This window comes from Varanus komodoensis, unplaced genomic scaffold, assembly GCF_004798865.1.
Source record: "Varanus komodoensis strain SLA01 unplaced genomic scaffold, ASM479886v1 scaffold41, whole genome shotgun sequence".
NCBI classification, from domain to species: Eukaryota; Metazoa; Chordata; class Lepidosauria; order Squamata; family Varanidae; genus Varanus; species Varanus komodoensis.
The window spans coordinates 2,966,758-3,032,929 of NW_025335954.1; the positions used below are offsets into that span (position 1 = coordinate 2,966,758).

Genomic DNA, 66,172 nt, shown 5'->3' on the forward strand with positions numbered 1-66,172 from the left:
GCTGTTCACTTTACAAAGTTGAAATACGGTATTACTGTATTCTGTTATAGTTTATTAAATAGTTTAGTAAACCATTTGATTCAGAATATTTTTTCTTGTTTTCCTCCTCTAAAAACTAGGTGCGTCTTATGGTCAGGTGCGTCTTATAGAGCGAAAAATACAGTAAAACCTAAATTTTGAGTGTGCAGCTGTAAACAGTTTAGCTGTTGGTAAAATGTGGTAATACCTGAGCTTGAGATTTTAAGGATTATCGCTAAGCACTGATAAATATAATTAACAGACACATCTTCATAAATATGGCAAACTCAGAGTTTCAGAGGACAGAACTGCATGTATTCTGCAATATTGTGAAATTGTTCTCTTCAAATGGAAAATATTATTCAGACCTTCAAAATAAGCCATGATCTGAAATACACATTTAAAAAAACTATAAATGTTGCATTCTGTAAAATGTTTTCTGAAATGAACAAATAAAACAAAATGAGTATCAGGGTCCCAACAGTCTTATCAAGAGTCAATAAAAATTTCCTGCTATTTTCTTAAGACCTCCTGGTTATTTTTAAGGGTTTCAACCTATACAATCCCCATGAACTGAAAGAGGCAACTAAAATAGCAAGACATAATACATGAAAGGGCACAACAGTAAAAGCCCCAAAGAAGAGTATACCTCAATTCTGGAAAATGCTCAGGCTTAGATTTTGACAAAAGAGCACATTCTTACATGACTTTGCTGTTCAAAGCTGTTGCATAGATGCTTTCATTAAGAAGCTGCTTTTTCCCAAATGGCCACTCCCCCTTCCCCTTTCCCCCAATTGTTTTGTGGTTTCCCGGCTTTTGTGCAGTTTTCCCCCAATTCTAATCAGTTGAAATGCTTTTCCTTAGTTACCAGCTGTAAGAAATTTAAGCTAAAATATGTTGGTATTTTTTATATTTTGGCCCTGCTAATTGTTGCCTTTGACCTCACCCACCACTAGAATGTGGCCCCCGAGAACTTAAGTTTGGCCCTCAGACTGAAAGAAGTTCAACATCCTTGCTCCATTACATGTAAAGTATTTAACATAATTCACAAGAGCCCACAAATTCTCTAGCTGGCATATAACAAAGATCCATATTTATCAGGATTTTCCAAAGAGAACTGCAGACTAGGACAAAACTTATCTTGAAGATTTTCATAGCAGTACTACCCTCACCCTTTCTTTTCACCCTTAAAAAAATCTTTTATCCAAAGGACCAGTGATGTGTTCAAGTCCTTTACTCTAAGTCTTCAGTCAAGTCTCAAGTCTTTACTTTCAAGTCCAAGTCAAGTCTCATAGAATTATAGAATAGTAGAGCTGGAAGGGGCCATGAAGACCATCTGGTCCAACCCCCTGCTGTTGGCAGGACACTGAGTTACACCATCCCACTCAGATGGCTGCCCAGTTTCTTTCTGAATGCCTCTAGTGTGAGAGCGCTCACCACCTCTCCGGGCAGCTGGTTCCACTGTCATATTGCTTGAGTCAAGTCTCAAGCCACTGCAAGAAATTTTCAAGTCAAGACTTAAGCCTCTTCTCAAGTCCCAAAACCCAACTTTAACAGAAAGAGAGAGGTGGTGGTGGGGTGTATGTGTGGGGATGGAAGAGTTGTGACCCCCCAAGATGTTCCCATCTGTACTTCCCTCAGTGATGCATTAAAGTCCTTTATTCCAACCAAAATTTATTTAAACCAATAAATGAAAACCCTATCCTGCCCCCACCCCCTTGAAATACCCTCCCTCCCATTACCTCCCTCATGCTCTGGTGCAAGTTGGTTGTAGAAAATGTCAAAATCTCATCAAGTCATTTGTTCATTCACTCTTTGCTCCTAAGTTGTGTCACTGACACTTGACTTGGATCAGACTTGGGAAAGTGTTACTTGAGTCCCCAGCACTACAAGCGACAAGAGCCAAACAATTCCCCTGCCTGTAGGATTCTTTTTCCACATCTTTCTCAGATAAATCATGGGAAGGGTCTTGTCTTTTAGCAACTGATCCCTCCCTCAAGAGCCCCAGCATTTACAGCCTTCTTCCTCAGTCATCAGAAAGTCCTGGCTCCCAAAGGATAAAATGAAAATTTAGGATTTAATCAGGCATGGTCATCCTCATATCTAAACAAAAGCACTGGAGAGGGAGAGGTTACAAGATCTAGCTTCAGAACTCAGTAGTTTTCAAGACTGAAAGTAGATGGATGCCTTGCATGTTCCCTTGTTGTTGCTTTTTTCACCACTGAATTCCAAATATCTTTGTAAGTAGGAGGCCCACCAAAAAATCTATACAAATGGAAGCAGGAATTTGCAGAATTCTAATATGAGCCCATGGATCACAAAAGCCTGCTTTGCAAGGCAGGCATAAAGGCTCCAGCATATGCCCTCCTGTACAGCTACACTGATCTGACTTTCCAAAGTTGGCACACACACAAGTGTACAAAACCATGTGCTAAAATTTAGGTTTAGGTTTGTATGAGATCATTTCAATTTTAGCCCAACAAAACCGGGATTTAACAATGGTCAAAACCAAATGAAAAGAAGCTATCTGAACAACATAATGTTTACACATTTCGACTTTTAATTTGCTGTAGTTCTGTGACAGGACAAGACCTAATTCTGTCAGCCATATGGAAAAACTGAATGGGGAGGGGAAGTAACAGAAGAATCCAACACAGTTTGGTTACTTAAGGTCTTAGCAACACCTAAATAATATCAAAACTTGAGGCTAGTAAATTAATTCAAATGGGAACAACAAACTGCACATTCAGCTCTATTCCCTAGAGCAGTGATGGTGAAACTTTTAGAGACCGAGTGCCCAAACTGCAACCCAAAACCCACTTATTTAGTGCGAAGTGCCAACATTGCAATAATACCTGAATACTGAGGTTTTAGTTTAGAAAAAACAACCCACAGCCAGTCCAAGCAATCTCTCTCTCTCTCTCTCCCCTAGGCAGCGCACTGACCAGCCATGCAAAAGCTTGGACGGGTCACAGCTAATGAGTCGCGGCTCATGACATCATCGCTTGGCTCCGCGACTCCTTTCTGAGCATGTGCATGGCCCCTATGTGTGCTGTTCTCCAATGCTCAGCTGCTGGGGCGATGCTGGGGCGACTTGGCTTGTGTGCCGACACAGAGGGCTCTGTGTGCCCGCTGCAGCACGCGTGCCATAGTCTTGCCACCACTGCCCGAGAGATGGCTTCCTGAACAAGTCCACCCTGAATAATCACTGCTTTCAAATGGGAGCGCTCTCTTTTGTTTATACCACCGTTATTATTTGGCATATTGAAATATCTTCAAATCCAAGGGAAAAAAATAGAATTGTCCCAAGGCAAAACAGAATGGAAATATAAACTAGCCCCATTATGCTCAACCACCAAGAGAATTCATTTCTTAACCAGAGCAGGTTCAGCAAATGATCATCATTCTGTTCCACCTAGTCTCTCTGCCTGGTAGCTGCATATGCTGCTAAAGGGAGCCAGCAGGCAGGTATAAATAGATATAGCCACCCCAAGTGAGGAATTTCCACCCAGGAAGGTAGACTCATGGATTCTTCTACTTCCAGGCTGCAGTTGGAAGACTCACCACAGGTGTCACTTACCTCTGGAGGAGTGACTGCCCTTCTGATGTTGCTCCTGCAGGGAGCAGCAAAGGCCAACTCCAATTCAGCCTATTGTGAGTGTGGGCTGGTTTTGAGAATTCTGCGGTTTTGTCTGCTTGTCCTACACTGCTAGGTTGTTACTGAGCAGTGAAAGACCATTTCTTTTTATATCTTATGTTAAGACAAGCCAGAAGCCAGAAGAAAGAGAGTGGATCTTGCCTGGGAGGCAGTGTATTTGTAAGCCTTTTTCTTTCCAATGAAAGGGCTAAACGTCTTACTGGGCATTTGATCTATTTTGCTTACGATATGTATATCTCGCTTCACGTTAGAAGTACCTCAGGTAGCACCATCCAATGTGCCTGCCTGTAACCTGCCAAACTTAGAGGATTGTGGCATCCAGCAGGAGGAGGGGAAGACTGCCTTGGTGCTCCCTTTACCCCACAAATACTTCACACAACTGATTTCAACCTTCTAAATGCGTTTCCCTCCTCACAAGGAGGAAAGGCTGAGGCATCACTGTGATACTTCAGGGGCTGGCAATGTCTTGCTCCTCCTCTCCCCACTGGAAGGTCCCCCCATCTTCAAAGCCGAGCCACCACAGAAAGAACCACACCAACTGAGAGGGTGAAGGGAGGGCCCTCTGAAGTCAGAGTCCCAGATCCAATTTAGGATTGTTTTTCTGGGGCCAGAGCTGAGATCCCAACCAATCCTACAGTCCCCTCATGTAATGTTAGGAAGACACAGGATTTACACCAAAATGCCTATGTAATACTCTATAAAATAATTATAACATCACAGCAATGTCATGGTCCATTACAGGCCAGGGAAACCTGTGTAAACAGGAAAGTTTTCCGAAGGTGTTGCAAACTTGCCACAGTTTCTGCCTTAAGGGGGAACATTCCAGAGATGTGACTACTAAGAAAGCCCTCTTCTGTGATATTGCATAATATTCTGTTGGTCACAGAACAACTAATAAGCTTTCCTCTGAGAATCTCAAGACTGACTGTATAATATGGGGAAAGCTGGTCTGCTACGTATTCTGGTCCTTGAATTTTGTATGCTAAAAACACATTTATGATCATGGCTCAGTCAGGAACAGGTGGCCAGTGCAGCTCATCTGGCACAGATGTAACATGCATATAGCTGGAAGCCTCAGTTAACATACTTCCTGCTGCATTCTGCACTAGCTGCAATTTCCAAACCAGGAACATGGATGGCTTCAAAAAGATTGTAGTCTTATCATGAAGTGATAGCTGGTACAACAGCCAAAGTTGGTAATTGGTGCTCTAGGTCACTGGTCACCTGGGCTTCCAGTGATGGACTAGGGTTAAGGTGATAGATTATGGACTTCTAGTTAGGTAAAAATCAGATTGCCTATGGTCGTATTTTGTATTTGCCCAACGATGCTTGTCTGACTTGCTTATACTGATCTTGAAGATTTAATGTATTGTTAGATATCTTTGTACCATGGCAGCTAATTGCTCTTTTAATACTGTGATCCTTACTGTTTTTATGTTGCTAGCTACTCTAGGTTTTGGAATGGAAAAAACAAAAGTTCAAGCTATAAATTATATCCATAATGACAGTGGAGCTAATGCAAGTGTTAAAAGATATCAAAAATGTTACATAGTTGCACAAATGCCTCTATGATAGATACCTGTGGACCATTAATGTACCAGTATTAAAATACTGATTACACACAAGTAAGGCACCACTCTTTTTTTTAAGGGAGCAAATACTTCATTTTTAGGCAACAGCCCACAAATGCTACAATAAATATTTGAAATTCTTAAGGCATCAGTAACAAATTTATAGCCCGTAGGCATAATAACAAATTTATAGCCCGTAGAGAAACAACAAATTGTGTTTTTCCAGGCTAATCCATAACTATGATCAGACAACAGAAGCGATCAGGCAGCACAGTGGAGCTCTCTCTGTTATACTCAGTATCTGAATATGGATACTGGATATGGATACTGACGGTATGATCTCTCCCCTCTACCCCCTACTACCCAATGCTATAATAAATGAAGATACATTGGTAAAAGAAAGTCTCTTAGCTACCTCTATGGTGTACTGTCCAGTCATAGGTATTACTACTAACCAAGAAACATTAATAACTGTGTTCAGCGTTCATATGCCCGATACTGTAAATTCAAATGAGGCTTCCAAATGGACAAAATAACATCAGTGTATAACTAGACCACCAAAGTAGGGTGCATGGTTCAAGAATCTAATAATATATAAGGTGATACAAATGCTCCTCCCTGCTTAGCAAGCTGGAAAACTAACTGCCAAATGCTAAACTTGTTTCCTCAGAAGCACAAATGAATTAAATGGAACTCACACAAGAATAAATCTGTTGAGGCCAAGAGGCCTACTGCATCTTGCAGTTAAGTGTACCAGTATGAGCGAGAACATAACACAGAGATGGAGGACCTGCCAAATCAGAAAAGTAGAATAGAAACATTTGAAGCAAATGTTTAGCAAATGCATAAGCATATGGAAGTGCTTCACATAAATTCTTGCAGTATACGCAGTCCCCCAGTTACAAATGTCCAAGTTAAGAACAATCCTTACTCATGAACGAGCAAACCTGGAAAACCTGTCTCATCCTCAAGTGGCAGACAGGCACCTAAGGGTGGCAGGTGGCAAGCAGTGGGCAGCAAGGAGGGGAAGGAAGGCGGAAGGAAGGGAAGAATAGGAAGGGCAGGTAGGAAGAAGGGAAATGGAAGGAGGAGGGAAAGAGTGGTGAGTGGTGCCAGTGAGCGGCAAAGTTGGAACTAGAAAGTGACTCCAGCGGTACCTCCCCACTCCAGCAGCACAATCAAACCCTGTCTCTCCAGCACCAGGTCCATCCTCTCCAGCACCAGTCCCTTTTCCATCATCATTCAGTTAATGTTAGGCTTAATGTCAGCTCAAGAAGTGTTAACTTTTAATAATCTTTAGTTTTTTTCTCTCTCTCTAAACTTTTGAGAACTGTGCTGTATACCTACACCCATACATATAGATTCTCTATCTCTTCAGTACCTGTAGTTACATTATTATTACAAAATTATCATCATTAAAATGCTGTATTGTGTTGAAGATGTTTTAGGGAAGTGTTTCTTAAGTGTTCTATATGCTTTTTATATACGTGATCCAGCTTCCATACAAATTCAAACTTAAAGGCGATCTCAGGAATGAACTCATTCTTAACCTGGGGACAAGGTGTAATTCCTGGAGCAGTTCTGTAGGGTACACCATAATTATTATTCCCATACTTCAGATGAAGGTCTAAGGCTAAGGGAATAGCAGCTTGACTAGCTACATGAATCCGAATTGAGGACTTTCTGATTCTTAGGTCATACTCTTTGGTACAATCTTATCCATGTTCGGACAGAAAAAAGTCCTAGCTAGAGAATGCAAGGAACTGTAGGATGATTTTTAGTCTAAACATGAATAGGAATGTGCCTTAGCCACTGTTCTGGACTAGCCTTGTTACTATCCCCCAAAATGCTACTCACCTGCAAAATATATGAATTGCCTGCATTTTACTAAAAACAGAAAAAGCTAGTAAAATAAATTCATAGGCAATAAGTACAGGGGGGCTTTTGAGGAAGAAACAAAGGGCTCTGTTTCATCTTTGCCAGCTTACCCATCTTTCATACTGGACATGGAGAAAGTGAAGCCTCTTTAAAGTCATTATGCATGCCAAGTGGCCTGGTGAAAGCAGGATGTGATAAAGTTTGCTTCATCAGCCCACCCACTTGCCTAGAGGGAATTCTGTGTGCTTGCCTGCATGGGATCCTGGATGAGTGAACTACTCCACGCCTATATGGTACTGAAATAAAACAGGCACATTTATAATATCATTTTTAGCTTTTAATCAGCTGAAGTCTAGCAGAGCTATTCAACTAGCATTGAAAGTAAGCACACAAATTTCATTAGTTTGCAAAACAAATCACCCATCCACCTGGGAAAAGCAGAAGAGGGATGAAGAGCGAGGTTAACATCAGCAACTGGAAAATTTGGCAACTTTTTTTTAACCCAAGTACTGCTGGGTGGCTGAATTTCTTGGAATGCACCCACATAGCATCACTCTAGCAAACTGTAGAAAATTAAAATTGTGTCCTTCTCTAGCCTTGCTCTGCTGCTGCCTATCATTGCTTCTATGTAAGCCCACCAGGGGCCATGGAAACAGCACCTAGCAGCATCAGTAAGTATTTCGCCAGGGCTCCCTCAAACCTAGAGATAGCACTGTGGAGACCTCTGCCCTTCCTGCAGCAATCTGCTGCATTTCTGAGTGGGCAGGGGAATGCTTTCTTCCTCTTGACAGTTTGCTTGGTTTCTATGCTAGGTACAGAAGAGGGGCAGAGTACTCTTCTCTCCTAGCCTGGTCAATCATCTGCACAGAATCCCTGATTACCTATGACTACCAGGCTAGTGCTTAAATACAAGGCCATGAAGGAACAACTATTTTATGTATTTCTCTGCTTTAGGCACATCATGTCTTCCATTAAGTAGAAGGGTAGCAATACATATATTAGGCTTGCAAATAGCTGTTTGTAAACAGCCATCTACCTCCCTTCATATGGTAATTAAAGCCATCTCTGAGTGATCAACAAAGATGAATCTTGTAGAACTGGGACAATCTCTGGACAAACCAAATCTGAATTTCTGATTTCTCACCCATCCAGTTATAGGATCAACTGACATGGCTCAGGGTTCACAGAGAAACACTATGTTTAAAGCACTGTTTCCTATTATCTGAAATGTAACAAAATACATAAAGAGGAAACCCCCATCTTAGTATACCCCTTCACAGCTTGAAACCTGGCTACGATATAGTTACTGGCTGGGACTCAGAAGATCTGGATTTTAGTTCCTACTTGGCCACAATGCTCACTGCATGACTTTAGGCCGATCACTCACTCTCAGTCTAACCTACTTCACAAGGCTGTAAGGAGGATAAAATGGAGAGGAGGTACAGGTAAGCTGCCTTGGGTTCCTTTCAATAGGGAAAAAGGATATGATATAAACAAACAGAAGCAGATAACACTTATCAGAAAAAGAGTCCATATTTCCTTTCTTAAGAAATAATTCATATCCAACAAGCAAATATACGTTGGATATCAAGGCCGTGTAGCACTGTAACAACAGATTCTTTTCATAACTGAAATCTGCAGCATCTTCCTTTTATCCATTCAGTAAAGTTATTCAACCTGTTGGGCAAACAGGCAAGGATGTGTCACTAACACTTCCCATTCTAACTAAAGGTAACCAATGTGATCTTCTTTTACTCAGCCAGCTGAGAACCACAGAAGTATTAAGACTGAAAGTGCTTCAAAGAAGATCCAATTAGTAGCAGTGGATAAATATGAGTTTTTAAATGGTCCAGACACTTCAATAGGTGCAGAATATTGCTGCCAGGTTGCTGGCGGGGACTGGGCGTTGTTCTCATATAACCCCAGTTCTCCGTCAGCTTCACTGGCTCCCTGTTGAAGTCCGGGCCCAATTCAAGGTGTTGGTTATGACCTATAAAGCCCTTAACAGCTTGGGACCTGGGTATCTAAAGGAACGTCTGCGTCCATATATGCCCGCCCGCCCGCCCCCTACGATCGGTAGCGGATGCCCTTCTTCGGGAACCCTCCGTGAAGGATATTAGGAGGGTGAGTACCCGGGGGAGGGCCTTTTCTGCGGTGGCGCCCCACCTATGGAATGTGCTCCACAGAGAGGTCTGCCTGGCGCCGTCATTATTCGCTTTTCGGTGCCAGGCGAAGACCTTTTTATTTAAAAGTTATTTTAACTGTTAATTTATTATTATTATATTTATAGATTTTAATATATAGCCAAGATGGTACCAGTTTTTAAATTATTGATTGTATTTTTATGTATGTTGTGAGCCGCCCCAAGGCTTTGTTGCAATGGGGGCGGTGTAGAAATGTTTTAAATAAATAAATAATATTTTGCCATTCAAGGTACCTTGAAAAAAATGACAACTTCTAAATACTATCACCAAACAGCACCCTGGGATTTGCCCAACTCTGGTAAGATACACAACAGCCTTCTTCAACCTGTCACCCTCTAGATAAATTGGGACTACAGCTCCCATCAGCCCACAGTTAGTTTAAAAGTGCTGTCAAGTGCACAGAAAGACACTTTCAAACTCTCACAGCCACCCATTTGATGCATAATTTTCAATTCACAAATAAAAATTGCTCTTCTGGTTCCTCTCCTATACTGAGATTTCACATCATCTTGGCTAGACTGCCTTTAGATATGATATCTCTCAACAATGATAACTCAGTTTGTGTAGCTGTTCAACTTTTCCCACCCAATCAGTATTGCGCAGGTCACTTTATATTTTAAGCAGATTGCAAGCCATGAGGATCTTACTCAGAAGGGTGGAAAATAATCTAACTTTCTATGAATTGTGTTCCTGATTTACCAAGGATTTTAAAGCTTCCTGTAAAACAAGTGGGAGGATCATGAGGAAACATCCCCAGCCAAGCCACCTGCAGTTGGGGAGGCTTTGAATTCAGTTTCTTCCTGAATTACCAAGACACAGTTTAGTAAGGTGTGAAAGCCCTGGCTGTAGATGCATTTATACCATATTAAACTGAAAGGCAAGATTTAACAGGTCAAAGCTCAACTATCCAATTGCAGCCAGTAAGCAGAGTCTAGTCTGAACAAAAAAAAAAAAAAAAATTACTGCATCACATTATTCACTGGCTTGAAACTGCTTCAAATGTCTTGGCTATCTTTTTAAAGGAAAAAGATATTAATCAAGTTTTTTAAATGCTACTTTTATTTTGAAGTGAATACACTTTCATCTCTCATAAGCTTCAATTGGTTAGCAACTCACATTCCCATGTGAACAAGTAATTAAGAAGTGCATAGTGTAACGTTACCATTGGCATACAGGAAATGTTTGTGCTTTAATCCTTCAAGTTACAAGGCAAAGAAGTGATGCAGCATGGTAAGTTTGAGAATGGCCCCCCAGAGGCTATTCAAATCTCACCTCTACAAGACTATTTCCCATCAACCTCAGTGCACTCTCTACTATTCGGGGTGGGCCTACAGGACTGTTGGTACTGAGATCACATATGCAGCATTTGGAACTTTCCAAATGAGCTATCTGAATGCTAAGCAATAGTATAAAAACAGTAACTTGGATCCAGAATCTTCATCCTGCCAGGGAACACACCAGTTGCTTAATGGAACTTGTGCTGCCTCCTCCTATGGATATCTGAAGCAGATCTGGAGGGTACATGGGACTGCAGGAAAGGAGAAGAGATGAAACACAAGTCCTACCCTGCAAACAATACTCTTCTGGTAGAATTCAAGTTCTGAATTCAAACTAGTGTGCAAACTTCTAACTACCACAGATGTCACTGAAATGAAAGCACTTCCAATCAAATAAGTTGAGCCAATGCAAGCAGTGCAAAACCCGTATCATTTTTATATAATACCTTTCATTCCCAAACGGTTACCAAGCCAGTTATACATGTTCTCTCTGTAAACAGAGAACTTTTAGCTCCACATTCATCCTGCAATACCTCAACTAATCCTTTTCTTTCTTTCAGAGGGAGCATGGGAAGAACAAATGAGTTGCCTTAGTTGACAATCATGAACTACCTGTCCCCAGTATCCTGAGATAAACCACTGATCAACTAATGATACAAAATTTCAATACAGTACAGTTGATACAAAGCATACTGTTTGCTGTTAACAGTTCTCAGAAAAGAAAAACAAGAATAATCAAGACTTCATATGCTCTTTGAAAACAGCTGAAGTTCACACAGAGCTTGCAAGGGTGGGATCAATTTTAACATCTTTCACACGGGACACCACCTTTTCTAGTCAAGTTGCTTGCAGAGCAGCCTTTTTTCTTCTTTCTTTTCTTCTACATTCTGTTGTCATTCTGCACTCAGAAATTCAAAAACAAAATTCTCTTGGACCTCTCTACATTAAATTCCTTATCCAAGTGTACACACAAAGATCCAGGGTCAGGCTCAGAGGCTGGCACAAGTGGCCAGCTGCTGAGGCCACCAAACCTTGAGAGATCTCTACATTCCCTGACTGCTGCTCTGCATGGACAGTGAGTTATCAGACCCTCCTCTGTTCTGTGCTACTGCAACATGCAGCTAAATCAGTATCTTCTCCCTCCTACTTCTCGAGTAGGCAAGTGAACAGCATTTCAAGCCATTTCCTCCTCTGGTTTGCCTGCTCTCTACCTTTGGGTGGCAGTGATGAATAGGCATGGCACTGTCTCCTAGAGAGAACAGGGAAGTGAGCAGGTATGACTGCTCCACAGGTGAACAACCAATTACAGCAAAGGGGAGATATGCTCCACTCTCTCACTATTACCCTCTAGCTTCACAGCATATAGAATGAGCCTTCCAACTGCTATACTGACTAAAGACTGAACAGACTTGTCAGCAGCTGCTCTTTCTAGTCACCTTCACTGTTTGGTTGCCAAGTCTACTCACTGAGTGGTGCAGGGGAGCCCAACCCAACCATCACATTCCTCAGAAAGAGCATATCTCTGTAGCACCTCTACTGTCCACATTGGTAGGCGAGCAGCAGGACTGGCTGCAAAGAACAGCAACAGCTCTCTTCTGTGTTTGCAAGGGTCCACCAATGCAGACTCCTGAATAGTTGCTATCAAGAAACAGCAGCTACCACTATTAGTGGGGCAGCATTCTATTTTGTGCAGGGTTGGCAGCTTCAGCAGCGGCAAGACTGCTCCCCTCCTGCCCAAAGCAGACAAACAGATTCTATTTCAAAAGTAACAGCTACCACCAGCCACTCACTTGCCCTTCTTCCCTGGGCTGTACAGGGGATCATGGCCATTATGACCCAGAGGAAAAAAGCATACAAGCAGAATCAGCTATTTCTAACAGTGGCCAAGAGCAGCCGTTGCTACTTACTCACCTGCTCCCAGCAGGCAGTGCTGGCCGTGGGCCACATCCCATGGGCCGCACTGCCCAGAAAGAAAGCACACAGGGAGTATCACCTGCTTCTTACTATCACATCTGCTGCTGGGGGACCCTTGGGGGCAACTGAACAAGCACGTTTTGCTCTGTTCACTTAGCCTCTCCTCTTGTGCAGCAAAGATGGAAGCACTGGGCCCACAGAGGAGGTGATGAGGCAGGATCAATAGCAGGGCATGTTGGAAAGGATACTCCGAAGTCTGAAACTGGCCCTGCAGAGACTACCCAAATCACATCAAGCTACTTATGTAACAGCCTCCCCATATAAGTCATGTTCCCCATTCTGCTAGGACATCACTTCAAGAAAGTATCTTCATCAGTCTCCCAACCTCTGAAGAGACCACAAATATAGCAGATCACCCACACTACTCAGCTCTCCATGAAGTTGCAAATTTCCTCATTATACCTATACCAACCGTAACCCACATTAGCCCTTTTTTCAATAGCCTCCTCCCTTTCATGCTCACTCTACACACGCACGCGCCTCAGAACTCAGCACATGCCTCCCGACCCACGTCCCTTTCCCACCCACGCCCATCACCCAGGCTTCTGGGCGCATGCCCCTCCCCCTCCCGGCCACCGCCCGGGCCCCCTTCCCAGAGGTTCCTCGCAGCCCCCTAAGTCCCGCCCATTCCCAAGAGAAGGGAAGGGTCTCATTCCAACTTTGCAACTTGATTGGCTGCACCGCTCGCCACTCGCAGCCGACGGCCGCGCCAATTGGCGCAGCTCAACTGCCAATCACAACGAGGCGGAACTCACTGTGCTAGTCTTGGAGGAGTTTGGGTTTTCTTGAGGGGAGGAGAAGGGGAGAGCGGGTGAGAGGAACAGAAGCAACGGCCAAACTCACCTCAGGACCGGAGAATGGAGGGAGTGAAAGTACGAAACTGGGGTTTCCCCCCTCCCTGAGCGTCCCGTGCCCCTCCGCCTCGCGCCGTCACTAACGGGGCTCTCCCCACTCTCGAGCCGCGGCCCCCAACTCTTGCTGTGGTGTAGGGCTTCCCCCCTCCTCGCTTTCTGCGCGCTTGAGGCTGTCGCGAGATTTGGTGGAGAGGCGGGGATATAAAAGAGCTGAGCCAATGAGAGAGGGGGGTGGATTTATGCAAATGAGAGGGTGGGGCTGAGGCTTGGCGGAGTCGCGTTAGATCCCGCAACTTTTTTCCTCCTCTTCCCACTGTGCGCGCGCGCGCGCGAGGAAACTTTGATGGAACTCAAAGCTGTGCTACGCTACGTGATCGTTCCTCAGCCTGGTGCCCTGCAGATGTGTGCGGCTTGGAGACTCACGCATCTGCAGGACACTAGGTTGAGGAAGCCCTCTGTATAGCCATGCTACAGGTTATTCCCGTAAAGCTCATCTGGTAAAAAGGGCAGATCCCAGCACATCTTACGTAGCCATAAAGAAATTAGGGGCAGCGTCCTCCACCCCAGCTGATCCAAGAATGCCTTGCTCATATTGCACCGTACTTAGCTAGGTGTCGAGTGCAAATCTCTTCATAGAGTCCGTACCGACTCAGAATATTAACAACATCCACGCACGCCTCGAGCTTAAGCTAGCACCGCTTAGAATTCTACCAGGTTCTGCTGTAATGCATGGATGACACAACATGAAAGGTTTGGATGCTGGCTGTTCCAACAAGCAGCAATCAAAATCATACGCAGAAAGAAGAGTCTCCGGCTGCCTTTTTCTTTCCTTTTTTTCAAAAAAATCTCTCCTTGTTAAGGTGAGTGTCAGCATAATCAGGCAACTGTCCACGATCCAGATTGCTGAGCCCTTCACCAAACTCCTGACAGACCCAAACAGCCAATAGCTGCCTATGTCTCTGGTTACCATCCACTACCCACTTGGCTGTATAGGTGTGTGTGATGTGCTGCAGGTAATCTACCTGCCACTGGGCAGTGATAATCGCCTGCATCCAGGGAGCAGACCCCCTGCCCCTGCAAAAGGCAGAAACTCAAGCAGCAGTTGGATCTCCTGCAACCATTCATTTACTCATTTGTCTCAATGAGGGGTGAGCGAATGAAGCAAGCAGCTCCTCTCTGCTTCTTTGGCAAAGGAAAAGGGGAAGTCTGTCCCTGGCATGCGTTAGCTGAGGAAGGAAGAAATGGGGGAGCCCCGTCCATCTACCCACTGACGTGTGCATAAATCGCCTGTAACGTGGGTGACTTCTCATCTACCAGAGGAGTAAAAGGAAGTTGCAACAGAACAAGCAGCAAAGACTGCAAGGAACTGCTTGCCAATGCCAAGAGCACCAGGGCAGAAGAGCAGGCCGTGGTTGCTCCTAATCCCCATTGGCTACTTGTTTGTTCGGTGGCTTCGCTGGCTGTGCCACTACGAAGCGCTGTTGCTTGCTCAGTTTCCCATCTCCATTCAGCAGTAGTGGCATCTCCCAGCAGCTTCCACTGCTTTTTTCTTACTTGGTTGGCAACAAGCAGAATGAATAGAATGAGTGGTCCTACACATAGTGTGTTTCTGAGAGGACGTCTAAACTTGAAGCTGGTCTTGCTCCTTATTTTTCTTCTTAGCGGCTAATTTTCCTAGATTCTTCTCCTCCCAGCTCATTGAGAACATTAGCTATCAGGAAGAGAACAAAGGAGACATCAGCAGTGAACAGAGACATGCAACCAGAACCACCACCCCCTACAAGACATGGGTGGTTGGTTTACTTATTTATTAATAATTTTTATATGCTGCTTTTCCTTTGAAATCAATCCAGAAGTAGATAAAAAACCCTTTTTATTTTCCCACTATTTTAATGTTTAATTGTTTTTAACTGGGGTTTTAGTATATCAATTTTTGGATGCTGTGGTGTTTGTTTATTCTACTCATTTTTTGTATGACTTCTCGAGACATTCATAGTGGATGGGCTGGAAAAGCTTTTAATAAATAAATAAATAATAGCACAGACCAAAAAGACACAAAGACTGCACACACCCATAGCAGTATAAAGATAGTTCAAGGCTGGGTGGGGAGAACCAAAACAATAATCACTGCAAACAGAATCAGTGATTCTGTTTAAGCCTGAATCATATTTAAGCCTGACATGCAAGAGAGGAAAGATAATTCCACAGGATGGGTACCACCACCACAAAGGTCCTTCTTTGTGTTGCTGTCAAACAAAAATCCACAGGATTTTTGTTCTGCCTATGCAGAACACTCAACAAGCCTCATGGCAGGGCAACAGTCATACCAGTGGGACAGTAGCTGAGCCTGCAGACATGTGCAGTGGTCCTTATTCCACATGTTTCAATAACCAGTACACAATAAAGGAGAGGTAAGAAGGACTTCCAGATAGACCTGGCATAAATTTATTTACTTTATTAACAAACAAGGTTCCCAGACAAAACCTCCAGCATGTCACGGACAGATATAGAAAGATGTGTTTTGGTAACTAAATCATGAACCTCTGATGAACATCTGTGGTTAAATATAAGGTTATAAGTATATTGAATTTCCTGTGATTCCGCTTAACTGTAATTGGGTTTTAAAGTATGTGTTTTGCTTGCTGAAAAAGTTGGATTATTTTCTATATACTCATTATGTTGAAAACATGATTTAAAGCTCAATAAAAATAATATTAAAAAGCAAGCAGTCCTGCCTGAGTCTATTTCTGTTCTGACAGCAGGAAGCAACATAGCATAATGCTGTGCTGATTGGGGCTGCTAGGAATTGTCATCCAGCACATCTGGAGGGCACCAGGCTGGCTGCCCAAGATCAACACAGGTTCTCCTCCTCCACTTTTGACTGCAATTGTTTCTAATACTTTGAAGAAATAGCCTTCCTTTCCTTTCCTTTCCTTTCTCGTGGAAAGGCTGGCATCCTCACTGTTGTGCCAACATTCCTTCCCATTGGAACGTGTGACCAAATGCACAGAGAATTGAAAATGAATGCTGTTGGAAGCACATTACCTGCATTTTGATGTGCATTCCTGATCCTAATGCATTGCTTTCAGCGGGAGGTGCAGGCGAAATTGGCCCTGGGTTGTTGCTTTCCCTTGACACTCTTGCCCTTGCAAACAGTTCTTCACACTTTCACAAAAAGGTGAGATATATTTCTGAAAGGAGACAGTCATTTTGTGCAAAACAAAAATATACTTGAAATGACTTGGCCTACTATAATGCTAATCATTCCCCCTTTGCTGGTCAACTCAGGGATGATGGGGGATGTAATGCAGCAATTTGGAGTGTGCCAGGCTGGAATAGGTAACATTAAAAGATTGGCTTAAATCACAAGCAATGGGCCAAAACAGTGGCCTAAAACTGACTTGCAATGAATATAATAGACAGGAGTGCTGTTAGTCATGACTGACTTACTGCATTGGTTTTGATGGAAACTTTTCTAGGATATATTGGCTGGACACAGCTAAAATTAGCTATGGCTGTGTCAGATAGGAAAATTTGCACTGCTACCTTCTGCATGTCTACACAGCACCAAGTCCCATCAAGTTTCATGGTGCTTATTCCCATGCAAGTGCATATAAGCGCGCAGTCTCGATTGTCAGATTCCTGGACAGCTGGAGTGACTGTGCTCATTCCTGATCTGGATTTTCCTGACCTGTTACTGACTCTTCAACAAAGCCATGACTGCCAAATGGCAAATCACATCTTGGCTCTAGGACAGGGCTGCGCAACAGAAGAACAGAGCAAATTCAGCAACTGACTCAGAAAATTGTCTTCATCAACTTGCAGCCTGTAGTCTCGAAGGACTGCCTTTACAGCTCTGCCCAGAGTGATGTCGGAGGGGGAGGGCTATTATTACAGAGTTCTTCTCGATACAAAGCTACAAAGACTACCAAGCCCATCACAAAGGGGCCATGCTTGACATCAGGGGTGAGTAGAAAGTAGACTTCCAGATGTTTTGAACTTCAACTCCCAACATTCATCCCCAACCATCGGTTATGCCAGCTGGGGCATCTAGAAATTGTAGCTCAAGACATCTGGAGATTTACTTTCTGCTCACCCATGCTTGACACTAGCATCCTGTACATGTACACTCATCAGTAAATCTGACTGAGTTGAATGGAGCTTGTTGGCTACACCTGCTGTGGCCATTATATTTGTGGGCTCTCACTCACCAAACACCTCCCGTATCATCCTTTGCACAGTCCTTTCTGTTTGAACACCAGCGAGAAACAGTTATCCTCCATTTTTAGCTGTAGTTGATGCCTGCGATTTAAATAGTAAGATAATTTGCCTGCGAAATGAAAATAACCCATTTGTAACCAGAGGGTTGCTTTTAAATCTGATTAGAAACCTTAACAAGCAGGTGGAAGCAGTGGTGGTGGTGGCAAACTGGGCTCCACTAGGTCCTCCCTGGGCTGGATGAGACATTTTTGCTTTATCTGTGCTGAGACACAGAGTTCCATGTCCCTCCTCAGCTCAGAGAAAAGGACTCAGCTGATGCTGGGAGCAGCGGGCAAGTCCACAGCTTCCGTCCTAATCAGAAATGCAGGAGGTGGACTAAGTGACTCCACAAATGCTGGGAGAAACTGGTCTTTCCAGCACCTGGCAACTTGCACACCACCCCCAGGCCCCTTTCACCATTCCAGCTGGGGGACAAGAGGCACAAGGAAGATGCAGCTGCTCCTCCCAACTCCAGTGGGATGCTGTAGCCTTACATCAGTGGGATACTCTAGGGGAAGAATGCCAGAACATGTCGTGAGCAGAGCCAGCTGGAGCCGGGGGTCAGACTAGATGGCCCAGGAGACCCCTTCTGACTCGCTCAGTTTCTTTGTTTCCATGTCTGTGAGCTAGAGGGATCTGCATCCCTGGGCTAGAGTGTCTGAGCAGGACTGAGGAACCCCAGGTTCAACACCTCCCTTTCCTGCATGTTCAGATTATTTGTCTTGAAATGGATTGAAAAGCACGAATTGACTCATCCTGTTTCATTATTCTGACCTCCTGCTTAAACAATAAGTGTCGTGGAAACGTTTGGTTGGTTGTGGGGCTACTAAACCCAAGTATAATGAAGGCATACCCATCCTCCGTATACTGAGATATAATTATGATTTCCATGCATGTGTGAAGTAAGGAACCTTTCACTCGCCTGGGACATGCATGCTTTGGGTACACTGCATTGCATCTATACTAGCAGGCTCTTGATGACCTAAAGCCAGTGTGGTGTAGTGGTTAAGAGCATGGGGCTGGGACTCAGAGGATCTGGGTTCTAGTCCCCGCTCAGCCATGGCGCCAACTGGGTGACTTTGGGCCAGTCACAGACTCTCAGTGCAACCTACCTCACAGGGCTGTTGTTGTGGGGATAAGATGGAGGAGGAGAATGATGTAAGCTGCCTTGAGCCCTTTGTAGGAAAAAGGCAGGATATAAATCATTAATTAAATAAATAAAAAGTAACTAAAACCCAAACATTGCAACTCTTTTTCTTCTACAGTATTGGTTCTTCTGTTCTAACTTCTGACTGGGCTGGCACTGCAACACTTCCCATCTGCAGGGCGTGGCTTTATTCTAGAATGTGGAAACAGCAGAATCATTGCATGCAGGAGAACCACCATCGCAATAGCTTCAGATAAGCCAGGAAAAAGAGCTTCCTCTGGGTCTTAGGTTTGGATCTCTCTTCAAAACATTGTCTAGGTTCAGTGATGTGCAGGTGTGATTGTGCTTGTCCTTGGAGATTGTCAGAGCAACACCCGGCCCTTTTGATCACTCTGATTGTACCACAGCTCAGAAAGAATCAGTACTTGCCCTCTGTATACCAATACATGAACTGGACTGCACCATTGGCACTTGAGCATGGCTTACCACAGGTGCCAATTTGTGGTCACATTTCTGAAGACACAGTGTACAGGCAGTGTAGAGTTCTCTGCCTGCAAGGTCTGAATTTACACTGTGGATGAATAACTACACTGTTTATGTGGTTCCTGTCTTCATATCCCTTCTTTCCCCTTGTTATTAGGTTATTGTGTAATGCTCTTAAATATTGTAGAATCTGCTGCAAAATCATACTCAATAAAAAGTACACATAAAAATGTAATTCAAGCCATCAGCAATAGCAATGTCTTTCATGCTACTGTCGTCAAAGTTCTTGCTCAACCAGACCACTTCTTTTCCTTCCTGCTGCCCAATCTTACAGCCCAGCTTTGATTTCTCTTTCTGATAACTCGGGCAGGGAATTGGAAAATGCTAGTGTGAGCAAAGGAAGAGGTGCTTAGATGCAGAAAAGAGTTCAGGAAAAATATCAAGAATACAGAAAAGGGGGTCTTAGTAACACATAAGGTCTCTTCTTATCACTTGTTCACAACATCCTTCCTAAAACTCAGCATCTGTGAGCAACTTTCACTAGTTTCAGTTCAACTTCGTTTGAAATAAATGTGTTTAGCATCATAGTCTAAGGGCAAGCCTTTAAGGAGAGAAATACGCATCTGTAAGAATACAGAAGTATTGTATTCCTAATACTAAGTTACCTGAAGGGCCATCAGGACCCCCGTGAACCTGCCTGGTTCCTGAAATGAGCCCCAGAAGCCCTCAGCTCTGTCCTGACATGAAAAACAATTGCATCAGTAAGCAGGGCCATTGTAGTGGTGGCCCCCACCTTTCCCTCCCCAGCACCAGAGTTGAGAATGACTCACTGGTGGCCTTTAAGCAGACAATGGAGGCCCTTCTTCATGACCCCCCCCCCCTCAAATGAGGTGAGGGAGGAACTAATGAGGAAAAGTGCCTACTTGGTCGTTGCACCTCACCTTTGGAATTCTCTTCCAAGGGAGGTGTGGCTGGCACCCACTTTATTTTGCTTTCAGTGCCAAGTCAAGACTTTTTAAATTTAGTATCTGCTTTTAGATTGAACTATTGGTTTGCTGCTGGGTTATTGGTTTATTGTTATTGGTTATATTGTGTTTATTTTCCTCCCATTTTCTATTTATATGGTTGTCTTTATATTGTATTTTAATTTTACTATGTTTTATGGTTTGTTATTATTTATTTTTATCTGCATTTTATATATATATTTATATTGCACTGTGAGCCGCCCAGAGAGACTTCAGCTATGGGACGGCATACAAATGTAATAAATAAACAGAAATTTAAAGTATGCCTATTTTGCTTATCTCCTTCTCAATGATTTTACATGGCTCCAAGTTTTAGTTGCTGTTTCAGAATGAATAATTTACTGGTTTGTTATTTAAAGTTTTTGTTTGTTGATATATTGCATTCATTGGTCAGTGCAAACAACCTTGGTATGGTTTGGCCTTAAAAAGCAGGATATAAATGGCTTGGGACCGGGATACCTGAAGGAATGTCTCCTTCCTTATATGCCCTCACACCCCTTAAGATCCATGGGAGAGGCCCTGCTCCAAGAACCCTCCCTGAAGGAGGCAAAAAAGACATCTATTCAGAGTGGGACCTTCTCTGTGATGGCGCCCAGATTGTGGAATGTGCTCCCCCAGAGAGGTTTGCCTGGTGCTGAGCCTATATTCTTTTCGGCTCCAGGTCAAAACCTTTTTATTTAAATGTCATTTTAAAAATTAGTAATTTTAGTAGTTTAACAGTCACTTTTGATTTATTGGTTATATACTATCTTACTGTATTGTTTTATTGATTGTTCTTATTGGTTATTGGTTTTAATGCTGTAAGGTGTCCCGAGACGTTCTCATAAAGGACGGCATACAAATGTTTTAAATAAATAAATATGCATCTAAAAGGCTTAAAATCCTCACCTACCCACAAACTAGCTGAGCTAGTAGGACATCAGCAATAGAGAGAAGAGAGATGGTACAGCTTCTGTGACTTGAGTCAAATTAACTTCTGATAGAAAGAATCTCAGGCTAGATCTGGGGAGGGGATAATTTATATGTGGGGCAGAGCAGAGACTGACATACAGCTGAATACAGAGAGAGCCAGGAAAGAGAGGGGATGGAAATACAGATGGAGAAAATAAAGGGCTATGGGGAAATGGGACATAAAAAGCAAGGGAATGAGCAGACAACAAAAAGGAAAGCAAGAGAAATTCTCCTGAAGGAGAGGAGTGGGTGCCATGCTGCATGGAGAAAAAGGGGTCCGGAGAGACAAGGGCATGCATGGACCAGGCAATCAAAGGAGGCAGGGAAAGGCTGGATTTCCCAGCTTGATTTTGACTTTCAACCAGCCCTGTCTTCAGCTGCTATCTTTTTTAGGCTGGCTGTGAGAGAGCCTTTAAAAACAGACTGAGCTAAGGACCTCCTGCATGTAAGCCGTGTGCTCTGCAACCAAAGCATGGCCCCTCCCCAAGGTTGGCAGGAAGGGCTCTTGCCAAAGTTCGTGTGCACACTTGCCTTCCATGCCAGATGCTGCAACCTTCAGACGCAGGGGCCTGACGGAGACAGTACTGGCTTCCTTGCAGAACATGTTGAAACAAGACATGCCGCTGGATTTCATAATGAGACGGCTTGCTGGTTGAAACTCTTCTGATTATAATGCCTGACTTCGTAGTGAGCCTGGATTGCTGTATCACAAATTTGCTATTGTTTGTGAGCTTTTGAGTTTGCTCAGTGATTTGGCACACAGGTCCTCCCACAACAGTTGTTTTCCCACTCAGACCCTCCCCTCCCAAATCTTACTTGAAGCAATCTCATTAGTGACTTCCCTCACTGCTTTTGTTGGAGCTCTGGAGATCCGTCTTCATACTGGTGACTGGCAACAGTGAGGAAGCCTCAGGTGCCATCATCTCATAGGCCATGTGAAAACAACCAGTCCAAGTGGGCTCCCATACAGGGTGAGGAGCTCCTTCATACTGAAGGAGAACTCTTGTTGGAGCCTCCTGGACAAATTTGTTGCTTTTCAGGTGAACATCGCATTCACTCAGGAAAAATTTGCTCATTCCTAGTAGAAACTAAGCAGTCTTTGAGAGCTGGGCTTGGCACCATGGGGGGAAAGGACGGGAGAGGGTCAATTAACCTGGCACCAGGGTAGAGAGAAAGCACAATTGCCTCATTAACAATAATGTGTCATTGAAAGTAATAAGCACCAAATTGACAGAGATTAAGCAAATGGTATGTAAGTGAGCTTGATAATATTTGCTTCCATTTTCATTAATTAAATTTATGAGCCATACAGCTGTTGAAAGCACAGCATTCTCCTTGCCTGCTGGAGAATAAGCAACTGAGAGCTTTGTGCCCCACTGGATCAAGAAGGGGGAACAGTATGGGCTAGAACAGTCTTCCCCAGCCTGGTGCTCTCCAGATGTTTGGGACTCTGTTAACAGTTATGCTGGAGGCTATAATCCAACATATATGGAGGGAAAACCAGGTTGCACAAGGTTGTTAAAAAGGTTGGGAAATGCTGACCTAGAAAAAGGCCCTGCCCCTCCACATTTTTACTTGCCTAGAAGATGCTATTCTCAAATAATTGAGGGGAAAAAATCTTTCTGGAACAGCTGTTCCCAGTCTGTTGCTCTCTGCTTGTTTTGGAGTACAGCTCCCAGGATTTCTGGCTGAGATTGATGGGAGCTGAAGTCCAAAACAGCTGGTGGGCACCAGGGTGGAGATGATTGCTATAAAGGGAGCTTTCTTGGCTAAGGGGGTGGGATAGAAATCCAATAAATAAATATAAAGGAACTGATGGCAGCTCAGGGCGGTGAAAAGATTTGTCCACACTCTCAAGCCCAGCCTGTAGCTCTCACCTATACTATTTTGCAGCTAGACTGAGAATGCCACCTGGTCCATGTGCACCCATCACCAGTGCTAGAGGCTGTGCACTTTGGCAGTGGTGGGAGCCACCGGTGCAAGAGGAAGAGGAGGGTAAAATGAGCCACAGGGACTGGATGCTGCTGCCAAGAGGGTCAACCTGGCTTCTCTGGACATGTTTTTGCGCCTTTAATATGATGGGCAGCATGGTGACTTTTGTGCGGCCCAGAGGTGCACCTGTCGAAATGGCATGTCATGCAGCTATTAATGGCATGGGAACCCAGCCAGGAAAGAAATACACACGCACAGGCAACAACCATCATGGTCATCAGCATAGGGCTCCATGCGATTTCTGCACCAGTTAGGATGGCCAGGGTTAGCATTTTTATTACCTGCCCTCCTCTTGCACCTTGTATGTAGCAACTGAATGATCAGAAAGGCAGTGAGGCAAAACAATAGTCTTCCTAAGAAAAGAGCTACTTCCTAAAATATGTACAGGGGGATGCTATTAATAATAGAGGGTTGCCTTTTCATGGGAGTATGTATGGGGGCTGCATATGTACAAACTTACAACCCCTCCCTCAACACGCTTGTTCTTTCTCCCCACCTGAAGTTTTAGTCCAATGCATTTTGCAGAAGTACATGGTTCTAGCCAATCTATATTGGGATCTGGGTTTTGGGAGGCTGGGGATGTAACTCTTTGCTTCCTGCTTCAGTTCCAATAAAGGTCAGTCTGCCCACACCAATGGCCCCATGCCTCCAATTTGCATTGGAAAACTTTCCCACATGCTTCAGTGGGAGCCCCCTCTCCCATTGCAAATTTTAGGCAAGAGGCCTGCTCTGAATCAGGTCATTACTACACCCCATTGAATCGTGTTGGGCATTATTTATAGTAAAGCGCCCATACCCCAGGGTCCTAATCTAAATCAGACTTTTGGCCTGCCATTTGCTGCACTTCCATGCTGGCTAGGATTCAAAGCCAGCATAGAAGTTGGGGAGAGGTGGCAGAGGTAAGCATGGTGAGCATCCCCCCACAGCTGCCTCTGACCCATGCGCCACCAGTTGTCCCTCTTGGCGATGGGACATGGCTCATGAAAATAGGAGCATCTTGCATGATGGCCCAATGCAGAATGGGGATGACCAGCCACTAATGGGGTGTGGACACTTACTGGGCATTACCCATGTTGTTCTGATGACCAGCTCATTCAGATGAGGCCATCAGAAGCTTTATGCCACCCCTTTCCATGTGGAAAGCTCCGCAGGGATCGAGACTGCAGATCCCATGATCTCCAACCAACACATTAGTATGCCCTTATCCCCTAACATCAGAATGACTTTGACAGCCTGTCAGAAAATGGGACATTTTTATAGCACCTCACCCCTAGCAGTACATCCCCTATATTGTATGGAATCCAAGTGCCCCCATGGAAACATGAACACTATTTGGAAAAGATGATTGACCCTTCAAACAGAGAAACAAACAAACATGCCATTCTTATTTTTGTTTGATATCTGGAAGTTTAAGGGAGCTCTTCTGCCACCGCATGTTGAGGCCGTAGAAGCAGGCAGCAAAAAGCGGGTGATCACTTTCAAAAGCACTGAAGGTTGCCAACTAATCAGGAGCTTCACCTGACCTTGCACCATTTAAGAGTGGTGAAAGTTAGTGTAGAGTTGTGCTGGACTAGGAACCTGTGAGATCTGGCTTCTGCTCCCCACTCAGCCATGAAGCTCACTGGACTATTTTGGACCCGTCACTCACTCTCAGCCCAACCTACCTCAAAGGGCTGCTGTCATTATGAGGATAAAATGGAGCTATACAGGTCTCCTTGGGGTCCTCACAAGAGGCGAGGATATAAATGCGGTATAACGACGACGACTGTAGCTTGATTTGCAGGCATCAGTATGTGAAGGTCACCTTTTCCCAATGAGTGTGAGCATCCGAGAACTGCTGCTGCCGTGAAGGGCACACCTGCATGGCAGTGGTCCCTGGAAGTCGGCAACCTAAGTGTACAGGCAAGCACAACTTTGTTTTGAAACATTCTATAAACTGCATGTTCCTATTCACCATGTTTCCATTTACCATCAGAACAAGCAATGTTTCATAGAATAGGCCTCTTCCGAGCTTTAATGTTGTCCTTTGTGAAGTTTTTAATCCAGCAGAACAAAGAACATTGAGGTTTGCTCTAGCTGAAGTTCTGAGCATGGGCTTAAACTTGAGATATTTGCTTTTTCTCTATCTGGAGAGAGAGACCACCATGGACCTGTGCCCAAATTCTTTTTACTGGCTTGTATCAGAAAGCAGCCCAGTTCTCTGCCTTTGTTCCCAGTTGCCCATCCTAAGATAGACACAAATGAATGGAAAACTCAGATCTGGAAGCTAATATAACATTCCTCACTTCAAAATCACTAAAAATCTTCTTGGTCTTTATAGATGGAGGTAATTTTGAAAATACAAAATAACATCCAAAGAGACTGCATTGCAAGCATCCCAGCCTACCACGAGAACAACTCTCTCGGGCCTTAACCCAGCTGCACGTGGGTCTGAGAGGCAGAACTGCTTACATTACATTTGGTTTATTTATACAGTCCTTAACGCCATGGCACTCACTTTACTGGAAAGGAGGGGAAATAAATCCAAGCAAGTTAAATGTAAGATTACTTTAATGCCTGGTCAGTGAATCAGAGTGTGGCGCCCCCATTGCCAGAAGCATGAGTTACCAGAATATAATTTACAGAGTCTAGGAGAACGAATAACATCGTTTTTTAAAGTCAAAAGGACAAACATCTCTGAGTGCAAGCAGCCAGCTCCTGAAGTTATTCCGATGAGGAGATATATGGCCCCCTTTCTGGCTATCTGCACAGTGATGGTCCCATTTCCCCCTATGAAGTCACCCTCTCTAGTCACTTACTGGCCATGCTTTGTCATCCAACAATTACATGAGCACAGAATTTACACTAAATGTTTGGGACTGCAGGAGACAGCAAACTCGCTTCTAATGTTTCACACAGATGTGAACAGCATCCGTCCAAGGCAAAGGACATCCTCTACCACTCAGTCTTGCCAAGCAAGGGAGGCTGCAGTGGGGGAGCAGGGCGCCTAGCCCCAATGCAGTTCCCAAAATGCGTGGAGGAGAGGCCTAGAGTATAATAGCGTGCCTGCCGCTGTATATTTTAGCTGTCCCAGTCAATGCTTCTCACTTCTCAGACAGGAGAAAAGCAAGGACAGGTGTAGCCACAGAGGGTGGCTATCCACTACTTCAAACCTTTGATATTTGACACCAGAAAAATCATGCGATAGAGAGAGATTAGTGACACTGGGCTTGTAGTGTTCTGCACAGACCCAGCAGACACACAGTTGGTGAGGAAGGGTGAAGACCCAATCTCAGATCTCCACAGTTTGATGCTCCTCAGACTTTCTGGACTGTCATTCCCATAAGCCCCAGTCAGCATGACCAGTGGGTGAGAATTATGGGACTTGCACTCTAAAACATCTGGCGGGGACCATGCTGTGCACCCCAACCTGTGTCTCTTTTGCAGCCTCTGCAACCGCCTACTCAAAAGAACTCTCCCTGTCAAGAAGAAGCCATTTGGTGCCCTTGCTGTTTAGACTACATCTCCCATAAGCCTGACTACTGGCCGTGCTGGCAGAGGCTTCTGGAAGTTGCAGGTTGCCCAATCCCTCCCTCTGCTTCAGAATATATAGCAAAGCCAGAGAATTACCCATTTCAGTAACCCATGTCCATGAACTAGATCTCCATGACAGCCTGAGCCGGCCTCTTGCAGATACGGAGTTTGTACAGTTCAGACAGAAAATTGTTTGCATTCCCTTGCTCCTGTCACACCCCTGCCTTAAGCTACGTTTTTTCTCTGGCCAACCGGGCATCAGCAGCAGGTTTCCAAAACACAAGCACAACTGTTAACACACACCCAGCTCAGCTGGTTGCCTGGCAACCCCGACAGCAGATTGCCAGGACCAGCTGCGGGCCTTACAACAAGCCCCAAGGCTGATCTGTAGTGAGCCTGGCTCCTTAGACCCTCCAAAATAGTCCCCTAAGCCATTTGCTCCACTGGCACGGTCATAATCGGGTCATGTGTGCCGGACAGGTGATCTAACTCGAGGCCCTTGCTAATCATAGCTCTGCAAAACACAGGGTTTTAGTTCTGTGTTCATCCAACATAGACGAAAACCGCTGGAATGAATGAGGCTTCAGCTTGTCACAACAAAAATCCTTTTCAATGGGTCTACTCTACACAGGACCAACACTGGATACTGCTGACAGACATGGGAAAGCAGAAATGAACAACTGGCTGGAGTACATTTCCTTTGAGAAAAGAAAGCGTTCAGGTCTTTTTTCATTTTAGATTAAAAAAAAACTAAACCGAATAAATAAAAAATGCATTAAGAGGATGAGGGACATTATTCTTCGGCGAATTGATCAATATCCTTTGCTTGCCAGGCTTTTCTCATCCCCCCCACCATGGCATGTGGGGGGCAGGGGGTGCCACAGTGGATGGCAGCTTGCAGGGCTGTGAGGCAGGCTCCTTGGCAGTCCTATTTTGCAAACTTTTGCCTTTGCACTCTCTTTGTTCCTTTGTAGTAGTAATTTAAGTAATCTATAAGCTCCTAACAGCCCCCTGCTGCACCCTTTTTCCTCACTGCCCCCCAAATCTTTCCACTGCAACCTAGTGGGTGGTACCACCCCCTTTGGCCATTGCTGCTTTAGCCCATCCTTACTGAACCTGATGTACTCCAGATGTTTTAAGCTACTCCTATCTGCCTCACACTTCTGGTGTGTATTAGGTTGCAGACAGCTACCCTAGCAGAAAAGGGGGGCCATCTTCCTCCAATTAGAACCAAGACTAATCAATAAAAAACTAGTCACCACTAATTTATTTATTTTTTGTTCCATCATTAATCCATTTGGCACAGGTTTTCTATCATGAATAAGATTACAGTATTAAATCTGAATTTCATCCATACATTCATCATTTGGTTGATTTGTGGCCATTCTGTAAATAACCAAATTTACAGAACAATCCTATGGGGGGAGAACGCACAGCGGAAGAGGGGAGCACCTTGACCAGTTTTGGGGTTCGCACAAAGCCCACTGCTCCTCTTCTGGTGGACTGCCTGCAGAAGGGCTAAGAGTATGCAAAGCTTCCCCTAGTTCTCTGTCGACATCGCACCTTTTTATCGGGGCAAAGCACTGCCAGTGGGGCAGGCGCAGCAGCTGAAACATCCTGCCACCAGGAAGAACCTCTACAAGCAGACCTCCCTGCCCTCTGAAAGGTGGGGCGGAGCTGCTGTATCCTATGGCCACTGGGATGCCTTCACAGGGACCATGCCATAGGGCTCCACACTGGTATTTTAAAATCGAGCACTTCTTTCTTTCAGCACTCCAAAGGTTAAGTCTTCTATTACAGGATGGAGAGCTACGGGCCAAATTTGGCCCTCAAGGCCTAACCATCCTGCAGGGCTTCAGTCAAGACCCCTCCCGCAAAGAACAACAAGGACAGCATTAGCCACTGCTGGTCTAACAACTGGTTACAGAAACAATGGAGATCCTCCACAGCTTCCTCCATCCCACACCCTGCCCATCAGAAGGCAGAGCAGGCCAGGCCAAGTTACCATGACCACGGCACCACCTAGAGGAACTGCTCCTCCAGCCATGGCCTTGCTTGGTCAGCTGCACCGCATGAGCTGTCCCTGGCCAGGGATAACCTGTGCCCAGCACAGTGCCAGCTGGTTGGGCTTCAGTCAGGGACCAGGTGTTGTCCCAGGGTGTCCCCCATCCCCAGTGCCTTTATCCAACCCAAAGAGGGATCATGGGAGGGGCATCTGAAATGAGTTCCTTACCTCAATGTACACTTTCAAACATTTATCTGGCCAGCTTATACATTCTAGTAAGCCTGGTAGCTTCCATCACTTGGCTATTTTTGTGATTTTCCTCAAAATGAGAACTTTATCAATGGAAGTACTAAACACTTGCAATCTACCAATAAAGGAAGACGTTTAAAGGAAAAGAGAAGCTTGAAAGGATAGTTCTGGACCATAGTTTAATTTACTACAATCCAAACAGCCATGTTCACCCAAAGCAGGGATCCCGTATGCTAACGACTAACTGCCATGCAGCTCAATCCCGCAATAACAAGCAGAAAAGAGGCTGCAAACATATGCATACTTTGAGAATAAGCCCCACTAAATTAATGGAGACTTTTGAGTAAATATGCATGGAATCAAGGTGCTGATTAGGTAGTATATTCCATCTGCAAAACAGTAAAGAAGAAAAAGGAGAGAGGGGGAGAAGGGGCAGACCCCAGGAGCATTGTGGGGCTTAGATTTTCAACAAATGAATAGACGCCCTGAGTATCTTTTAGGATATTGTTCAACTGCTGCCACCAGAGAGTGTAACTGATGCCCCAAGCATTCACTGGCCCACACGAGAGGAAAGATACTGGAGCCCAGCTACTTGTTAAGAAACCAAGCACACTTCAAGGAATCAGAAAATATATACCAATACAGTATTTATTCACTTGCCCCCTCTGAGCCAGATGGATTTGGTTAACAGATGGGCTTCTCCATCTGCTACAGAACAAACAGGTCAGCATACACACTGGACTAAACACAGGAGGGAGGGAGGGAGGGGAAACATGATGGGTGCCCTGTCTGGCTCTTTCACATAGCAAAGAGAATGAGGAATGCCACCATCAAGCAGAACAGCCCCATGGCCTCGGAGAGGGCAAAGCCTAGGATGGCGTAGGAGAAGAGCTGCTGCTTCAGGGAGGGGTTTCTGTAAGAGAGAAAGAGAGAGAGAGAGAAAGATACAAACTGGTCAGTGAACACAAAGCAGAGGACTGGAGTGCTTCTGTCAGCCCAGCATCTCCCCAGAGACAGCCCTTCAAGCTAAGCGTTGCTTGAAGGAGGCAAAATGCCTAGCTGCACTGCATGGCCGCCAGCCAGCTTTGCAGGTAAATCTACGAGATATATTAGTCCATAAAGCATTGACTGAGATTCCCTCACAGGAATCTCAGTCAATGCTTTAGTCAATCTCAGTCAATGCTTTAGCACTGTTGAGACTTGGGTTTTCTGCAATCTGTTGGAAGCAGAATTAGAACAATGCTTATACTTGGCACTTAGTATAGTGCTGAATTAGCTGGCAGATCTTTCAATTAAGTTTTATCAGAAGTACATCTCATTCAGCAAAGGTCCCCTGAAATCTTAATCAGCAGCTTCTGCTTGTGGTTTCTGTCCATCACAGCCATACCATGCTGAATGGACTTTCGATCAGCTCCTGTTCCCCTCAGAAAGTTTAATTACTGGTTTCTTCTCATTATTTTAAAGGAAAAGGGAACAGAGCCCAATTTCACAATGATGAAAAAGAAAAAAACACACACAATTAGGAAGAAGCCAGAAATTAAACCTCCACTCTACCAAAAGAGTAGCTGATTAATTAAGACACAATCAAATCTGTAATACCACAGCCACAATGGGAATAATAACACTAAAAAAATACTCCGCACCATTTTGCCAGTCTACACTGGCACTCCAAATGTGACTCCAGTGAGAAAATAAGTTTAAAAAGCAGATCTGAAAAGAAAAGAGGGCAATACAGAACCCACTGGAAAGCAAATGGGGAGAAACATCACCTGGAATATCTGTAAGAAGCGACAACTTCAGGGACTATGTTGTGCCAAAGCAACCCAGGTTCCTATCCACATATACAGTTATTCGTGCCCTAACCAACTTTTCTAGAGCTTGCTATTTATCTGCCCCAGAAATCCAGGTAAGTGGCTACTCATAAGCCCACCTGGAGTCGACTGGGTGACTGGGTCTTTACTTCTAAAATGTGTGTCTTACACAGAGTGACATTTCAAAAGTCAGATTCACCTGTTTGCCTGGGGCATGTGACAAGTGATGCCCCTTCTTCCACTGATTGGGTTGAGATATAATAACCCATACTTGAGGACTGAGCATGGATTGTTGGTTATTGTGTTGTAAGAACCTAGCTGATATAACTAACCATGGTAAACACCCCAGAGTTCACAATGCAACAACACAAATGGGCTGCGCACAGTAACAAGCCATGGTTTGTTAGTGCAGCTGGGTTCAGACAACACAATAGCCCATGTTTCAACAACCCATACTTATTCATTGTGGGTTATTGTAGCATCTGAACACATGCTTCTGTCATACCTCTGACAGCCAAAGACAGCACATAGACCAAACCTATAAGCTACTCACCTCTCTTCCCAGATACCCATTCTGCACTGTTTAATAATCCCACGTACCTGGCAAAGCCTATGATGAGACTGCCGAATACGGTCCCGATGCCAGCACCAGAGCCAGCTACACCTACAGTGGCTGCACCAGCACCAATAAACTTGGCAGCAGTGTCAATGTCCCTGGAAACAGAACTAGTGTGGAATGCCCGGCGCGACACTGGCAAAAGTCCATTCTGAGCAGCTGAGATGCAGCGAGGCTGGGAGGAACAGAGAACACATGGGATCAGGGCAGGACAGGACCGGGTTCAGCTTTCAAAGAGCTGGCCTTTCAGATTACTACCAGTAGCCATGGACATCATTCCTGCTGACACCTGCCACCATCACAGCGGGAATCTCCTTCCAAGCCAGACTTCCCCATACCTGGTGCCCTTCAGATGATCAGGGCCGATCAGTTCGCTCAGCCAGAGTCAATATGGCCAGTGGTCAGGCATGCTGGGAGCTGTTGTGCAAATGGTACAGAAGATGCTAGGCTGGGAAAGTCGGTTCTAAGCAAACAGAGTTTAATTAAATACTGTGATTTTCAAACACTGCTCCGGAGAATGGTGGGGTTACTGAATTGGACCAACAATTTGTACAGCTGAGGCTAGTGAGCCAACTGTGCCCATTGCTAGAGATGTGTGTTCTGACCACAGTCACGCATGCTTTCATTATGTCTGACCTGGACTACTGAAATGCACTTCATGTAGGGCTGCCTTTGAAACCTTGACTGGTCCAGAAAGCTGCAGCTAGAGGTGGGTTACAGGGAGGCTGCAATTCCCTTGTAACATCAGCTTCACTGGCTACTGGTCTGTTTCCAGGCTGCATTCAAAGTGCTGGTTATAACCTTTAGAAGTGCCATACTGCTCCAGTGCAGGAAAGGGTTGGGGCTGGGGCTGGGGTTGAAAGACCACCTTTTTGCCATTTGATCCTGCCTGAGCTTCTGGAGAAGCCCTGGTTTTGTGATTGCCACCTTCAGAGGCGTGTTTAGTGGTGACCAGAGAGAAGACCTGTTCCAAGGCTACTCCTAAGCTGTGCAATTTACTCCCAAGGGAAGCTAGGTTTGGTCACTCTCCGCTGTCCCTCTGCCAGCAAGCAAGCCTGTTTTAGTCAAGAAGGACTTCATCCTGTCAAAGGGTCTTTTGGCTTGAGTGCTGCTTTTTAGTCTGGAATGGCTGTTTTTATTGTAAGCTGATGTATTTTTAATCCATGTTAATTGTGCCTGCAAGCTGCCTTGAATGCCATTTTTGGTAGAGAAATAAACAAACAATGGCACAAATCATTGTTTGTCACAAATCAAATACACAAAGAATGGGTGACATATTCCCTGGGGGTAACGATGCAGGGAAAAAATGCTCATTCACTGCTGTCAATCAATCCCCTTGAAGTACAACCACCGAGCAGGCTTAGATACACTATGGAATACACTCAATTCATGCAAAGAAACACAGAAACCAATGAAATCTGGCTAGTACCCTGCATGAACTACAACACACAGGAGTATTCAAAAAAGTGGGTGCTGTAGTGACCAGACTATCAGGCTATGGTCAGATTTGGAATTAAATACCCATTTAGCCATGAGGCTTACTGGATGAGTCAGTCTCTACTTCTAAGTTAAACTACTTCGCAGGGTTGTTGTATGAGGAGGAACTCTGTGTGGGTAGGGGAAGAGTCAACGCTGTCCTGAGCCTTTTGCCAGGAAAGGGAAACAGGAAATGAAAAAATGTGAGTTGATATGGAGAGCATTCCCCGAAGCAAGAATATTTGAAAAATCTCCAACTTAGAAATTCCAATTTGGAAGTTGGTTCTTAATTTCTCAGTTAGTTCCTTGCTGCTGCAAGAAGAAAGTGGGATAACCCCATACAAGCCACTCTGAGCTCCCTGGAGGAAGCACAGAGTAGGAATGTGATAAACATGAATGAGTCTAATGTAAAGACATTCACCAGTCTTAAACATATTCTGGAGCCTTAATCATACAGTTTTAGAAAGGCAGCTCTGAGCATCGTAATACTTCCTGCGATCAAAACATACACCACAAAGTACCAGTGTGATGTAGTGGGTAGAGTGCTGGTCTGGGACTGAGAAGATTCAGGGTCTAGTCCCCACTTGGCCATGGAGCTCACTGAGTGACTTTGGGCCAGCCCAACCTACCCCTCAGGGTTGTTGTAAGGTTAACATGAAAAGGGGGAATTATGTAAGCCACCCTGGGCTCCTTGCAAGAAAAAAGGCAGAATATAAATATAATAAACAATTGAAATTATACACAGAGTATGCTACTGGTAAACCAAAAGACTCAACAGAAAAAGGTATTCTAGAAAGGATCTTCTCTTGCAGTCATTAATAGCAGCTAAGTATGTTCCTGCATAACCTTCTGGTAAGTTCTGAAGATCTAGGGTCTTTCTCCCATGGGTAAAGCATCCCACAGCTATGTTGCACCGATTTACCTCTTCCTTCCTAGCCTCAGGCCTGTTCAGAACACAAGCAGAGATGGGCCTGGAGAGTAGCCAGGAGCTGTTCTTCACCTACAAAAAGGAAACATTCGGGTTGAACATATGGAACAGAAAGAAATCTCCACTGACAAAAGGGACTTCCACACAAGCGTATACTAGTTTTAGAGGCGTAACTGCTAGAAACAATCATGACTTGACAATGCCCCCATCAGCCAGCCTAGCAATACTTCTGGCCGATGATGTATCCTGTCCCATTTCAAGCCGAGCATCCCTCACACCAAAGGAGGGCTGCTACCAATGGTGCTTTGATCCATGCAGATGAAAAGGACATGTGCTTTGTGGAATTGGTTTTTTTTAGTGCCATTAGGAAGCCTGGGTGTAGAAATGCTCTGATAAAGGATCAGCCATCTACACCCCACGGGCTCCAGATGTATTAGAATACGATTCCCATGATTCCTCACCAGCAGAAACAGTCTAAACCAGGGCTATTTACTCAATTAGATGTAAGTTGTGCAACCCCACCGCCTGAATTTTGCCCCCTCTGTACCACAGTCCAATAGCCCCACAGGGAAAGACTCCCTTCCCAAGATGTAATGTTGCAGGAACGAGTCCAGCCATTCTCAAAACAGGGAACTCAAAATGGGGTCTCCGCCTACAGTTATCTGATGAGTAGAAAGGCATCATAATTCCAACACCAGTCAAAGCAGCAAGATAATGCCCACATAATGTCTGGCTTAATTATTTTAATTTGCTTTCTGCTTCCATCTTGGTTTTATTATCATTACCTTTCTTGAATGCTACTTTTGGTGAAAATTAAAGAAGTTATTAAAGAAGTATTTCTCAGAAGGTAGAACACAGAATACAGGACTTGGAAGGAAGTGTGTGGTGTGTGTCTCTTAGTAGCAGTGACAAGTCACAGACAGAACTGGGAAAAGGTGCAAGGAATACAGCAGTGCTCATGGAAAGCCACCCACTTTCATAGGAGGAATGGCATCCTCTCCACTAGTATGTCTGTGTTCTGTTCCGCTCCTCCTTGGCTAGCAGCAGCAACTTTCAATGGGCTGCAATGGAGCCAGGTAAGAGCGAGAACCACCTTAGTGCTACTGCACTCTTTTAATTGCAGCAGGGCCAGGAAAGAAAGTGTCTTTCAGTGATGTAAAAGCCCCATTGTGTAAAAAGTAAAAAGTAAAAAGAGCAACAGGAGGTGCATCATGCCATTTAAAATGCATGGCCTGCATGCCCTTCAGTTTTTAAGGAAGAATATTGGTGTAATACACTCAAGTGTTAGTGAGAAACTTCAGATTAATGGAGGACTAAGGATGGAAGGAAGGATGGATGGATTTACAAGGGCAGAATGACAGAGCACCAAGGTAAGTGCTTTCCACTCACCACAAAATGTCTCTCCAACCCACTCTGATTGTATAGTTTAACAGCAACAGTTGCCAAGATGTTTTCAGATTTTTCTTTGCCATCACAAGGAAAGAAATAGAAACTAGAAGACTCTTCAGAACTTACTGCATGATCAATGAGCCCATATTCCATATCTGATAGCATACAGTTGCAACAATTATTACATCTTTTGAACTTACTTGTCTGCAAGGGCAGACAATACTTTAGCTGGTGCTTTGAAAATCAATGCACTATAAAAACAAATAAACCCTTTTGTCACATCTTAGTTACTCACAAGAGTGGGAGCAGAGACGAACTTTGCACAGGCATACATATTCAGGGATGTTAGGGGTAGCCACACTCAACAGCTGGAAAAGAACCAAACACCATGGCATTAGGGAAAAGTATTTGCAGCTTCTATTGCCTGCAACCAATAGAAAGAAAGCTATCACACTGGGAAAGTCTGTGGCAGCGCTGATTTATGGAGGATGAGATGATCTGATCCACAGTGAGAGTAAATGGAAAAAACCCCTAAGTGATAGTGCAAAATCAAACCACAGTGCACAATGTGAAACCCACAGAAAAGTAATAATAGTAATAATAATATAGAGTACACAAAAATCAGAACGACCTTTATAAATCTGCCCTAAGACCATTAACCTCTTTAAGATGGAAAGCATCTTACCATTGATCTAGCAGCCCTGTGACCAGAGATGCAAAAACCCTCAGGAGAAAAATCAGATACCCACTGGGGGATTTCTAAAAAAAATTAATAAGATGACTTGTATGTAAGAGCCAAGCAATCATTTTTCTGGAAATTTTAAAGCCTTGGGGGAAAATATCTTCACCTCATAGTATCTCTACTTATTATGTCTGGTGTCAGGACATTTTGGCTAACACAGATGGGGCTAATCACAGGCAAAGGAAAAGTTATTTCCATGGGAAATAGATCTACCCAATCCCTGCTCATCTGCGGAAACTCATCCATTCATGATCCCCTAAAGCTCTTTTAAGCTTCTAGCAATGCTCTTTAGTGCTGAGAATTTCTTTTGAAGCCCTTACAAGCTCCTTCAAGGTATTTTAACCAGGACAGCAATACCATCAAGCATTGATGTACCATATCCAACACAGCCCTGTTCCTGTGCTTCTCCTCTTTCTCAGCCTTCCCTAACCTGGTGCCCTCTAGAAGCACTCTATTATAACTGCCAGAATTCTCTGAATTTTTTCCTTCCTGCACCATATTTTAAATAAATGTTTTGTTTATTGCACAGGAAGGAATGGCTTACCATGAGCATTAAAACAGTATTTTATTTATTGCACAGAGGAAAAATTGACATACAAAAATCAGACATTCAACATGTCAAATCTTTAATATACCCCCCCCACACACACTAGAATAACAGTAATCAACGCACACATTAAAACAACAATAATCTCCACATTCTAACAGGTTGCTATTCATAAAGTGGGATTAAATCCCAGCTACAGCTTAGCATGAGTAAAACTACTCTATGGGGTACTGTAATTCTGTAAAGAGCTTAGTATGGATGTTGATGGCTGGCTAGCCATTTCAGTCACAGACATTTAATGTTGCCTCCTGTGGCATTTTATAATGATTTTTTTAGAGGAAGAATATTTTCATTCATGAAGGGGGAAAGGGGGAAACATATATTACTACTTGTTAATAACTGCAAATCAAACTGCTGTTGACAGCAAAACCTGGAAAAACAAAAAATAAAACAGAAGGGCAATTCTAAGGTGGTCCTGAGGAAGACTGTCCAGATGTCCACGGGCCAGTAGTGAATGCCTCTAGCAGTAACCAGAAGAGCAGGGCTCCGAGCATCTTTCAACAGACTTCCAACTTGTACCACAATTAGAGGAACAGAAGACTCCCACTGTTTCTAATCAAGCATAAATGCAAGATTCCACCTCTCCTTCAAGTCCTCTGTTACATGGAAAAAAACCTGAAGGGAGACATGTGTTATTCACTTTTACACTGTGGCTGGGAAAATGTGAGACTTTTCTCTACTAGTCCTAACAATCCTTAAACTTATCCAGGGTGGAAAGTATGCAAAACGCCTGCCTTACTCTCAAGTCTTCTGTATCTGTTAACACAACCTTCCTGGTGCCAATGCTCCCAGATGCACAGGGAAATAAATTGTAGTCCAACAGATCTAGAAGGCACCACATTAGGGAAATGTGTTTCAGAGAGCCGTAAGAACAAATAGAGGCTGGCTAGTCAGTCAACCTGATAATTACAGCTGTCTGGCTGCCCAATTAATGATAAGCGTTCGTGCACAATATAAACTCCACTTGGATGTAAGGGATGCAAAGGCATCTTTAAAGTTACACAGTTCCTCATGCCTTAGAAATCATAGAACAGTAGAGCTGGAAGGGGCCACTGAGTCCAACCCTCTGCTCAATACAGGACTCCAAATTAAAGTATTCCAGACAGATGACTATCCAACTGCCTCTTAAATGCTTCTAGTGTGGGAGAGCCCACCAGCTGCCATACTGCTTCAACTGGGAAAGACTATCTGACTGTTAGAGCACTACTGCAATGTAATCAATTACCTAGGGAAGTGATGGGTTCTTCCCTATCAGTGAAAATTCAGGTCAGAGTTAAAAATATCACCTTCATTAATCCTCACAATGATGTTGTGAAGTATCAGATTATTCCCATGGCTAGATACATACACTGAGAAAAAAATCAGCTGTACATCTACGAAGTCTAAATCCTACAAGACCACATTAGAAAAAGGGATGGGAAAGGGAAGGGGTCCTATAGCAATTACGTTTGCCACCTTTTTCTGGTCTTAGTCATTCTATTTTAACGGCTGCTGATATGAATTGAATCAGACGAAACCTTTTTGTTTCTCGTCTTTTTCCTCGCTGAAAAAAGCTTTTCGTGCTTAGCTTCCCTCCATCAGAGATGCCATTTAACGAAACGACAGGGAAAACGTGGCAACTTTATTGGAACCAAAGATTTTGCACAGGCAAGGGCCTCACATGCATCGGTTTTGCCGTGTATCGACTGTCAGCGCAAATATGCTGTGCCATCAGGCTGGTTTTATCGAAGTCCACCTTGGCTACCTATGAACCCGACTTGCTCCCACGGAAAATGAACCTTCCCCTTCCAAGTCCCACCCACGTGCCAGCGAAGAACGTTCCCAAGGTTGGCTCCTCCCAGCACAGGCTCCTCCCCCTGCCCCGCCAATACGGGGCATGCTCTGGCCCATTCTGCTGCTCTGTGTCGCCGTGAAGAGGAGGAGCACGAAGACAAGGTGGAGAAGCGACAAACCGGGGAAGGGGACCGGGACTAGTGAGGCACGAGAATGAAACACCTCCCTACGCCTGAACTCCGCGACCGTACCTGCTGCCCGGCGGAAGAGAGCGAGAACAGACCAAGTTTCGCGCCTGCGCCAGCGGAAGGGCGAGTGACGCGACATCCGCAAGGCGCCCGGAAAAGCTGAGGAGTGGAGCGAGCGCGGAAGGCTAGACTATCCGTCAAGCGCAAAGCCGGGAAGAGACCTTTAGATCGCTACAACGCCACCTGCTGGTGTGACGGTATTGCAAGTGAAGCGTGGCCCTTCCTGGGCGTCTGCAGGGGAAGGGCCTATTAGCCGCTTCCCTTATTTTCAGGTCCAGCCGCGCGGTTCGGAGGACTTATGCGTGCGCCTCTATTAGAAGGAGTGGGCAACGTCGTAGGCACGAGTGCTCCGGGAGCTGCGCTCTCAAGGACACGCGGAACGGGTTGCAGCCTAAGGCCTTGCTTGCTTGCTTGCTTGCTTGCTTGCTTGCTAAGTGGGCGGAGCGCTAAGGCGAGGTGACTCCTGTTGGGTTCTTTATTGCAGGCGGGCTGGCATCTCCGAGGATGTCCCTCAAGCAGAGTTAATTTGAGGCGCCACTCGGACCAGTTCCTGCGTCGGTCAGGCGGATTGCTAAGTTCCAAAAGATGTAGAGTCCTAAGCCATAAAGCACAAATCCGTCTAAAATCACCACGGGCTCATTTATAGGTACATAAACACATTTAGAAAGAATACTGAGGATGAATTTAAATTTCACCAGAGGCAAAACCCAGCCAATTACTTTCTCATCCTGATCATCTCTATAATTGAAAATTTTTATTTGCACCAAAACCAATAGGAAAACCCCCTGCCCACTGCGGGATTTATTCCCATGCAAGGAGAAATGGTGAGCACAATATATGTGTTGCAACATGTAAAGGGAGATTTAACTGCTCCCTTCTTAGCAGAAATCTCCCTAAACAATTCCCATTTGTGTGGCAACCAAGCTAAGCAACAACCTTTCCGTTGGCATTAATGGAGGCCTAGGGCAGGGATCCTCAAACTTTTCCACCAGGAGGCCAGTTGAAAGGTGCAGGCGGTGCGGGTGGGCCAGTGTGTGTGTGTGTGTGGGGGAGAAGCACATGCAGGCACTTGTTCTGGGGTGAGGCGTGGGGGGAAGCGGGGGGGGGGGGGGCGACACACACCGCGAGACAGACCCAAGAGGCAGCGGCTTGCTCACTTGGAGATAATTTTCTCTGAGCGAGCAAATGGCTGCCTCCCTGCATGTGGGGCAAGGTGGGCAGTGGTGGATGTGTGGCAGGTCCAAATGGGCATGGTGGGCCGGATCTGGCCCCCGGGCCATAGTCTGAGGACCCATGGCCTAGGGCTTTGAGGATCGGATCCAAATCTCTAGGAAACAGGGCCAGGCCCAGGGCTGCATAGGCCTGGGCCTAATAAGAGCCCTGGTGTCACAACCCATGCATGTTGGAGCATATACCTTCTGTTCATCACTGACATTATATTCTGCCTTTTCTCCACAGAAATCAAGGCAGCATAAATAATGCATCCACTCCCATTTTATCTCACAACAACCTTGTGAGGGAAGTTAGGCTGTGACTAGCCCAAGGTAACCCAGTGAGCTTCAAGGCTGGATGGGGTTTGAACCCGGGTGTGCAGTGAAGGTCCAGGGACTCCAATGATCTGTTGCATCTGATCCCTCTGGAAGAACGGGCTTTTTGCTCACATGTGCTTCATCTCCTGCTGCCCTAATCTTTATGCCTGGAGGTGGTTGGTTAAAAAAAAAAGTCTCTCTCCTGCCATACATCCCTTTTTACAAATAGGTGTGTTCCCAGGAGACTGGGTCCTTTAACAACACATAGTTTACAGCATAAGTTAGAATATACACATTTGGGGGACTGGTTTGGGCCTGTGGGTCTGAGCTCTGGATCTTTTCAGTACCTAGCACTGCCCCTGGGCTCCACCCAAACTTTTCCAGCATTCGTTTTCAGTCTATTTATTTAAAGCATTTTTATCTGACTCTTCAGCACCCCAGCACAAAAAGACTGTCAGAATAGCCTTTTTAGCATGAGTAAAAACGAGACTTCCCATATCCCAGGCTTGTGATCTAAAAGATACGACATTCAAGGAAAATGGAGTTGCGGTTAGAATGTTGGATTGGGACTTGGGAGATCCAATGAAAGTCAGTCATAGATTCTCAGCCTAACCCACCTCCCTGGGTTGGTGTGAGGGTAACATGGAGATGAGAGGAACCTTGCATGCTGCCTTAAGGTTCCTTGCAAGAGAAGGAAAGGTGGAGTATACATGAAATGTAGTTATAATAATAAACACAGGCACTATTTCCTAAAGTTATATTGGATAATTTACAATGGCCTTGTTTGTAATTGGATATTCTCCATTTTTCAGATTTGAGTTAGATTACAAATAAACCCTGAGTTTTTTAGGGATGTTGGAGAAATCTGTGGTGAATTCGAATGAGTTCAGATTTCAATAAATCTGGCTTGCAGATTCTGCTGTGGACCAGCTTTTACCAAGCCACACAGATTCTGCAGACGTGCAGATGGCTTTTCCATTTTGGTGGTTGGGGGAACAGATTTGCACAAATTCATATTAGCACCAATTCACATTAGTTCTCATGCATCAGCACACTGACATGGGTGCATCAGCTCTAACACAAAATAGTGCAAGTAGGACACATTCTGGTTTTAAAAGTCTAAATCTGTGAGTGACCAGACACCAGAACAAAAAATGCCTGAGAGTTCCCAAGACAGAACAGTTTTAATAAAACCTGTGCATCCCTACTGGTAACAGTGGGTATCCTGTCCCACCTGTTCTGCTCTTCTCTCTCCCTCCTTCCTCCACATCGAAATGGTCTATTGTGGTCCTCTTCCCACATCTGTTGGAACAGAGGCGGGGAGTGCCGGTCCACCAAGGGAAAACCATTTCTTGTGGAGTAACAGCATGCCCTGGGGATGGCTTTCAGAGTTCAGCTTCCACAGGAGGAAGGAAGGTGGACCCTGGAGACTTTCTGGGGCTGAACCTGATGCACAGAGGACCACAGGACTGCAGATGGTGGGAGAAGAGCACAGCTTGGTGCTTACCTCTGGAAATTTGTCTGTCTATAAACAGAAGAGTCTGTAAAAGGGAGTGGGATTGTCCTTGGGTGTCCTGGAGGGAAGACTACAACCTCCCTTCCCCCTCCTGTGGTCCTGCTACTGCTCCATCCCCACCCTCTTGCCTACAGCTGCTATTCCCATGCACTGTCACTGCATGCAGGCAACTAACTTTGTGGCTCGGTTTGCTGCTATGTCGTGTTAGAGAGTGGAGACAGCAACATGCAGCCAGGTGTGGGCTCAAGATTGGTTGGACAGGTGTACCTTTGGGGTTCAAAGAGCCAATGCACCTGCCATCCTTTAATTTTTTCCCCAACTGGAAAGTACATCAATATGATGATGCACAATGAGCCCCACTTTATGCCGGAGGAAGCCAACCCTGAAAAAAGCTGCTGTGTGAACTTTCTGTGTGCTTGGTGTCCCTGCTCCAGGGCAGGCCGGGGGTGGGGGTGGGGAGCCCGAGGGCTGTGCTGAAGCAAGCAAGCGGTTGGCGCACGGATCAAGGCTGCTGCAACCTGCTCTTGTGGGTGGCATAACGTGTAAATCAGCCCCGTCTTCTCCTGGCAGCCTGTTTGGCACCTTCTGTTGTCCCGGGGCCCCTCCATCCCTTGCCCCCCTCGCGCTCCCAGTCCTGGCAAAATCCTGAGTGTAATCGGCTTGGGGAAGGAGGCCAACATAAATCAAGCGAGGCAGCTTTAGTGTCTCTGAGGAGAGAACCGGCTCTCTGCAAGGCAGGCACACCCAGGTGGGCAATAAAATGCTGCTGCTGGCCCGGGGAGCAATTTGCTGGCCCCTGAGCTGAGATGCGCCATACACCGCACCAGACCTGCAAGGCCGTAATTTAGCGCTGGGCCCCTGCACGTTTTAATTATCACTGCAGTGGAATTTCAATGGGGGCCGATCCATCTTGCTGCTTGCTGAAGAGCGATTTATGCACCCACGTGCCATTTCATCTCTGGGCCCCGATCTGCATTTTTATGGGCCATCTTGGTGCTTCTTCCCTCAGCAGTCTTAGAGGTGGGGGTGAGGAGGAAGAGAGAGAAAACCCAGGCTTGGCTGCATGGCGGGGCTCAGAAGAGGCTGTTGAGTCTCTGTGCAAGAGGAAGGACATGCCTGCTTTCTTATTAGTGCTGAGGCTACACTCACAGAAGGTCTGTGTGGACACCAGAACTATCTGAGGAATTCCTTTCCTCTCTCACACATGCACACCATGTGCCAACACAAAATAATAGTGCCTGACACAGAGCCCTGCCCCCCTCACACGCACACAGGTTTTGCGACCAAGAAACAGCATCCAGAGTGGAGATCTTCATTTATTTATTACATTTCTATCCTACCTTTCTACTATCGGCGGTGCTCATTATGGCTAATAATATTAAAATATGGACAAAAACACCGTCCTGTAAAATGAACCCATTTATTTAAAGCCCCACCACAATTAAATAGCAGCAAGAACAGGAAATGAACCACACTGACAGGTTCCCCCCGCCCTTAGGCAACAAAACAGTTTACTTGTCGAAGGCTTGCCTGAATAAAAAAAGGCATCTTTGGCTGCCAGCAGAAGGACAGTAACGAGGGGAGCAGTCTGTCTGCCCTTGGCAGGGAGTTGCAGAGTCTGGGAACAGTATCAGACGGCAAGAGCTGGGTTCGTTCTCAAGGGCTTCCATTCACTTGCGTGGGACAAAGAAAATAGACTGCATCTGGGAGAAGGCTAAATGTGCCTCTTGTTTGAGATGCTGAGGACAGTTCTAACATGCAGGAGTGCATCACAGTAGCTCTCCATACTAGCTGCACCCCAAGGAGAGTCCTGAATTGAGGCAGCAGTGCTGATCTGCAGGGGAAGACCTGGGTGCAAATCTCTGGTCAGCCGTGAGGATCACCTCATGCCGATCCCTGTTGGCACCTGGCTTGTCTAACACAAAGATTCTGTGCTGGGCAAGATGGGCCTTCCTCTCCCCTGCACCTCAGCCACCCTGCCGCCTCGGCAAATACTGTTCCAGAAGGCGATACTGTTTGTGTCTGGCAGGCAGTTCCAAGCATATGGGGCAGCAAAAGAGGCGGGGCAGAGTCTACTGGGGAAGCGGAAGACTTGCGGATAGCAAGGGTGGTGCAGCAGAGTCACAGGCAGGGATGTGTCAGGATAAAGGCAAGCCAATTTCTGGTTATGCTACCCCTGCGTGGCTGGTCTGGTAGGGGTTTCAAATGAGACTGCCTCCCAGATCCCCTTGAACATGCTCCGTTGTGCAGGGCGTGACCCAGCCAGAAGCCATACAAGAGCATGGACCACACACCAGTTCCAGGATGGCAAGCATGCCTTCAGTTATGCCAGCCTCGATAGTTTTCTGGCTGCGACCTGTTCATATTGACTCGAGGATCCTACTCTCCCTGTGGAACTTTCTGTATATTAAACATTCAAGAGTTTATGGTAAATGATTGATCACTTCTGCAAAACAACAGGTGGCCAGAAGGCAGATCTCAGGATGTTTTGGACTGTAACTCCCAGAAGCCCCTGCTAGCATGGTCAGTGGTTAGGACTGCTGGGAGCTGAAGAACAAAAGATCTGGTGTTCCACTTTCTGTCTACCTTGATTAAAAGGACAGGGTTAAACTGCAGAGGGTTTTACAATCTTTACTGTACTTCCCTTCATCACAAGTTTCAGATGGTGTGGGGTGCGAGGAGGTCACTATTTTAGCACTGGGGAAGCTGTAGGGCAAGTCAATGAGTAAGTCACGCAGGACGTGAACCCAGGCTGTGCAGAGCCAACAGAAGTTGGGGTTTCACTCCCTGAGCGACCCCTATGAAAGCACCCGACAGCATGGCTCACCATCATCCCCACCGTCAAAATCCACACAGAGGCTCCCGGAGAGCTTCACAGGTGCACTTCCAAGCAGTAAATTCTCCGCCAACACATGCGCGTGCACACCAGCACAGGAAGGGGGAATAAACACTCCCCCTCCCCTATGCAAACACACACAGCCTTGTAATAAACGCTCATTCTTTCTCTGAGCACATCTCCCATTAACTTTTCAGCGCCCCCCGCCCGCCCGCCCCCTGGCTCAACCGGCCGCCCACACTCTGCTTTCTCCTTGTAGTGGCCTGCAGCCTCACTCCCCGGGGGGAGGCTGGGAGCCAGGCACCGTATCAAGTTGTCTTTGCTTAACCCAAGGTTTCGGCAGTTGTAATTTATACACCTGCTCTTTGGGCCAAGAAAAGCCGTTAACTCATCTTTATTGCTGAGGGGAAAAACCCAGGATGCAGCTTAAAGTATTTCATCGCTTGCAGGGTCAAGTTTCCTGGGATAATTGGTTTGTGATCAGGTGAATGTGTGTGTGTGTGTCTTGCAGGGAGGGGTGGCCATTGCAGCTGTGTTGGTGCTGGCAGTGCACAATTAGTCGCAGTGCTCCCATGGCTCTGAAACCAGGAAAAAATGCATAGCCCCCTTTCATTGTGTGGCTTAAACACTCTGTACTTTGACATTACATCTCTGCTTTTGCTTAGGAGCCTAGGAAGTTGCCTTCCCAGTCCAGTGCCATCTGCTCCAGGACCTCAGGGCAGTGGAAGGGGGCAGGAATCTGTCCTGCCTGAACTCTGGCTTTGCCCAGCGGCCTCATACACTTTCCCCCCAGCCACGGAAGATATGTGGCTTTACAGATTTTGTGCAGTTTTTTCCTCCCCTTTCTAAAAGGCTGAATGTCTCTCCTAAGGCTTGGCTACTGGCAGTAAGAACTTTAAGGTAAAATATTTTGGCCTCATCCCTTTGCCTTTCCCTGAGCCACACTTTTTAAATAGGAAAACTCCACTTGCAAAATCGGGAGAGGTGTATGGCATTTTGCCAGATGAATGAGTATTGGTTTGCTTATTAGTTCACAAGTGGAGAATTAGGTAAAGTAACATGAAAATAGAAGCTGAACGAATGTCTTCCTCATCCATATAGGAGAAAACATTATGGTATTGAATGGCTTTAGACAGCAGAATAACCCATCTTCAAAGGATGAGTATGGGTTGAGCATGGGTTGTCACTGAAGTATGGGTTATCATGTCTGAACTCAGGTGAGATAACAAGCCATGGTGAACAACCCCAGGTCACTGTCCACCAAGAGACCATGGGTTCTTTTCAGGGGTTGTGTGTGAAATGAACCATGGCTTGTTAGGGCAGGTGAGTTCAGACAAGACAATTATCCATGGTTGAACAACAACCCATACTCAGTTCTCACCAACCTTCCCCAACCTGGTGTTTGCCAGATGCGTTGAACTGCAACACCTGTCATTCCCAGCCAGCATGGGCAGCTATGTTGGCTATGAATGATGGAAGTTCAAATAGTACAATCCAGCTCCAGGGTCTTAGGTGGAGGAAGGTCGGTCTGTAATGTTATGTTGTGGATAATTGTGTTTGTTTGGCATTTTAGGTTGCAATTCTATGCATGCTTAGACAGATAGTGTGGTGTAGTGGTTAAGAGCACAGGACTGGGACTCAGACGATCTGGGTTCTAGTCCCCGCTCAGCCATGGAGCCAACTGGGTGACTTTGGGCCAGTCACAGACTCTCAGCCCAACCTCCCTCACAGGGTTGCTGTTGTGGGGATAAGATGGAGGAGGAGAATGATGTAAGCTGCCTTGAGCCCTTTGTAGGAAAAAGGCAGGATATAAATTGAAAATAAATAAATAAATAAATGTCTTAGAACTCCCAGCATGCCCCTTCCATTCAGAAATGCGTAGGACTGCCCCCTTGCTTTTTATCTGAAGCATTCTTCAGTTGAGAAAAGGTCCCAGAGCAGCTTTCAAAAATTAGTAATAAAATATTTTCTGCCTTCAGGCTTACTATTCAAAACAGGGATGAGCAGACTCAGGTCTGCAGGGTTTATTCTGTGATTCTGCAGAAATCCTGAGATCCACTCGGTTGAAGTTGGTACAAAAGCCATTTTGGAATGACAGACTTTTCATCTTAGGAATTTGTTTTGCATTCCAGAACTGAATGGAGCCCACTATTCTTTCACAGAAAAATCTATTTCTGATTACTCTCAGCTGCTTCTTCTTTGTAGTATTATTCAGGGATGGGGTTGTAATTAAAGTCTTTTTCTTTTGCTGCACTTGCTAAACAATTCCAAATCATCCACTGATCTAGCAGTAGATCCTAAAGTACTTTCTGTCCACCTCTGATCTAAAAGAAATGACAAAGGGAAAGGGACAGAGGAGAAAAAAAAAAATAAAAACCAGGTGCCACAAAGTTCTTGTAGCAACCAGCTGGAATGGCAACTGCTGGAGCACAGAATGAACTGTAAGCAGCTGATCCCTCAGTGCAGGGGATGGAGAGGTCCTCCTCCTCTTTTCCTGCTTTGCTGCAGCCTCATGGGATGGTAATAACGTGGTTTTGATCCATGCACCAAAGACTTCCATAGCGAACCATACAGAAGCTATGATCCTCCTGCCTAATCCTGTTCAGTAACAGGTGTATACAAAGGCAGATCTGCCCTCCTGGATCCCTTGGCATCTGCAATGAGGCAGGTGGTGCATGGAGAATGGCTTTCTTAGTGGTGATGTCTTTCTTGGAGAGTGTTCCTCTCAAGGGCTTGTGTGTGCATGCATATGCACACATGGTGGGGGCAACTGTGCAGTCTTGTTCTTCTTTTATTCCCCTGTAATTTAATTGCAGACATATTCATGTTTAGCAATCTTTCAGTTATTGTGCTTTTCTGGATGCAGATGATGTGTAAGCTATCCTGGAAATGCTTTCCATTGAAGTGATTGCTGCCATGCCATGCCCTGTGTCTTCGCACACATCAGTGAGGATGAGCATTTTTCTAGCACTACGAGTAGTACTGGCAATAGTAGTAGTAGTAGTAGTAAAAGGACATGCAGCATTGCAGGCCAGGAGCATGAGGGGATAGAACCTGTGTATTTTAGTGACTCCTCATCTCAGAGGGCATCTCCATCAGTTTTGTATAAAGCAGGGGCACTGAAACTCTGGCCTGCCCTGAAGTCCCCAGTCTGCAGGCCCCCTTCCTTACCCACCCACTGATCATCTGGTAGTTTCCAAACTTTTGTGCAGTTTTTTCCTCTGTGCTAAAAGGTTGAACTGCATCTCCTAAGGCTTGGAGATCTTAAGGTGTTTGGCTCAAATATACTAATGCTTTGGCATCGTCCTTTTGCCTTTAGCCCCTCATTTACACAGGAGGAACTAAGGGACACGCTCATGGATGTCACACCAGTGGGACTAAACCTGTTGTCTGCCCTGGTAGTGACAGCAGCCACTGAGAATCAACCAAGCCTCCTAAGGGATTTTATTTACGTTTATTGAAGACAGAGACAATATACAACTAGGCTGGTCATGAATCCTTTTTTGCAGTCTGCTGTTGGAAGGGCTGCCAGAAGACTGTCCCCTGCTTTGAAGGTGTCCACTGTTAGAAGAGCTATCCAAGTCCTGTCTAAAGATAAAGAACCACTGGAAGAAAGAGTTGAGCTTTGAAGTTGCTCATCAATCGCTGCTAAACAGCAGGCAGAGCAAGACACACTCGTGTATGACTGGTTGGATGATGAGATGAACTCTTTGCATGGTCCTGAAAGAAATGGGTACGCCTCAGCAATGGGTGTGCCTTGAGCGTCCTGATGTGTGGCCTGTATTGTGAACAAGAAGCTACTGCTTGGACAGAATATAGAGAACCAGAATGGTTTCCTATGGGCAAAGGCATCAGACAAAGCTGTATTTTATCTCCTTATCTGTTCAGTTTGTACATAGTGCATATCATAAGGAAAGCTGGTTTAGGATGAGAAGAAGAAGGACTAAAATTGGCAGAAGATACACCACTAATTTAAAGCATGTAGATGAAGTTATATTATTGGCAAAAGCTGCAATGAATGGAAACAACTCCTGATGGAAGTAAAAGAAGAAAATGCCAATTCAGGACTGTAGCTGAATGTTAAGAAAACAAAAGTCATAACTACAGATGAATGACACAACTTTAATGTCAACAATGAAGAGACTGAAATTGTGAAAGATTTTGCATATCTTGTCTCAGTCAGCATTTCAAATGGAGACTGAAACCATGAAATTAGAAGAACACAGACCTGGAAGAGCAGCAGTGAAGGAACTCGAAAAGATAATCCAATGTGAGGATGTTTCACTGGAGACCAAGGGTAAGATTGCACTCTTGTATTCCCAATCACGGTGTACAGGTGTGAAAGCAGGACAGTGAAGAGAACTGACAGGAAGAAAATGGATGCATTTGAAACTTGGTGCTGGAGAACAGCTTTGCAAGTACCTTGGACTGACAGATGAACAAGTGAGTCCTAGATCAAATCAAGCCAGAACGTTTCCTGGAAGCAAAAATTATATCACTGAGGCTGTTGTACTTCATGCACATCAAAGGAAGGCCAGACTTCCTGGAGATGACAATCATGCTACGGAAATAGAAGACAGAAGATCAAATATGAATTGTATCAGTTCCACAAAGGAAGTCAGAGCCTTGATTTTACGTACAAGAGCTGAGCCGGACATTTTGGAGGGCATTCGTTCACAGGTTTGCCATAAGTCAGAAAAGACTTAACAGCACGTAAAACAAATTTATCAGTGAACTCATGCTCTTTTTATGTAAACAGTTGTCTATCTGTGTGGATGTATGCCTTCTTTTCTAGAGATTTGGAAATAGCCAGCCTAAGACGACAGAGAGAGTGAGAGATCACCTACTGCCAGCTTCATAAATGAAATAATAGGTAGGCATACCAATGAACAGGCTGTTGGCTCAGCTGTCAGTCGGAATGTTGCCCAACCTTCAGGTGAGCTGGTTGCCTTTTTTAGAAAAATGTTTGAAAATACTGCAGTTCAGCTATATTTACCCATTTATTCATCACCTTCTTCATTTAAAAAAGCAAAGTAAATGCATAACCACTCTGGGTATTGGAAAGGGTGACATCTCTGACACCAGCTGATTAGTGCTGTACATAACTAGTTTGCGCTTGATACTTGCAAAACGCAATGAAAATGGACTCTGGGAGGGAAGGTAAAGCAACATTTGGAGTGAGTGCAGTGAGTGTTGGGCTTCCAAAGTGGCTGCACAGCTCTAAAAGGGCACATCCACGTCTCCCTGCCCACTTTGCCTGCTGTATTCAGCATTTTAAGACACCGCTCCCAAAATTTAAAAACAAACAAGTGGAGAACAGGAATGCTTTTTCCTGTCCAGCTTGTGGAAATGGGATTCTTACTGTTTGTGCTGGAATGAACAAAATCATTAGTAACCACCTAGAAATTCTCTCAGTGTCTATCCACTGAAACAGGATAATGTGCACTTCCCAGAGCATTCAAGTTAAGTAGGCACATCTCAGGACACAACTAAAGACTGGGTGTGTGTGCATGTGGGAGCAGCACCGAAGACAAAAAGACGCCATTGGAAGCGGCTCCTATGTGCTGATCGGGTTTTTTGCGCAGCTACCTTTCCAGCTTCCTCTCCCTCCGCCCCCGTATCTACACATTCATTCAGCTATCCATCCATCCAGCTAGATTTTATTGCCTGCCACAAACCTCTCACTCACTCACTCTGAAAAGCTTCATCATGCGCCGATTAGAGGGCACCGTGTCCCTTCTTCGATGATTACAGATCTGCCCAGCCTGCTTTTCAAAGCTAAAGTGAAACAGAGCTGTGCTTACAGAAAAGAAGGTGGCCAGGCAGAGGGTGCGGGGAGGGCAGCGCGCCCAGAGGTGCCCCCCCGCAATTCCATTCCCCGTCGTCGGCAGAAGAAGAGCGTCTGATCGCTATGATGTATTCTGCTCCCAGGGCCTGCTCCTCTTGAGTTATGGGGAGCACAGTGAAAATCACTTTGCATTAGACTCAGCAGATAAGTAGTGCTGTCCCTTCCGGTCCAGAGAGGCAGCAAGTCCTAGTTCTCAGAGGAAAGTGGGGCCTAACATTTGGAGCGTCTCAGAATGAGCGTTTGCTCTTCCCAGTATGACCTTGGCATCTTTGTCTCTCTCTCTCTGTGTTTAAAGGAACTCACTTGTCACATTTCTCCTGTGGATAACATTATAGATCTCAGCTGCAGAGGGCTTGTGAAGAGCTAATGTGCTTCCTTTAAGGTCAGAGAAGCCGTGTTTAGGCCTGGCCACAGTTGTGCAGAGGCCTGGGCTTGGACAAAGGGCTGCAGAATGGGCCCTAGAGGCAGTGGTGCAGGCAGGGCTGGGCCTCAGGGCTCAAAGGCAGGCCCCTGCAGCCCATGGGTCCTCCCCACAGCCCACCCTGAGAGGGGCAGGGGATGGAGGCAGTGGCAGATGGGCCAGCATGGACATGTCCAGGGCCAGTGGATCTATTATTACTACACTGCATTTCTATCCTACATTTTTTTCTTTTGCCAGGAATCCTAGGTAGCTTACACGGCTCCCTTTTATCCACCCTGTGAGGCAGGTTGGGCTGAGAGGCTATGACTGGCCCAGAGCCACTCAGTGAGCTCTATGGCCAAGTGGGGACTAGAGCCTAGATCTCCCAGGTCCCCAGTCCAGTATTCGAACCTCAACACTACACTGGTGCTGCTGTTTACCTCCTTTATTATTTTGACGGCCATTTTATAGTCAGTGGGAGCAGCTTAGCAGGCACATGTGTGTTTATGGATGCTCACTGAATTCATACTTACTTTAAAAATTCTTCTCTGTCTATTGACAAAATGGCTCTTTTTATCCCCAAGCAAATGTTTTCAGCATCGTGTCAGAAAAAGCTAACTCCATGTTATTCCTCTATAGTCATGTGTAAAATGACAAACTGCACACACTCAGTGTATGTTACCTGAAGGAGCGCTTACATCCATATTTGCCCAGTCGCCCCCTGAGATCGGCGGGAGAGGCCCTTCTCCGGGAGCCCTCCGTGAGAGAAATTAGGAGGGTGGTTACTCGGAGAAGGGCTTTCTCAGCGGTGGCGCCTAAGTTATGGAATGCGCTCCCCAGAGAGGTCCGCCTGGCGCCGTCGTTATTTGTTTTTCGGCGCCAGGCTAAGACCTTTTTATTTAAGCAACATTTTAAATGCTAAATACAATTGAATTTTATCTGGCCAGGGCGGCTTATTTTATAATGTGAGTTTTAATTAAGATTATTTTATATGGATTTTAACTTGTTTTATCTATGTTGTAAGCCGCCCCGAGGCTTCGGCGAATGGGGCGGCATAAAAATGTTTTAATAAATAAATAAATAAATAAATATGTCTCTCTTTTTGAAAAAATCAGGGTTGGGAAATGGGCTGGTTTTGTTTTCTTCTAATGTGTCAAGAATGTAGAAGCTATTGTAGAGCGTGGGATGACATGAGGTGGGAACAGAAGGAAAGCTAGTTCTGTCCTTCATAATTGAAGTAAAACATAGAATCATGCATTTGGAAGGGGCCTAGAAGGCCATCTGTCCTGCTCAATGCAGAACTCAAGTCTCCCATCCAGATTCTAACCAGGCCTGATACTGCTTAGCATCACAAGATTAGGCAGGATCAAGCACTTCAAGTTCTATGGACACAACCAAATAAAACTGGACCGTCTGCTTCATGGACTTATGAAGTCCAGGATCTCAAGAGGCATCACTACCCTGAGAGAGGGCATTGCATTGTCCCACTCTTGCCACACATTATCCAAGCTGTGATAGGCTGGCCTTTATGGTTCATGGTCGACTTGAGCGGGAGTGCACCTGTTGCAGCTGGTCAACCCAAATGCAGGGGAGCAAGGGTGTGGGTGGGTGAGAAGAAGCTGGACTTGGAGAAGGATGAGGAAGGAAGAGGAAAGACGGATCTCCCACATCCCAACAAGCTGACTTGATATCTGATACCCACCATCCACTCAAAACTGACAGGTGGTTTGCTAGTCTTTGTCCCATTCCTGTAACCCTTGCCAGGAAGGTCAATTTCTACTTTACCAGGAGCAGTCTGTGGTTCAAGGGTCTTTTCCACAGCTGCTCCCAGGCTACAAAACTTCCACCCAAGAGAGGTTAGGTTCCCTCCTTTGCTGCTATCCTTCTGCTGGCAGGCAAAAACAGCTTCATTGAAGAAGGTCTTTGGCCTGTATGTGGGGTCTATCGACTGCGTGCTGTTTTAATTCTCTAATAGTTGTGTTTTTATGGCATTTTAATGTGTGTTACTGTTTTAATCTATTCAAAATGTTTTGTAAGCTGACTTGAGTAGGAAGGTGGGGTATAAATCAAATAAACAAATATATAAATAGACATCTTTTCCATGCTTGGCCCTGCCTTAAGAAGCAAGTCAAGTGGAGAGGAAGTCTGCAGACACTTCCAGAACTCCTCCTGCACAACTTGGCAATCTTCCTCCACAACACTTATAGCACAAAGCCTGCAACTCGTGTGCAGAAGAGGGATGCTGTTCACACAGCATTCACATGGGCCTGATTCTCTGTGCACCTGGTTTCAAGTCGGACTCAGGGTCAGAAGAAAGTGAACTGAAGTCTGCAGAGTTAAGCTAAGGGAATCTGATAGATTCCCACCTCCAAAATGGATTCCTTACACAACCCTCTCTGGAAGTACCTAAGATTACCCTGGGTGCTAGTGTGACATTGCCTGTGGTCTTCTTGGAAGCCAAGTGAGATGGAATGGAAGGAATGTGTCTTTATTTGCTCTTCTCCAAAGAAAAGCTGGGTGAAAGAGGACTTGGTCGCCTTTCCTGGGTGCAGCTTGAGTGCTGTCTCATTTAACGCACCTGCTAACAATCCCTGTTCTGTGGCTGGAGAGCAGCAGACCTCAGGCTTGTCAGATCTACTTCATTTTATCCCTAGAACCAAGATTCACCAACCAGAGCTTGATGGAAAACACACACACTTGTATTAAAGAATGGAGTGCATCTCAGTCTACACTGAGCCTAGACATTGGTTCGCAGTTCCAGAACTAAATTTACACAAATGGCTACTTCTGCTGATTGTGCCAAGCTTTCTTCACTGCAACAGTCTAGTTTATGTGGAGCAAAATCATGTTGTTATGTGGGAGTTGGAAATCCTTGCCAATCTAGAGCAAATCACCTATAGAGATCTACCAGTAAATCCCAATCTACCTTCTGCCCATCTCTGTGCCATACAGTTGCAGAACCTCCTCCTCCTATGGAGCTGATTTGATTTGACATCATTTCTTAGGGCAGGTTCACACGACATGACAAGCCATTATGGTTACTTTTCCAGGGTGGTCTGTTACGTTGTCCAAACCCTGTTGTGGTATTTCGGCATGGTACATTTTGTTTATAGAAAGCACAATAATAAACAAAGCTCTGTTCTATGGCTTCCATGCTTCACTGTGGTTTCTCTGATTGTCTGAACTCACATAGAGATTCCCATGGTCCTGGTATGCAGCGACCGCAGCATCCCCTGGACAGAGTGGCAGCTGCTGCAGGATCTGCTCCAGCCATCCAGCTCAGGATGGAATTTCAGGAGTGGTGGCTAATACCAGCATTAGGAGGACTGAGTGGGAAGGGTGGAGACCACGCTAGCAAGGAAGCCATTTGATTGTTTGCCAGGCATGGTCAAGCAAATAAACTGCAAAGCATGGAAACCACACAGGATTGTTTGCTGGGATGTGTGAACCCAGTCGGTGTCTCTGTGTGCTGAAACGGCATGGCCCCAAGGCATGGCCCTGAACCTGAAAGGAATTTTTGTACACGTTTGAAATGGCATGGCAGTGCTTTGATAAATGACCCTCAGAATCTTCAGCCTCGCTGATCCTTTACCATGTTTATAATACTGACTTGAACATCTAATACTGTGCTTCTGTCCAACCACCCCTCCAACATTTCTTTGGGACATTTATATCCATTGATAGAACAGCTTTTAAACTAGTGTAGGTACTTGTGTAAAAATTATGTATCACAGCGTCGTGATTTCTTTGAGAACAATATGCAAGTCTCCAGGTAGAGTGGGTTAATAGCATTGCAGTTGATTTGACCTGACCCAAGTGTCCTTATTGGTATTCCAGTTATTTCTTTATTGTCTGTAGGTGGGTTTTGATTAATATGCCCTGCATTTGTTTAATTATTACTGCTTATTTTAAGATGGTGTCATGAGGTTTTGAGTTTTTAAGGTTCTACATACAGCACTGTTTGTCTGGATTTGTTTATGCACTTCTATGTGAGGGCAGCATGCCCTGAAAGGCGGCTTAAAAATATTTAAGAGGATAAAGTTAATAAACATTCATCCAAACAGCCCTCAAGTGGCTCAGAATGTTTAAAATAAAAGCATAAATAATAATTCAAATGCCCCTTTAAAATCAACAGTAATAAAACAAGAAGACATAAAAGGCAAAAAAGTAACATACAATAAACCAGCAGGAGATAATATAAACATTGTAGCATCAAATTGAAAAGGCCAGTGTCATAAAAATTGCAGTAAGTGTCTTTCCAAAAAAGGATCCGACTAGTTTTTCTCTGGAGAGCACTGAAAGCACCAGATAGGTGCCTACATTGAGAAAGCGCTTTTTTCTGAGTTAACCATTTTGCTACTTCTTCCATGGTCTGTCCTGATCCTCATCCCTCTTCTCTTCCATTTCCAAATGCCCGCATAGCTCTGTCTTGGCTGCCTGGGCCAGCATGAAGGAGAGGCATGGTTGGGCACCTGTCAAGGGTCCAGAATCCAGATGGGCCCCCCTGCAGCTGCTCCTCCCCTTCCCCTTTGCAGCCTGCTTGCTCACCTGCCTCTTGCTCTGGCCCAGGTAATGGTAGTGGCAAAAAGGAGGGGCAGGAGATGCTGCAGCCACCTTGCCTGCTCAGTCTCTGTGGGCCAAGCAAGCAAGTAGAAGTGTGAGGAGAAAGAGCAGCTGGCAACAGGGGTGGCAAGAAGGTAGATTCGTTGAGGGGTCTGGCCCAAAGGCTTCCAAAATCTGGAGCCAGCAGGGTTTCCAGTAGGAGGAGCAACAGGGGACATGCAGCAGACCACTTGGGGTGCCAATACAGTGCTCCCCACTTCCCGCTGTGCGTCTCCTAAGGTAAATGGCAGGGATTGGGCTACGCCAGTCCCAGCCTTCCCCAACTGTTCTGCCAGAGTCACAGCTGTGAGTTGCTTGTGGGGAAGGAGGGGAGGTGGGCAGAGAGAGCAAGGCTGTGGGGCATAACTGTTGGCTCTTGGCACTCTCAGAGGGTCAGTGTTTCCCCTCAGCTTCCTGGTCTGCATAGCCAGTGTCTGCCTTGAGAAAAGGGGGGGGGGAAGAGGTGGGGGGAATCGGCTGTAAATCCAGCAGAGCGCCTAATCGCTGCCATAAATAACCATCTGAAATAGCCGTTAAGAGGGTTGGAGTTCAGGTTGGCATGACAACAGCCGGCTGGTGGTGACTCAGATGTTGGGGAAGCAAGGACTTGGAGAAGTAAGTGGACAAAGCCAGGGCCGAAGGGCAGGTGGTGTGGGTTGTACAGGCAGGATCCTGAGACAGACCAGTATTAGTGTTAGGGGTTTGGGCAGGAGGTCAAGTGTCTCCTCAACAGGTGACACCAGGCCAGGTGGCATATTGGAAAGAAAGGCCTCAGTCTGCACCCATCACATACCCCCTCCAAGATGTCATGGAGGAAAGCTGCCACTCCTTAGGCCCAAGGTAGGGTCATGAGAAGGCAGTGAGCAAGCCCATGGGGTGAGTTGCTTCCACAGGGATGGTTACCGTGGCCTGTCAAGGCATTTTGTTTTGAAATGGGAAGTTTCCAAAGCAATTCCCTGCAAGCTGGAAAGCTAGAGTTCTCTACTGTGCTCCATTTTAAGAAGAATGTCTTTTGTCATCCTGCAACAGTGTTCCTCGACTTGCTGCCCTTCAGATGGGTTGGACTACAACTTCCATGCTAGCTGGGTTGATGGGAGTTGTAGATCAGCCCATCTGGAAAGTGTTGGGGTTGGAAAAGGCTGTCTTTCAAATGGAGAATGTTCAAATTATACACTGCAGGTGAAGAAATGCATGGACAATAACCCCAACTTTCAGCAATATTTCTACCCTCATTTTAGATGATGCTCATGATAGTAATAATTTAGAATGAGAGTTTGCAGCTGCAGCAATGGCGGATGGTGGCCAGGGGATTGTATCTGTGATATACTGAGGCACTGCCTGGTGATTCACACACAGTGCTAAATTTATGCATTGCTGTGACAAACCCAACCCTGTCCCTGCTAGTTTTCAAGCATGTGCAACAGGGTGCCCACCAGCTATACTGGACTACAATTCTCATAATCTCTGACCATTGGCCATGCTGATGGGGGTTATGGGAGCTGTAGTCCCGAAGCCCTGAAGGGCCCTGTTTGCCTAGATCTCTGCACTAGATCCAAAAGCCTTTGGGTCAACCTTGAAGAGTAAATTGATTGGGAAAATTGTGCCTCTGCAGCTACACAGCTGCACCTGCACATGCAGAAACGGCCTGTCACTTGTTGCATGAGGCAGTGTGTGGTGGAGGAGAGGACCAAGGGGGTCTGCTGCTCTAGCCATTTATATGGATTGTTGTGGTTTCTGCGCACCTTCTTTGGGAGCCTGGAGAAGGCCCTCTGAAGCAACAAGTCTCCCCTCTGTCTTATCGTCACAGCCCCTCTGACTGAGTTTGACCAGGACAGAGTCATCTAGGGCACAGTGGACTTGGAACCTGGGTCATCTGGTTTCTCACCTGACCACTGGATGATGCTGCATGTTCCTGCATAGGTCTGGGGCTGTCTCTGCCAATCCTTACAGCACAATCCTATTCAGAGCCCCAGCGTTGAGGCCCTGCAGACTTGGAGCTGGAACCAAATGCGGAGCCCCCACATGGCTCCCTTGCAGCCAGCATGGAAGCAACTGCACTGCATTCTGAGGTGGCAGGTTGGCCCCAGAGAGCAGGAAAAGCATGTGCTGGGGTGTGAGGCAGGGAGGAAGAAGGCTGGAGCAGCCAGCTTATTTATTATTTATTTATTTAAAACATTTCTATGCTGCCCCCATTGCAACAAAGCCTCGGGGCGGCTCACAACAACAACAACAACAACAAAAACCATACAAAATTATACCCTAAAAATATTAAAACCCTGGCCTCCTTCCCTCCTTGCCCTGGTGCTTGATCAAGGTGATTGAAAAGAGCTGTGACATGAAAGGCAGGATGATAACAAAGAGTGCTGATGCTGAGTGTCACTTTATTCATTTTATTTTAATTTATTATATTTAGATCCCACCTTTTTTCCTTTCGAGGAACTCAGGTAGGCTTGCATCACTATCCTCCTCCTCTCAATCTTTTCCTCACACCAACCCTGTTAGGTAGATTGGGCTGAGTCTGTCACTGGCCCAAAGTAGACCCCAGTGAGTTCCATGGCTGAGCAGAGACTAGAACCCAGATCCCGAGTCCCAGTCCTGTGCACCTTTAACCACTACACCACACAGCTCTCCAGTAGAGATGCACTGGATGCACATAAGCCTTTGAGTTCAGACGCTGATGTGCAACATGGAGGGCTTTGGATTGTACCCTTTGTAAATCTGTGTACGTCATACAAAAGTCATACTGCTCAGTGGAGGGAACCTTGACTGAGCTTCAAATCATCACTCAGGAATGACTTACCAAAATCCTGGGCATGCCAGCCACCTTGTCCTCTCCAGCCCGGCTTCTCTATATGTAAAGGAGGAACACAGAAACCTGTTTGTGGAGTTGCTTCAGTGATGAAACGCTCCCACCTTGAGCCTCCGGTATCAGGTCTGGAAGGGAGAGTGGCAGCTTCAGCTTCTCGATTCCATCGCCAGCCCTTGGGCACGCTGAACCTGTTACGCACCAGCACCCCCTGGTGGGTGGCCCCGCGTCTATTGGCTGGCATTCCCGTCTCTCCAAAGGTCTCATATATATCCCTCCTGGGGCCATTGACCTATGAGGGAGTGCCATTTCTGTGCAAGCAAGCTGAGTGCCTCTTTTGGCTGGGAGATGGAATGGCTTCTCCTACCGTTTAATCACAGCGGCCTGCGGTGCAGTTTCCTGCCTTTGGAGACTCAGGGGTTGCCTTTATGGGTTGGAACAAAGCATGTGTAAAAAGTGTAATTGAATCAAGGATGGCAGGGGCCCCGGCTAAGTTGCAAAGACACAGTGGGGGCACTTGCCTCTGCCCAGTGGAGGATGCCATCACATTTCACCTCCCACTGAGCGCATGCACAGCAGTGGCTGACTTGGGATACCACCATCATAAGCCCTGGAGCAAAGGTATTGCAGGGTAACCCTCCTGCTTAGGCTGGGAGGGCGGGGAAGAGCAGCCATAATAGAGCGGCATGTTGCTCTCTTCCCACCCACGGCTGGATGCTCACAATGTTCACAATCTGTCATTTCTGTCCCCAGCCGGGGCCTACATTCCACGTCACCCCTCCCCTTGTATTTGGCACCACGCACATCGCAACAGTTCATCTGGGTGATTATACATCAATTGGTAAAGAGAGGCACTGTAGAAACAGGAGTCATTCCTGCAGGGAGTAATTGCTAAAATCTGGAGCAAGTTAAGAATGACAAGGGGCCTTGAAGGCTGCTGCACTGCCAAATCCCATTGCTCCGGGAATGCTGTTATGGTCTCCGAGAAAGAGGCTGGCTGAAGAGCTGACACCCCTAAGTGTAAGTTGAATAGAAAGCCATGAAAAGCTAGACAACAATGGCCCACCTATCCCCAAGTACCACCAATTTATGCTGTAGCAGGGCATGTGCATATGTATGGTATGCCATCTGTAGAACCTCCACGTGGTAGGACTACTTAGGAGTCAAGGAGATGCTATTGGCAAAGTTGTCTAGGTCAGAGTGGGGGGTGTTCAAGGACAGGGTAGACATGCACATGGTGGGCATGTCGTGAGCGAAACCGGCTGGAGCCAGGGGTCAGACTAGATGGCCCAGGAGACCCCTTCATGCTCGCTCAGTTTCTATCTCAGCTTACCACTTCTTATTGGACTGGTGGAAAGGGTACAGTCAGCACTTGCACCAGCTGCCCCCATAAGGCACAGACAAACCTCCAGCTTACCTCTGATTGGAGACAGTGTGGGGATTCCTCCAGGGGACAGGGCTCAGGGAGGGCAAGGGGTGAGACCCGCATATGGTACTGAATCCTCCGTCAGCCTGATTGGCTGCCAGCATTGAGCTTGCAAGGAAGAGGCAGCCCTCTCCCACCTGATCAGAAGTCCTTCACATAACCTAAGAAGTATAGTGTGCAATACGGCAGAGACCAGGCACGAGACTGCAGGAAAATCCCCAGTCCCCCTTGTCAGACAAAGGCACTTTGCAGCCTCTCAGGCATGCCCACTTGCCAGGCCAATCACAATCTATCATCACTTCCAGGCAGCGGAGGGCTGGCTCCTGTGGCAGTGAGGCTGTATATCCGCACCAGACTTCAGCCTGAACTTTTGAGGAACTGTCCATGGTTCTGAATCTTTTTTAAAAAGGTGTTTTGGGGGAAACTCGGGTTCAGATTCATGGACAGCTCTTTAAAGGCTTACGGCAAAATCCAGAGTGGGTACACAATCTTGCTGACACTGAAATCACCCTTCCACTGCTTCCAGAAAAGCCACTCACAGATTCACAGTCGCAGTTCCTTCATGTACAGCTCCTTATCTCTGTCTTTATTCTTCATGCCTTGGGTGATTCAAACTCTGCCCTTTATCTCTTGCATGTACACACACACACCACACTGCTCACTAATCACTCCCAATGGCCAGATTTTCTGCAGAGAAGCAGCTTGTGGGTGCATGGGGGACAGAGAACTTTGGGCTAGGTAGCAGCAAGTGCCTCCCCCTTCCCCCAGTCTCTGTGTGTGCGTGCGTGTGTGCATGTCTGTGTCGCTGTGTGCGTCTGTGTAGGGATAACATGCTCTTGCAGGACATTTCCCCCTCCAAATTCTTCCTCCCAGCTATTCCCCCCTCCTATTCTAAATGCAGACATGCTTAGAAAACCATGGGGGAGAGGAAGCTACTTGTGCGGCAAAACACCTTCTCTCATCAGAATTATATATAGTCTTCAGAAAAAAGCAGCCATGAAAGTGGCATTACACCCATTTTTCATCAAGAAATGTAATTTGCCCCTTCAGAAGGAACTGAATCCAAAAGATTACAAGGCCGCTACAGCTTTAAAACAAACAGGGGGGTGGGTTATCCTCCATCCAGCTGCCACCTTCTTGACCCATGTCCATTCTGTCTCCCAGGGAAGGAGGAGTTCTTATTTCCCATCAGCAGCTGATTGGAGAGAAAATCTTTTTCTGGCACAGGGAGAAGGTGGGGTCTTGGTGGGGAGGCACAGAGTGATTCAACTTATGGGAGGCCCTGGTGTTTACTGGTGTCTAGGTGTGCAGTGGCTTGCCCTGCTTACTTGTGAGCAGAGTGCTGCCTGGCTTACTTGTGAATGGACATGTAGAGACATACCCTGCTTGCTTGTGAGGGGGCATGCAGAAGCCTTGTCCAGTGAAGTGTTTTAAAATAGTTCACAATCTCATTTGGGGTCCATCTGCTGTGTTTTTGGACTCCCCTACTTTGTCTTTGGTGCTGGAATGCACCCCTTGATTTTTTTGGAATTTGGTCCTGGGGCTGAAAAAGATTCCCCAGCCGTTTTAAGACTTGCATGAGAGATGGAATTGAAACTAGTACTGCTATTCTTTCCCTTCTTCCGGAGAATTTGCATCATCAAAGTTTGTTCTTCCGCATTAAAGATTTCTCCCCTCACATTTTCTCTGTACCTTCCCCCTACCCCATGCACTTGAGCTACCCACGAGCAGAAATAGTTTCCCCTACCACCATGTTCTTTGAAAGTGAGAGATGCCTGCTCAAATTCCCTCTCTAACACAACCATGGCAATCTCATTACCTTAATTGATCTGGTCACCTTTTGGAAACATTTGGAAAAGCTCTGTTAAATCATTGGCATTCATTGGCTGCAACCCCTATTTCAGAGTTGGCTTCCATGCTGTGGCCATTTACTGTCCCTGAAATACTCCACAATCAGCTGGAAGTGGAGTTACAGCCGCCATTTCACACAACAGTTAATGTGCACTCTGGATCATACCCTTAGCGGGTGTTCAACCTTGGACAGAAGTAGCAAATGCCTCTTCAGTGTAATCTGTGCTCCAAGGAAGGCCTTTCTTGAATGAATCCTATGGAAACTTCTACTGGAATAAGCCATTACTGTGGTTTTTGTTGCTGTTGTTTATTGGCCCTGCTTGTGCATTTTCCTTGAAATATCATTCAGAGGGGTCTCAGGATTAGTCTGTTGCAGCAAAACCAATCAAGAATCTTCCAGCATTTTCCACTCCATCAAGTGCATTTCCCCTGAAATATGCACACCGCTGGCCAATTCCATTGTAAGGTTTTCCTGCTGGGGACAGAATGTTCTGAAAGCACTGCTATGGAAGCAAAGGTCCCGCGAGAACGAGCAAGGCAAATCTATTGCAGTTAGAGCCTAGCCTTCCTTAAGGCGGCCACTTACTCAATGCCGAAAAGAGAGGAAGTGTAGCACCCAAAAAGAGGATGCAGATTTGCATAAAATATGCACATGTTCATTTACAGGCATACACCCATACATGGAAACAGTTGCTATGATTTAAATAGAAATATACTCCATCTCAGATTGTGACCCAGTGACCTGTGTGTCTTGCTCCACATGCTGCCCTATGGCAAGGCTCCTTCTTGCTCTCCCTTCTTAGGCCTCTGTTTCCACATGCTTTGGACCAGGCAGCCCTTCAAAGAGAGGCCTGTCTATAAAGTAGGATATACAGGGCTGTATCCAATGCTGCTGCCCTGCTTATGCCATCAACACAGAACCAGTGCAAGCAAGTTTGAACCTTGGAAAGTCCATTGCTCCAGCTTTTAGTGTTGGCACTGTGGTAGCATGAACAACATGAACCTCGCAAACAGAACAACAGTGTTGGATACTGCCCATTGCTACATCAAAACATAGAAACAGAGCAAGTAAGAAGGGGTCCCCTGGGCCCCCAGCTCCAGCCGGCTCCTCTCATGACATGCTTACCATGTGCATGTCCAGCCTATCCTTGAACACCCTCACCATTGGGGCTTCAACCGTCTTCAACCAACTCCATGCCCTAGGGGTCCTAACCATCAGGAAGTATTTCCTGGCATCCACCCTAAATCTTGGTTCCCTGAGCTTTGCTCCATTGGCACACATCCTGCCCTCCATTGCGTGACCTGTATGTCACTAACAGGTCCCCTCTGAGTCTCCTCCTTTCAAGGCTGAAAAGACCCAGCTCCCTCAGTCTCTCCTCATATGGCTTGCCCTACAAACCAGCCACCATCCTAGTGGCCCTTCGCTGCCCTGATTCCAACCTTGCTATATCCCTCTTGTAATGACAGCTCCAGAACTGAACACAATACGCCAGCTGCAGGCACACCAGAGTTGTACAGAGTGGCAGTAATACCTCTCTCGATCTAGGAACAGGGGTCTCAAACGCAACTGACCTGGGGGCCGCTGGAAGTAGAGTCCGGGTGAGGCTGGGCCGCATCGAGTATCCCACCACCGCGGGGGTGGGCCGCTCATCCGGAGGCCGGCCCGGGCGCCGCCGGCGCTTTGAAGGCCACAGGGCCCCTCCCCCGTGCCCCGCCTGGCCCGGCAATGGGCCCACGGGCCGCGAGTTTGAGTCCCCTGATCTAGAAGCCACGCTTCTGGCTATGCATCCAAGGGTGGCTACCCCAACAAGTGTTCTGAAATATATTATTTTTGATACATTACATTCATACATCACTTATCTTTAAAAATATTGTTTAAAAAAGCAGGCGTGGTTTCTGTTGTGACAACCCCTTATGCATTTGCACCAACCCTGCCTTTTGCAGACAACACTGGAACACCTGCCGATAGATCCTGGCTACAAGCCCTTCAGGTGTTTTGGACTTCTGCTTCTTCTGCAGGACACCTGAGCAGGGAGACTGGCATAAGTGTCCTTTGACAGCATGGAACTGCACAGGCTCTGGAGGGCCTGCTAACTCCTCTCCCCACCCCCCACCCCCTATCTGTCTCTGATAATCTCTTGATGTCCTTTCAAAACCAATTACTAGATTAATTGACTCGGGAAAGGATGCAGTTGAGGGCTGGAGCTGCCCAGATTTATTTTCTAATAGGCCGCAGCGGACATGGCTTGTGCCATGGGAGATTTACCGGCTCCCTAATTCAACGACAGTTCAAATCTGTGATTAATAATTTTTTTTCCTAACGGGCTCATAATTTACCTCCTTCCCCCCATTTTTTAATCAGCCGAACCAGCAACTGGCCCCTCATCATCCTCAATTATAAAAATATTAAAGCACGCATGTGGTTGAGTGGTTGCTGCCCAGCTGGGGAATGTTTTCTTTAAATCACAGCTAAATTAACATAACAAGAGTGAGTATTTGCATTTGAATGGAAGCAGCTGAGTGTTGTTTGGGGATTGTTATGCCTCAATGGCCTGGTTTGACTTATTCACAGGGCTGCCTCCAGGGGCACTAAACCCCATGAGGTGGGCCCCTTCCTTTTTGGCTAGGAAGGGAGCTTCACATTGCCTCAAGATCATCTCCCCCCCCCCCCGAGATTTAATCCTGCTGGGATGGTTAAATTACTCCCCATGAGGACCAACCTATGTAAAATACAGTGGTACCTTGGCTCACGAACTTAATCCTTTCCAGGACTCTGATCATGACCCAAATTGATCGTGAGCCAAGTTAAATTTCCCCATAAGGTTCATTGTAAATAAGGTTAATCCGTTCTGTAACCATTTGTTTTTTAATCAGAAAAATGTGAAGCAAAGTGACAACAACGAAGATCGCGGCCATCTCCCTCTCCCTGAGCACAAGCGCAGCCATCTCCCCGCGCCCCCAGCACAACCGAGATAGCACCTGTCATCCCTGAATGTGTCCATCATCCTGGAGGGGGGCGGCGGGGAGAGACGGGTGCGATCGCGGGCGCACTGGGGGATGGAGAGACGGGCATGAATGGGGCGTGCTGAGGGAGGGAGAGACGGGTGCGATCTCGGCCATCTCCCCCCTCCACCCCCAGCACGATCACAGCCATCTCCCCACTCGGGAGCGGGTGGGGAGATGGCCACGATTGTGCTGGTTGGAGGGGGGGAGATGGCCGAGACTGTGCCCGAGATCACACACGTCTTCCCTGCACAAACACAAGTACGATCGTGGCCATCTCCCCACTCGGAGTGGGGTGGGGAGATGGCTGTGATCTTGGTTGCCACCCAATGCGGAGTTCGTGACCCACATCAAAATGTCCATTGATTTTTTGTTCGCGACTTGATTTGGTTGTGAACCAAGGCATTCGTGAGCCAGGGTACCACTGTACACAATAAGCAGCTGATCCTGGCTGTTGTTTTGTTTTTATTTTTTACCTCAGACTGAGGACATGGGCCCTTCCTCTAACCCTCCTGCTGGATGTGGAGGTAATGCACTAGCTCAGGAAGGAAGGCTGAGCTGGCCAGCCATGGGCCCCCTCAGGGCCTGCTCTGAGTTCATCTGGCCCCTTCTCTGGTGGATGCAGGGGAAGTGGCTCCTTCACCGGGTTTGTGGGCTGGCAGTGTTGCTCCCTGAGTGATTTCCCTGGAGAACGGGCACTCCCCAGGCTAAAGGGAGCACATGGAGGGATTGCATGCCACTTCCACTCTGACATGTACATCCCTCAAGCCAGGACAAAACCAGAGGCTGCATCCGTGTCATCTATTCATTGCATTCTGGAAGCAAGCCAACAAAAGCAGGGGAGCCAAAATCTTTGTTGTTGTTGTTGTTGTTTAACAAAGTCACGTCCAACCCATCGCTACCCCATGGACAACATTCCTCCATGCTCTCCTGTCCTCCACCATGCCTCGAAGTCCACATAAGCTCACACCAACTGCTTCAGTGACTCCATCTAGCCACCTCATCCTCTGCCATCCCCTTCTTCTTTTGCCGTCAATAGTTCCCAGCATTAGGGTCTTCTTCTCCAGTGAGTCCTTCCTCCTCATTTGAGTTTCATCTTCAAGATATGGCCTTCTAGAGAGCAGTCAGGGTTGATCACCTCTAAGACTGACTGGTTTGATTGCCTTGCGGTCCAAGGGATTAGCAGGAGTCTCCGCCAGCACCACAATTCAAAGGCCTCAATTCTTTGGCACTCAGCCTTCCTTATGGTCCATCTTCCACAGCCATACATTGCAACTGGGAAAACCATAGCCTTGACTATATGAACTTTTATCAACAGTGTGATGTCTCTGCTTTTTAGTATGCTGTTGAGATTTGCCATAGTTTTCTCCCAAGGAGCAAGCATTGTTTAATTTCTTGGCTGCAGTCACCATCTGTGGTGATCTTGGAGCCCAGGATAATAAAATCTGTCACTACCTCAATTTCTTCCCCATCTATTTGCCAGGAAGTGATAGGACTGGATGCCTTGAACTTAGTTTTCTTGATGTTGAGTTTCAAGCTGACTTTTGCTCTCTTCTCTTTCACCCGCATCAAGAGGCTCTTTAGTTCATCTTCACTTTTTGCCATTAGAGTGGTATCATCTGCATATCTGAGGTTGCCAAAATCTTACATGCCTTCAAATGGTTTATTCTGCTCAATTCATGATGAAAGTGTTGCTCCTTCAGGGG

General features: G+C 46.0%; 2 protein-coding genes and 1 long non-coding RNA gene across 6 annotated transcripts in view; 1 reads left to right on the forward strand and 2 right to left on the reverse strand.

The window, feature by feature from the left end:
* ATF7 (activating transcription factor 7) overlaps positions 1 to 13,591 on the reverse strand; it is a 119,734-nt gene extending 106,143 nt beyond the window's left edge. For 3 of the 4 annotated variants that reach the window (XM_044443357.1, XM_044443356.1, XM_044443353.1), the window contains exon 1: positions 13,424 to 13,591. The gene's annotated coding sequence lies outside the window, so the exon portion shown is untranslated. Of the gene's footprint in view, positions 1 to 5,945; positions 6,038 to 13,423 lie in introns of all 4 variants that reach the window. The other variant, XM_044443354.1, reaches the window with a different exon arrangement.
* A 16,098-nt stretch (positions 13,592 to 29,689) lies between these two features.
* ATP5MC2 (ATP synthase membrane subunit c locus 2) lies at positions 29,690 to 38,745 on the reverse strand. Its single transcript, XM_044443254.1, has 5 exons — positions 38,653 to 38,745; positions 35,575 to 35,647; positions 33,885 to 33,962; positions 31,471 to 31,661; positions 29,690 to 29,972 (listed from the first exon to the last, which is right to left on the reverse strand). The coding sequence occupies exons 2-5, from the start codon at positions 35,611 to 35,613 to the stop codon at positions 29,858 to 29,860; spliced, it is 423 nt and encodes a 140-aa protein (XP_044299189.1). The 5' UTR covers positions 35,614 to 35,647; positions 38,653 to 38,745; the 3' UTR covers positions 29,690 to 29,857.
* Positions 38,746 to 42,773: 4,028 nt separating this feature from the next.
* Positions 42,774 to 59,519, forward strand: LOC123029873. Its single transcript, XR_006415990.1, has 3 exons — positions 42,774 to 42,784; positions 51,168 to 51,174; positions 59,388 to 59,519. It is a non-coding gene; the product is annotated as an uncharacterized LOC123029873 (long non-coding RNA).
* The last annotated feature ends 6,653 nt before the right edge of the window (positions 59,520 to 66,172 follow it).

What these genes read in the sequence shown, in the direction of transcription:
- ATP5MC2 (XM_044443254.1), bottom strand. Translation starts at nt 35,613, where the DNA reads ATGTATGCCTGTGCAAAGTTCGTCTCTGCTCCCACTCTT. An exon ending in TCGTCTCTGCTCCCACTCTT is followed by an intron (nt 33,963 to 35,574) that starts GTGAGTAACTAA and finishes TCCTTTTTGTAG; the next exon opens with GTGAAGAACAGCTCCTGGCT. An exon ending in CTGAGGCTAGGAAGGAAGAG is followed by an intron (nt 31,662 to 33,884) that starts GTAAATCGGTGC and finishes TGTTCCTCCCAG; the next exon opens with CCTCGCTGCATCTCAGCTGC.